Here is a 66,669-nt window from a genome sequence, read left to right as displayed (position 1 = left end):
TGGGGCTTGATCCCAGGACCCTGGGATGATGACCCATGTCAAACCAGGTGCCCCAGGTTTGTGTGTGTGTGTGTGTGTTTCTAAGATTTATTTATTGGGGCACCTGGGTGGCTTAGTTGGTTGAGTGTCTGACTCTTAATTTTGGCTCAAGTCATGATCTCAGGGCCCTGAGATTGAGCCCCTCATCAGGCTCTGCACTGAGCATGAAGCCTGCTTGAAATTCTTTCTCTCTCCCTCTACCCTTCGCCCTGCTTGCACTTTCTCTCTTTCTCAAAAAAAAAAAAAAAAAAAATTTCTCTTAAAGATTTATTTACTTATTTGAGAGAGAGAGAGAGAGTGCAAGCAGGGGGAAGAGCAGAGGGAGATGAGACAAACAGACTCCCTGCTGAGTGGGAAGTCTGTCACAGGGTGAAATCAAGATTTGAATACTTACCTGACTGAGCCACACAGATGCCCCTATGCCTCTGGATGTGATTAATTACATGCCACTTTTGTGATAAGAACTAACAGGTAGGGGGCTCAGTTGTTAAACATCTGCCTTCAGCTCAGGCCATGATCTCAGGGTACTGAGAAGGAGCCCTGCATTGGGATCCCTGCTCAGTGGTTAGCCTGCTTCTCCCTCTCCCACCCCTATCCCTGCTTTTGTTCCCTCTCTCACTGTCTCTCTCTGAATGTGTCAAATAAATAAATAAATTAAAATCTTAAAAAAAAAAAAAAAAAGAACAGGTATACATAGGTACAAAAAAACCCACAGTAAAAAACTATAGTAAAGATTTTGGGGTTTGTTTTGTTTTGTTTTTAAGATTTATTTATTATTCGGCAGAGAGAGAGAGCATGAACAGGGGGAGCATCATGTAGAGGGAGAAGCAAGTTCCCTGCTGAGGAGGGAGCCTGATGTGGGACTCAATCCCAGGACTCTGGGATCATGACCTGAGTGGAAGGCAGACGCTTACCTGACTGAGCCATCCAGGCGTTCCAATAGTAAAGATTCAGATTTTGATTCTGAATAACAGAAGATTTTGAGCAGAGAAAGAAAATGAACTGACTTACACTTTAAATAGGAGTATTCTGGCTGCTGTATACACAAGAGATTATAGGGAGGCAGACGCATAAGCAGAGAGACCAAAAAGGAGGCTATTGCAACAACCCAGGCAAGAGGCAGAGGTGGCTTAATTGGGTCACAGACAATGGAAATGTCAGAAGTGATCAAGATACGGATAAATTTCAAACATTTAACAGACACGATTTGTTGATACGCTGAATATGAGGTAGAGTAAAAGAGAAAAGTCAAGGATAACTCTGAATTGTCTTGCCCGAGCACCTAATGGATTAAATTTATTGAGATGGGAAAGCCTTAGAGAAAAACTGGGAAAGAGGTACAAGATTCAAGAGTTCTGTTTTGTACCCATTGATTTTGAAAAGCCAATTAGAGGGGCACCTGGGTGAGGGTGACTCAATGGGTTAAAGCCTCTACCTTCAGCTCAGATCATGATCCCAGGGTCCTGGGATGGAGCCCCACATTGGGCTCTCCGCTCCATGGGGAGCCTGCTTCTTCCTCTCTCTGCCTGCCTCTCTGCCTACTTGTGATCTCTATCAAATAAATAAAATATTTTTTTTAAAAAAAGAAAAGCCAATTAGATATCCAACTGGAGGGGGCACATAGGTTTCGGCTCAGGTCATGATATCATGGGACAGAGGATTGAGACTCATATCCTACTCCCGTGCTCAGCAAGAAGTCTGCTGGAGATTCTCTCCCTCTGCTCCTCCCCACCAGGCACAAGCACACAAGCACTCTCTCTAAAACAAATAAATCAATCTTTAAAAAAAAAAAAGAGGGGCACCTAGGTGGCTCAGTAGGTTAGAGCCTCTGCCTTGAGCTTGGTTTGTGATCCCAGGGTCCTGGGATCGAGCCCCGCATCAGGCTCTCTGCTTGGCAGGGAGTCTGTTCCGCCCCCTCCGCCTGCCTCTCTGCCTACTTATGATCTCTGTCAAATAAATAAATAAAATCTTTTAAAAAATAAAAAATAAAATAAAATAAAATAAGATATGGGGTGCCTGGGTGGCTCAGTTGGTTGAGCATCTGCCTTTAGCTCAGGTCATGATCTCAGGATTCTGGGATTGAGCCCTGTATCAGGCTCCCCACTCAGTGGGGAGTCTGCTTGACCCTCTCCTTCTGCCCCTCCCTCAACTTATGCACTCACTCTCTCTCTCAAATAAATAAAATCTTAAAAAAAAAAAAAAAAGATACCAACTGGAGCTGATGAGTAAGCAACTGACTATAGGAGCTGAGTTCAGAGGAAAGGTGGGAGAGAAAATGGAAGTTTTTAGCATATGAATAGTATTTAAAGCCATGTAGTTAACGGAATGACCTGCCACATAAGTGTGTAGAAAGAAGAGCAGATGTCCAGTAATGGAGCCCTGGGTATGTCACTGCTTAGAGATCAGGAAGATCTAGAAGACCAGCAAAAGAGACCTAGAAGAAAAAGCCAATAAAATATGAGGAGAATCAAGAAATGAAATGAAGAAAGTAATTAAAGATGTGATAATGGTATTTTGGTTACACAGAAATGACCTTAGGAGACAATTCTAATGAAGTGCCATGATGTCTATAAGTTATTTTCAAATGCTACAATAAGGGGAACCTGGGTGGCTCAGTGGGTTAAAGCCTCTGCCTTCAGCTCGGGTCGTGATCCCAGGGTCCTGGGATCGAGCCCTGATCCTCCTCTCTCTCTGCCTGCCTCTCTGCCTACTTGTGATCTCTGTCTGTCAAATAAATAAAATCTTTACAAAAAATGCTACAATAAAAGTGTATTATATTCTGTCAGATCACACATTATATACCACATTAGAGACACACAAAGAGAACAAACAGCAAAATGTTAAAAATTGTTGAGCCTAAATGAAGGTACACAGGTATTCACTGTACATTTCTTCAACTTTTCTTCATGTTTGAATTTTCAGAGAATAAAATTCTCTGAATAAAGAGATAGTAAAGAGGACTGTTTTGAGAAGAATACGTAATTGACTGTATTCACAAAACTGCTCTTCCTAGACCAAATAATCTTATATTCATAGTAGCCAAACTGTGGTCTCTAAATACCATTTCTAACTAAAAGCAACTATGAATCATTGGAAGAAATAGCTGATACCAGTTCTAGTCTAGGAGTGCACAAAATGGGCCTGGAACATTTTACCATATCAAATAGGAAGAAACCTTAAGGGTTGTGTCAAAAGGACTCACTCCCACTGGCCAAAACGGGACAATTTAAAAATGATAAAAACAGGGCACCTGGGCGGTTCAGTGGGTTAGGCCGCTGCCTTCGGCTCAGGTCATGATCTCAGGGTCCTGGGATCCAGTCCCACATCGGGCTCTCTGCTCAGCGGGGAGCCTGCTTCCTCCTCTCTCTCTCTCTGCCTGCCTCTCTCCCTACTTGTGATCTCTCTCTGTCAAATAAATAAATAAAATCTAAAAAAAAAAAAATGATAAAAACAACCAACAATTGAGACACATCATACTTATTTTAAACTGAGTTCACAGTGGTACTAAAAATCACAAAGGGGTATTAAAAAAAAAAAACCCTCAGAGTGCCTGGGTGGCTCAGTCAGTCAAGCATCCAACTCTTGATTTCGGCTCAGGTCCTAATCTCAGGGACATGAGATTGAGCCCCACATGAGGCTCCACACTGAACATGGAGCCTGCTTAAGATTCTCTCTCCCACTCCCTATGCCCCTGTCTGCTCATATGCTTTCTCTAAATAAAAAAATAAAAACCCTGACATTAAAAAAAAAACTTACTTTTCGAGGACGCAAGGGAACCAACTCACTAAAAGCTGGTAAAATAAAAAGGAAACAAGCATTTTTCTTGCCTTTCCTACATGAAATATGTCTCTGCATAACAAACAGATATAGAAAAGTTTCTCTTTGTAGAGGAAGGAAGGAAGAGTAGAATGAGTATTGTTTTCTAACTCCTACATTCCCCCAGGGGAAAACTGGCAATGTCTCGAGACATTTTTGATGTCACAACTAGAGGAGCTGCTACTGGCATCCAGTGGGTAGAGGCCAGGGATGTCGCTAAACATCCTACAGTGCACAGACAGCCACCTAACAATAAAGGATTATCTGCCCCCAGGGCACTTGGGTGGCTCAGTTGGTTAAGTGGCTGACTTTGGCAGGTCATGATCCCAGGGTCCAGAGATCAAGCCCCCATATTGGGCTCCTTGCTCAACAAGGAGCCTGCTTCTCCCTCTGCCTGTGCCTCCCCCGCTTGTCGTTTCTCTCTAACAAATAAATGAAATCTTTTAAAAAATAAAAATGAAAAGATTTAAGAGATGTATCAGCTGCAAAGTATGGACCTTATTTGGATTTTGATTCAAACAATTTTTTTAAACTAAACATAAGACATTGGGGGAAATGTGAGCAAATAGATACTTGATATTAAGGAATTGGGGGGGTTTAGATGTAGCATGGTACTGTGATTTTGTTTTAAAGAAGAATTCTTATCTTTTAGAGGTAACATATTGAAATATTTATTGATGAAATGCTATATCAGAAATATACACCAAGGGGGTGGGATTATGGACATTGGGGAGGGTATGTGCTTTGGTGAGTGCTGTGAAGTGTGTAAACCTGGTGATTCACAGACCTGTACCCCTGGGGATAAAAATATATGTTTATAAAAAATAAAAATTTAAAAAAAAGAAATATACACCAAATAATTAGGTGAGGGGAGAGCACAGGGGTACAGAGTATATATGAAACAAGATTGGCCAAGAATTGATCATTGGAGAATCACTGGCACAAAAGGTACATAAAAGCAGGTACTTTCACTTCAGCCAGGTCATTTATGTCAACAACACAACTGAGGCAGGGGTAAGTGATTTATTTTTTTTTTAAGATTTTATTTATTCATTTGACAGACAGAGATCACAAGAAGGCAGAGGCAGGCAGAGAGAGAGGGGGAAGCAGGTTCCCCGCCAAGCAGAGAGCCTGGTTCGGGACTCGATCCCAGGACTCTGGGATTGTTACCTGAGCTTAAGGTAGAGGTTTTAACCCACCGAGCCATCCAGGCGTGAGTGATTTAGTGCAAGGCTCTCCACAAATGGTCTTACAGAGGTAAATAAAGGTTCATTGTTCTATTCTCAACTTGTTCTTATTTTCATGTTTGACATTTTCCCATCATAAAAGTCTGAAAAACAAAAACAAAAGGATCTTCTAATAGCCTAACTTGAGCAATACTTAAAATTTATCTTAGCAGGGGGCGCCTGGGTGGCTCAGTGGGTTAAAGCCTCTGCCTTCAGCTCAGGTCGTGATCCCAGGACCCAGGGATCGAGCCCCACATCCAGCCCTCTGCTCAGCAGGGAGCCTGCTTCCTCCTCTCTCTGCCTGCCTTTCTGCCTACTTGTGATCTCTGTCAAATAAATAAATAAAATCTTTTAAAAAATTTATCTTAGCAGACCCCTCTACATTTAATACTATTCAATACATTTAATGCTATTCATTATTCCCCTTTCCCTAAATTCCCCATTCCTTGGATTCCATAGCACCAGCCTCTCTAGAGTCTCTTCCTATCTTTCACCTTGTTTCTTCTCAGTCTCCTTCATGAAATTCTCTTCATCTATCCATATCCACCATTTATATATATATATATATATATATATATATATATATATCCATCTCTTCACCTATCCATTTTATATATATGTATGTATGTGTGTGTGTGTGTGTATATATATATATATATATAATTTATTTGAGAGAGAGAAAGCGCACAAGTAGGCTGAAGGGCAGAGGGAGAGGGAAAAAAAAGACTCCCTGTTAAGCCTGATACAGGGCTTGATACCAGGACCCTGGGATCATGACCTAAGCTGAAAGCAGACACCTGACTGAGCCACCCACCCTCCCTTTTAAAGTTGGTGTTCCCCAGGATTCTTGCCAACCCATTTCTCCTCTATACACCCTACTTGGATGATGGCATCTGCCTTCAAAATTTCCTTTATCATCACCCCTTTCCTTATGGCAATCATCTGTCTTACCCCACCCAACCTTTTCTCCTTCTGGGTTCTTTATCCCAGTTGATATCATACAGTCATCTAAGCTACAAACATAAAAATGATCTTGGCCAGGGTGCCTGCCTGGCTGGCTCAGTTGGTTAAGCATCTGCCTTCCGCTCAGGTCACTGGGCTGGAGCCCCTGCATCAGGCTTCCCCCACCACCTCTGCCCACCTCTAACCGTATTCTCAATCTCTCTCAAATAAAAAAATTACAATCTTAAAAAAAAAAAAAAAAAAGTACTGGCTGATGCTCCTTCTCTCCCCTGAACTGACTCTGGATACTAAATCAATCAGCAAGTTTTCCAATATTAGTTGACTGTTTTCCTCCTCTCCTTCCCTATTATCCCTATCCTAGTTCAGTCTCTCATCCTCTCCTGACTCCAGCATTGGCAAGTCTCGTTGCTTCCATACAACAACCACAATGATCTTTCTAGAACAGGATCCCGGCTCCTCTGCTTAGAGTTATTACCACCAACAACAGTAACTTTCAAATTTAGATAAAGGATCAGATATAAGTGAATTAAATTATTATAATACTATTTTAACAAAATGAAGCATAAAGTGCTAGTGTTTATAGATCTCAAACAGCTATAGAAACCAAACTTACAAATTAAGTAGTTGTGGATGCTAACATTAAGATAATGAATGAGTTTGTTTTGCTGAGACCGAACGGTCTCTGGAAGAATGAGTATGAGGCACAAAGTCCAGGCATAGGTTGTTCTCAAGACTGGCCTGGCTCCACGGGCTCTAGAACGACCGTGAATCTTGCCCATTCTCTCTCCAAACCTGTGAGAAACCTTCAGTTGCACAGGGCATGGGCACAGCCTCTAGCCTTCTCTCCACCCTGGGGCACCGTTTGTAATCTAAGACTGTTTTCTCTACTCAATATAATTGGACAATTAAATAGAACTCGGCTCCAACTCTCATAAACAGAATTCTTGTCAGAAGGCGAGCACCCACACGGATGCGGACTGGGCTTGTATAAATTTCCTTTCCATCTTACCACAAAAATAGACATGCAGTACTTGAGAATTTTTTAAAAGAATTCAGCCTTGAGTGAGAATTTTTTTTTTAAAGATTTTATTTATTTATTTATTTATTTGACAGGAGATCACAAGAAGGCAGAGAGGCAGGCAGAGAGAGAGGAGGAAGCTGACTCCCTGCTCAGCAGAGAGCCCGATGCGGGGCCCGATCCCACGACCTGAGCCAAAGGCAGTGGCCCAACCCACTCAGCCACCCAGGCGCCCCTTGAATGAGAATTTTTTTTTTTTTTTAAAGATTTTATTTATTTACTTGAGAGAGAGAGACAGTGAGAAAGAGCATGAGCAAGGAGGTCAGAGGGAGAAGCAGACTCCCCATGGAGCTGGGAGCCCGATGCGGGACTCGATCCTGGGACTCCAGGATCATGACCTGAGCCGAAGGCAGTTGTCCAACCAACTGAGCCACCCAGGCGTCCCGTGAATGAGAATTTTTGATAAGAATTCAGACTTGCTCCCTCAAGCTCTGTCCCAGCGCTTTTGGTTCCGGAGACTTGCAGCGCCCACTACCGCCGCCCTCCATTCCGCCGCTAGGTGGAGAGCTGCTCAGTGCCGCCCATAATAGCTTGCCCTGTAGGCGTCCGTCCGATCCCGAGACGTCACTCATCCCTGGCGATAATTGGCTATTTCGCCAGCGGAGAACCGGAAGCGTTTGGGGACGGCTGTGCGCAGCGCGTACGCATTCAGGGCCCAGCGCCCCCTTAAAAAAAAAAAAAGAGACCAGCTGCAGCTCCTCCTCCAGCCTGAGGGGGCAGACCGGATTCCTACCAGGCGGATAGCGGAACCTCCTGAGAGGGGTCACACAGATAAGGGCTGGGCCACACTGAGGGGAGGAGTCACGTTGAAAGGCGGGGTCACAATGACCCGTGGAGTCACTCCGAGAGGTGGGGTCTCATTGTGTGGGAGGAACAGACAGAAGGGTGTCGCACTGAGGGGTTCTGGCACACACTGACGGTGGCAGAATCGTATTGAGGAATGGTCCCTCTGAAGGGAGGGTCTCACTAAGGAGGAGAGGGGTCTCCGAAGGGAAGTCTCCCGGAGGGGCGGGTTTTTGCCGAGGGGGCGGAATCCCACGGAAGGCGGGGCTTCCGGGCAGGTGGAGGCTTCTCTGCAGAGAGATAGGGCCGTTTGGAGGAAAGAGTAAGAGGAAGGTTCAGGCTGGGTGGTCACCGGGCGGATACACCTTTCTTCTTTAGAACTTTATTCGAGGGAGGCGGGATGGAATAAGGAGGTGTGGGGCCACACCAGGGACAGGCGGGCCGCGGGCTCACTATATAGGCCTGAGGCATCACCACCGCCCGAGAAGGGGAAAGTGTCAGGGAATCCAGAGGTGTTGGGGTCGAGACCTGGGAAATGGGCAGGCGGGGCCAGAGCGGAGGCCAGGCAGGTAGGCGGGTTGCTGGGCTACCTCCGATTGTGGCTGGCCGGGAAGGGTCTACTTTTCTGCCCTGCTGGCCGTCGGAGTCCAGGAATCCGGCGGCTTCCTGAGCCCGGCTTTCTTCAGACAGTGGCCTGAGGGTGGGAGGAGAGAAAGGACTCCCAGGGCAGCTAAAAGACGTTTGAGCTGCGCGTACGCACAATCAGCCCATAATTTCCTTCAGTTATTCAGCTCGGGCCTGAACTTACTTGGTCCCGACGTCCCGGACCCACTCGCCTCGGGTGTCTCGGCCACCGGTTGGGGGTTGCGTACCTGAGGGGGCGTGGCCGCTGCCCGTGGGCCGGGCTGAAAGGAGTTAAGCGGAGGCCCGGCTCAGCCCCGCCCCCGGCAGGCCGCGGAGCCTGAGCCACAGCGGCGAAGCGGAGCAGCGGTCGCCAGCCCGCCCGCCCGCCCGCCAGCCCGCCTCCGCCTGCGGGGAGCCCGCCCGCCTGCCCGCCGGCGCCCAGGAGAGCCACCGCCACCGCCCGGCCCAGGCCCAGGCCCAGGCCCAGGCCCAGGCCCTGCGCAGAGCGAAGCGGAGCGGCGTCTACCCGGGCCCTGCAAACCGGCGCGGCGGGGGCGGGCCCAAGACCTGCCGCGGATCTTCCATTCTCCAGGGCGGGAGCGGGAGCTCCGGCGTCCCGGATCGGGCTCGGCGCACGCCCATGGCAAGCGCGGCCTGCCCAGGCCCCGGGGACCCTGCCATGTGAGGCAGGCCCGGGCTGGGGGCCCGGCCATGGCCGGGGAACGGCCCCCACTGCGGGGCCCTGGGCCAGGGCCGGGAGAAGCGCCGGGGGAGGGGCCCCCGGGACCGGGGAGTACGGGTGGAGGCCCGGGCCGGGGCCGCCCCTCCTCCTACCGGGCTCTCCGCAGCGCCGTCTCCAGCCTGGCGCGCGTGGACGATTTCCACTGCGCAGAGAAGATCGGGGCCGGCTTCTTCTCTGAGGTCTACAAGGTAGGATCAGCAGAGAGGGCAGATGGGCGGGACCGAGCCATAGCCGCGAGGCTGGAGCTAAGGGGCCCAGACCCGGACGACCCGCGCGACCTGGCGGATCTGCCCGGGACTCGCCAGCCTATGCCGCCCCCAGGTTAGGCACCGACAGTCAGGGCAAGTCATGGTGCTGAAAATGAACAGACTCCCCAGTAACCGGGGAAACACGCTACGGGAGGTGCAGCTGATGAACCGCCTCCGACACCCCAACATCCTAAGGTGAGCGGCCCCAGCCGCTTGCTGAGAAGCTTGCTGGGAGAAAAGGAAAGATCCCGTGGGAAAAGTGGGAACTGCAGAGGGGCCTGGACTCTTAAAGCCTACCCTCCTATCTTCTTCATCCTCTTCCAGGTTCATGGGGGTCTGTGTGCACCAGGGGCAGCTGCACGCTCTTACAGAGGTGAGGATGGGCCAGGAAAGGGGACCCCCACCACCACCAAGGGGAGAGAGTGTCAGCGCCCGGTGCATTTGCTAAGGAATAATGAAAGGCAGCAGGACCCCCTCCCATGAGAGGCTTCCCTGAACTTCCCTTTATTTGTGGCTAACCACAAATAAAATTCCTCCATTGGTCACGTTTTCTATATGCGCTTTAACAAGTACTGTCCAGTAAAACTTTCTGCAGTGATGAAAATGTTCTACAGCTACATGTGGCTAGGGAGCAGTAGAAATATGACCAGTAGAAATATGACTGAGGAACTAAATGTTTAATTTTATTTAAACTTAATAATTTAAATAGTTGCACATGTCTTGGAAGGACAGCCCTAGAACGTGAGTGGGAGACTCTAGAGCACAGACTCCCCCTTCTGACCTTTGTGATCCTCCTTAGTGTCCCCTGGCCTATAAGTGGGAGACGTAGAGTACAGGCGGAAACCTTGATGTTGATTCCTCTTCTCCCCCTATACCCCAGTATATGAATGGGGGGACCCTGGAACAGCTGCTCAGCTCCCCAGAACCCCTGTCCTGGCCAGTCAGGCTCCGGCTGGCTCTGGACATTGCCCGGGGCCTGCGGTACCTGCATGCCAAAGGTGGATTCCACCGAGACCTAACATCCAAGGTAGGCTGGCCAGGTGGGTGGAGGCATGAAAGGGGATTCAGGTGTGGATTGGAGTGTGGATAGTGGACATGTTAGGATGTCCAGAGTAGCAAGGCCCTGGAGAATGGGGACTGGGATGACAGGGAGCTCTGAGGGGCAGAGTACCATGCTATGTTTGGAGTGATGATGTTGAAAGATTGGGGTGCACTGGAGAACTGGGAGGTCAGAGGGGGTTGGAGTTACTCTGGAGTGACAGGGCTTTGGGGTATATATTGGGAGAACAGAAAACAGAAGGTGATGGGTGTGTGGGGATGCTGTATGTATATCAGAACTGTCTGATCCGGCGGGAAGACCGAGGCTTCACGGCTGTTGTGGGTGACTTCGGGCTGGCTGAAAAGATTCCTGTGTATAGGTGAGGTGAATGCCCTTGTACCCCCCCCAAACTTTCTAGAAGGTCCCTATCTAAATGAAGCCCCCAGAGACATATCCTTTGGAGTGGGGAGGGAGCTGACCTCATCCCCTTTTGTTTAGGGGGGGTATCTGAGTGGGATGTCTCTGATCACTCTGCCCCTACCCCTGCAGGGAAGGGGCAAGAAAGGAGCCATTGGCTGTGGTAGGTTCCCCTTACTGGATGGCTCCAGAGGTGTTGCGGGGTGAGCTGTATGATGAGAAGGTAAGACATCAATCCTTCAGATTCCAAGGCCTTCCAGAGACCCTTGAGATATTTCATAGGGCCCCATCCCAAGTTCTTCAACAGCCATATTGAATATTTAGGAGACCCCCAAATCCTCCTTTGCCCCCTCATAGGGACCCCTCCAATGCATGAAATTATCATGACTTCCCCCAAATTCTGACATATTCTGACAAAATTCTGACATGAAAACCATCAGTTCCTCCCGTTGACATTCTCTCCTCCCCCCAGGCCGATGTCTTTGCCTTTGGTATTGTCCTCTGTGAGCTCATTGCACGAGTACCTGCGGACCCAGATTACCTACCCCGAACTGAGGTGAATAATGTCTCCAGTTTCGAAAATGGGGAGCTCCAGACTGGGCAGCTTATAACTGAGGAGGGATCCCTGGAGGTTAAGGTCCTGATTGGGGGTCAGAAGGAGAACCCAAGGAAGGCCGACTTGAAGACCCCTTCTCTCTGTCCCTGCAGGACTTTGGCCTGGATGTGCCTGCTTTCCGGACCCTGGTAGGGGATGACTGCCCACTGCCCTTCCTGCTCCTGGCCATCCACTGCTGCAGTGTAAGAGCCTCTCTCTCCCTGCCCACCACCCCCATCTATCAGCTGCAAGGCTTTCCTGCTCCAGGCGGTGGGAAGAAAATGTAGGGACTCTCTTTTCGAGCACTGAGTGAAGCTATCCCGGTCTCTACCCATCAGATGGAACCTAGCACTCGTGCTCCCTTCACGGAAATCACCCAGCATCTGGAATGGATCCTGGAGCAGCTGCCTGAGCCAGCCCCCCTCACCAGAGCTTCCCTGACACACAATCAGAGTAAGTGAGCATGACCTTGATGCAACTAAACTCTTTTTGCCTCTTCCTTAGAACTCAAGGGATTAAGACTAAATGTATTTATTAGTTGAGAAGGTTGGGGAGGGGGGTGTGAAAGGACATCTTAAATAAAATATTTTCAAATTCTAGAACCAAGAGAGGGGAAGAAGGAAAGGAGAGGTGAAGGAGGGCTGGAGGTGATATCTCCCCTGTCTAAAATACCCAGTGGGACTCCCTTTTGTAAGCTGTAGTCCCACCAGCCTCCTGGTGAATAATGAGGCCTCAAGGAGCCATGATCAACGCTGAGAACAGTAACCAGACTTCTCTTGTCTACAGGGTCTGTTTCAAGAGGGGGTCCCTCTGCCACCCTTCCTAGGCCAGACCCCCGGCTTTCCCGAAGCCGGTCAGACCTCTTCCTGCCCCCATCTCCAGACTCAACCCCCAACTGGGGGGACAATCTGACTCGAGTCAATCCCTTCTCACTCCGGGAAGACCTCCGGGGAGGCAAGATCAAGCTGTTGGACACACCTAGCAAGCCCGTGACCCCCCTGCCCCTTGTTCCACCATCACCACTGCCCTCCTCACAGCTGCCCTTGGTGACCACTCCAGAGACCCTCATCCAGCCTGGGACACCTGCCCGTCGCTGCCGTTCGCTCCCATCATCCCCTGAGCTCCCCCGACGTATGGAGACAGCGCTGCCAGGTCCTGGCCCTCCCAGTATGGGCCCCTCGGCTGAAGAAAGAATGGAGTGTGAGGGCAGTAGCCCTGAGCCAGAACCCCCAGGACCAGCTCCCCAGCTGCCCCTGGCCGTGGCCACAGACAACTTCATCAGCACTTGTTCCTCGGCCTCCCAGCCCTGGTCCCCTAGATCAGGACCTGCCCTTAACAACAACCCCCCAGCTGTGGTGGTGAACTCCCCACAAGGCTGGGCTGGGGAGCCGTGGAACCGGGCTCAGCATAGCCTGCCCCGGGCGGCAGCCCTGGAGCGGACAGAACCCTCGCCGCCCCCTTCAGCTCCCCGGGAGTCTGATGAGGGGCTACCCTGCCCTGGCTGCTGTCTTGGCCCTTTCAGCTTTGGCTTCCTATCCATGTGCCCCCGCCCCACACCAGCTGTTGCCCGCTACCGCAACCTGAACTGTGAGGCGGGCAGTCTTCTCTGCCACCGAGGGCACCATGCCAAGCCTCCCACACCCGGCCTGCAGCTGCCCGGGGCGCGCTCTTAGCAGTGGGGCCTGTGGTCTCTGGCCTCCAACTTTGGCCTTCAGGATGCCCTGTGAGGACGGAGCACACATGTTGGACAGTGCCAGCCCCAGCAGGGCTGACCGGCTCTTCTCCCCATGTAGGGGAACCTCAGCATGGACTCAAGGGACAGAACATTTCCTGTCTAGCCCCTGGGCCTGCTCTCCCATGGGCGATCACTGAACCAGACAAAGCATTGCTGACACATGAGACTAACACGTGCAAATTATTTAAAAATATTTCAATAAAACTGCCTGGCTGGCTCCGGGCTGCCCCTATCCACTCAGCCCATGCGCCCTCCTCCACCCCCCTGCAGTGCCACTATGGGAAGTTTTTGGGGAGGCCAAAATCTCTTCTAGTGACTTCTTCACCAGTTTCCCAGGAACAGTCCAGCTTCTGGGACAGGATTTCAAGCAGGCAACAGGCTGGCTAGAAGTGTTGGGCATGGATCAGCCCTTGGCTAGGCACTGCCCAGGCAGAGTGAGAGAACACTAGAGGGAGATGATCTTAGGGCCTGCAAACTGCAGTTAGGGTGAAGGGTGCAGGCTTCTGTTGACATGAGTACCTGTAAGAGTAAAGCACCAGTGAGGTCCGCAGTAGACTACTACTAAGAACATTCATCCAGCTCCTACCTCCCTGGACAGCTGAACCCCCAGCCTCCCTTCAGTTCCCAACTTTCCTGCTGAACACCCTCCTTCATAAGCAGACCAAGACCCTGAAGGCTATGGAAGTGACCATTGCTCTCAGGAATTAGTTTTACCTCTGGCTTCTGAGCCCCTGCTTTAAGTTCCTTTCCCTCCCTGCTCCCTGACCCCCATGCCTCAGTGGGTGGTCATGCTTACCCAACTCAGGGCAAAAAGTGGTCCCTGTCAGGGTGCTTGAAAGCTGTCATCTCACAGATGCAGGGAAGAGGAGAACTACAGTCATCCATCTGTATTTTTGGCCAGTTGCTTTGTACCTTAAAACAGCTTGAGCTTTGACTGTAATACCTAAAGATTGGTGAGGTAGAACTGGGACAAGGCCTGCCTCTCCTCTCCCACCCTGCCTTCACTCCCCTTGCTCCCCTTGCCCTGCATTAAACACAATGAAGTCCTAATTTGCCCTACCTGCCTAAGGCCACATTTGGGTATGGTTCAGGGACAGATGGCTGGCTACTCTAACAGAGGCTTTAGAACCAGGGGAGGAAAAAGTCACCCAAAATATTAAAGATGGAAACTCCATAGGGAACATAGGAGATGACTGCCTGTTTCAGGGTTCCTGGAGTTGATTTTCAAAGTTGCCCCACTGCTCCCTTCCTGGAGGTAACTATAGTGCCCCCAAAAGGCCCTGACTGAGAAAGTGCCATCTCAGTTTGGGTAGCCCTGTCAAGGGATGGGAAATTGAATGCCGGGGTTCATGAGCTGTGAAGTCCTAGCTAAAGCCTCAGCTTCTCCCTCTGAGAGAAAAACAACATAGGTCCCAACCTAGTAACTTTAAAAAAAAAAAAAAGTACTTGGGACTGCCAGGTACTGGAAAGGCGCCAGAGAAGAAGGCTGTCCTAAAGAGTCTTAAGTAAAGGAAACAGACAAGTAGGCAATTACAATACTGACTTGTGAAAGAATTTTGGGAGCAGGACCTCCCAAAACTTTGGGGACAGGAGGAGAATCTCATTACTATGTCTATATGAAGGAGCTATGGGGTTGAGTATGCCCAGAAGTCCTAACAGACTTACCCAGTGCCTCGTTTGCCTTGAGCCTGCTGCCGCCTCTTAGCAAAGCTGTAATTAGTCCAAAATGAACCAGGTGGGCTAATTTGCATCAACATCTTACTTGCGCTGTTGTGGTTTGTAAACTGAGGGGAGAATCAGAGGAGAGGTATTTGGAGAATGATGAGAAATATTCCAGTGCAAGGGGCCGGGGCGGGAGTGCAGTGTAGGGAGTGGGGAATGTTGGCCAATGAAAAAATGAGCTCTATGGGGGAGGTCTCAGCTTTGACAAGAGGACTGTTTCTGACTGGCACAAGACATCAGCTCCTTGGGGGCCTGTCCCTGTGGCCTTCAAGTGCCACCTTGCAGATGCAAGCTCACCCTTCAGTTCACCCCCCAGCTGGTGAAGAATTTCTGCCAGCCTTTGAAAGAGGAGTCATTCCACGGACTGCTGTGGTCATAAAGCGTCAATCCCAACAATCCAGCCCCCCAGATATGGGACCTCTGCCTGAGAGGCCATGAGAGACAAAGACCCTGTTAAGCAGCCCTGGAGAGTTGACCAGAAAGCTGAGATGAGAAACAGGTTCAGGTAAAGATAGTTCATGAGCTTCAACTCTCGTGCCAACTCTGGCCAGTTGGTAGGGGCCGCCTGGAGCACTGTGCTGAGAAGCTGCCGGAAAAGGAACGTGCGCCCTGTGTGCACCGCCATTCCTGACTCGCTGACACATATCCCTTGGCCCAACAGTACCCACTACAGTCTGTGAATAAGGGGATGCTTACCAAATAATAAGAAATGTCACCGAACGTGGCCAGGTCGGAGGACAGAGATTGACAGTAGTTTTGGCTCTCCCCCCAACTTCTCTCCGTGTATGAGATGTAAAAGCAACTCCTCTCATTCAGTATCCATCCCATGGGACAGCAGGAATCTATAAACCAGAAAGAATGTAACAGCATAGCCCAGACCCAGGAGGGAGATCTCCCCATTTGGGACAAAAGTGATGATTCCTCAGTCTGGTTGCTAACAGTGCCCGCCTTGGTCTAGTCCCAGCACCTTCACTGGCTTCTAGCCCTTCACCTTTGCAATCTGTCTTTGGCCTCCCCTGGTAATGCCATTCCTATTCATATTTAGTAAAAGTCTTTAATATTCACAACAGCACTCCTTAACAGTCTGGGAGGTTTGCGGGTGCCGGTCTCGCTCAACAGTCTGGGAGGTTTATTTTAATAGGGTGGTGGTACTATTCCCAATTTCTGAATGATTGCAGTCTCCCCCCCACCTTACACTTTGGTTGACCTGACCTGGGCCCCCGTAAGTGTTCAATCAACCTCATCATCATTTTAATCGCTCCCTAAAGCATTCCTCGCTGCATATTCAAAACTTGCCCACACCCTCCAAGCTGCTAGCCACCTCCTTCCCTCTCTCTCCACTTCCACAAGCAAAAACCTTGGTTCCTATTCTGCTGAAATTGTCAAGACACTTGATGTTTCCCTCCCTTGCACCCCCAAAACTCTCTTCTCTGTTCCACTGTTCCTGGCTATCTCTAAGCAATAAACATCCCTCTTTCTTTCACAGCCCATATACCAATCTGTACTCCTGATCCCAACCCACCTGTCTCTTTGCTTTGTTCCAGGAATCCTAACTGTGACACTCAAAGATCCTTCCTTCCTTCCCCAGCTCCCTCTCTTCCGTCTACATTGTCTCGTGTCCTCACCCAGGTACCCTCTTGAGTTTCTGTCCTATGGCAACTAAAGGAATACAAAGTCAGTGTAGCCAAATGGAAGAGGGTGAGAGGCTAAGTGGCCTGCTGAAAGGTAGGCAGGGACCTTGGAAGCCAGGCTAAGGCTTTTTAAAAGAAAAAATTTTCTATATTACAGGGAAGAGTAAGTCAATGTAGCTTTTTTACATAGAGAAGTTTTGTTCACTGGCTATATCCCAAGTGCTTGGACACAGTGCTTGGACATGTAGTATGTATGCAATGACTTTTGATGTAATTAATTAACTGGAATGACATGATCAGATTTTGTTTTTAAAGAATTGCCCTGGCTTCCACATGACAAGTGGATGGGTGGGAGAGGATGAGAGATGTTTAGGAGAAATGACGCAGCAAGCTGTCACAGTGATCCTTGCAAAAAATGGGGGTGAGCAAAAATGTGAATGGATGTATAGGCTCAGTGGTGGAAAATGGAGTGGGGCATCTGCTAAAAGTGGGAGAGAGGGTGGTAGGGTAAGGAGTTCTGCACTGCTGCCAGGCAGTACCGAGTATTGGGCTGAGGTTGAGACTAGAGTTTTGGTGGCACCAAGCAGAATGATGGCACAATATGGCACACCTGGGTGCGGAAGGGGCAGTGGGGGCGCAGTTCATCCAGAGTTGAGATCTTGCCCCTCTGGTACACCAGAAGGACAACAGAACAAAAGAGTGACTGGCTGAAGTGATGGGCCCCAGAAGCCAAGAAGGGTAGAGAGAGAAGTGACAGCCAAGGCAAAGGGAGGAAAGGGGAGACAGTGAGTTGGAGGCATCAGTGAGGTTGAAGAAGTGTGGGGAAAGACTGGAGGAGGCAGCTGTGGTCGGATTGGTCTGGAACCAGCCTTCTAGCAGAAGAACAGTTCAGATTGCTTGGGTCTGGGGTGCAGCTGAGGGAATGGGTGGCAGCACTGCCTGGGACTAAGGGTCACAGGGAATGAGAAGGCTAAAGACACAAGGGCTGGGGGTATCTGTACATCAACTCACTATCTTAAGCCTTGGGGGAGTCTCTGGATGCTCCCTGAGCTAGACAGAGCCTAACCTGGACCGTAGGTAACCAGGCCATGAACACTCTGGTTGCCTTGGGCCTGGTTCCCCACCCCGAACCTCAGCCTGCTTCTTGCACAGCCTCTCCCCTTTTCTGTGGCCCCCTCCCTCATCCCCACATACTGCCTGGGCTCCTGCCTTCAAAATAGATGAACTCTTCCCGCCAGCTCTCTCCCCAACCTTACCCCCACCCACCTCATTGTAAGTGCTGCCCACGCTTGAGAGCTTCAGCTGCCTCGACCCCACCCGCCACACTGCACCTCAGTAATCAGGATTTCTTAACACTTGGGGAATCTCAGATGTGGTGAGAAATAATTAAAGCTATAGACCCTCTCTTTAGAAAAAAGTGCGAAAGCCCAGTTCCACATCCCAATTCAGGGGGTTCCCAGATAATTTGACATTGATATCAAGGGCAGAGACTTAAGTTCGGTGCTTTGAACAGTGTGATCTGCATTGCCATCTGTCTCCCTCCTTCCTCCTGTAGGATCTGCCTTAGAGCTGGGTGACTCGCCCTAAATCCAGAATGCAGCTTGATTCTCCTCTCTGTTGGCCACCACTCTCATTTACTATCCCTTTCCTCCACAACTCAATGGCCCCCCGACAGAGAGACACCTGCCAGGAGTGTCTCCTTGCTTCAATCCATCCCTTACAGAGACCCTCCCAACTCTTGTCTCCCAAAGTGGATACCTCCTAAGGGGCACGTGAATAAAGGCTTCAGTGTGTCATGCATGCTGCTCAGCCTCTGCTCCAAGGTCATCCTCTGCACCTCCTTACTTTGCAAGTCCTCCTTTGTCTTCTCCATCTCAGACTGGCAGGCCTGTAGCTGCTCTTGGGTAGTCTGGCAAACCCTCTGTTTCTCCTGTAGTGCTTCCTGACTCTGGGCTACTTCCCTCCTGGACCCCTGCAGATCCTCCTCCTTCTTCCCCAGCTGGGTCATCGTTAGGTGGAGCTGCTGTCGCAGGCTACTATTAGTGGTTTCCAGAAGCCTGTTCGTTTGCTGGAGCTGCTGAGACACCTGCAGATCTGTTTGGCCATAATGAGAGATTTGGAGGTCATCTTCAGCCATGCCCTGCCACCCTGAGACTTGAGCGTCCGTCCTTTTTCTGCTTCTTGCAAATTTTTGCAAAACAGGCTGAAATATAAGAGCTCGCTGCCTAAAGCTTTAGGAGGTACTGGATTAGGAAGACACAGCACTCTAAAATAGACCCGACTAGAAACTAGTTGAAAAGCTAAGGATATGGTGGTGGTGTCTCTGGGCCCTGCCCAGAGAAAGGGCAGTTGTTGGGGAGAGTAGAGAGTAGGGGAGAAAATGGCTTGGGGTAAATGTGAAATGGGGGACAGCCATACTCACAGCGTACTCCCAGGCAGATGGCGGCCACCCCTAACAGCAGGCTGGTGAAGAACAGGCCGAGAAAGAGGTACTGCATACAGGCTGGGCGACCTTAGCGAGACAGTGGGACGAAGGGCAGAGAGCCCCAGCAAAGTTTAGAGAATGAGGGGCGGGGGGGGGGGGGGATATTCATGGGAAAGAGCACCCCTCAGAGGATATGGTGCAGGTATGATGGGTTTTGTCGGTTAGTGAACTTCCGCAGGTAGCAGAAGGAAGATGTTCCAGAATAAGGGCTGGGTCGTTTCTGGTAAGCACTGAGGGGCGCTACCTGGTAGGATGGGAGCTAAATCTCAGACGGCGACAGAGGACGGGGGTATGGGAATGGGACCACCGCAAAGGGGAAGGAGGGAGGATCTGGGTCAACCTGTGGGAATGATACATCTGGGTATGGGGGGTCAAAGAGGCAGGGCAGGCTTCTCGGGGCTGCCCGCGCAGTCCAGAGTGCTGCTCCCCGGGCTCACTCTCGGTACCGGACGCGCACACGCAGGGCCCAGCACCATGCCCTTGGGATCCCGCCAGCTCGCCCTCGGTGAACAGCCCGCGCGGCCGGGCAGGGTCGGCGCAGTCGGGGGGACGACCGCCCCGCGCGCCGAAGCACCAGCCGGGCCGCTGGGGGCGCGCGCCGCAAGGAGGGCGAGGGACTCACCCGCGAGGAGCCTCCCGGCAGCCGGTGACGTCACGGAGCTCCAGGACGCAGTTGGCTGCTCGGGGTGGAGCCCTGAGGACCCACAGAGACTCCGGTTTCCAAGAAGGGAAGACCCGGGAAATTCCCTTTCTTTCCACCCTCTCCGCCTCCACCCCTCCCTCTCCAGTCTGGCCCCAGATACCTTCTGCGACCTCCTGAGATGCTCTGGGACCCCCTTAGCACTCCCCGGAGTCCCGCATCTCCACCGGGACTCTTGTGTCTGTCCGGGTCTTAGTACTTTTCCGGGTCTCCCTCCTGGGTCTCTCTTTAGGTTTTACTCAGCACCCCTAAACCTTCTCCCCCAAAGTGCCCTCATCCCTCTCTCCTACCCTCTTCTCTGTCCTGTAACTCCCCATTTCCCACTCGAAATCGTCTCCCCACGGGGGCTGCCTTCACGTCTCCTCGCTGAGCCCTGTCTCCGCACTGGGACTTCCACCTTGCCCCAGGAGCTTTATTCTTACCTGACTCCCATTTATCCAGGGCTCATTCTTCTCTTTCCTAAGCATCCCCTCCTTTCCCAGGGATATTGTGTACCGCCCCTGCCCCGCTCAAGAATACCGTAGAGTCCAGCTCAAGACACACACACACACCCCACCCCGTCAAACATATATCCTTTGGGGTCTCCATACCTGCTTTGTCCCCTACTGCAGAAGAAGCCAAGCTCAAGGGCCCACCTGAGACTGAGGGCACTTGCACATTCTCATAGGTGAGTTCCTCATCCTCATCAGTCTCTGGGTCTTGGAAGAGGAGAGAAAAGGTGGAGGTGGGGGTGCGGCCATGAGGGAGCTTAGGGATGCAAAATCAAGGAGATGCCCCTTCCACCCTTACCGTGTCCTAACCGGCTGGAGACGCTCTTCTTCAGCGGAGCCTTCACAAACCGCAGGTCAGCATAGGTGATGGCCTCAGCCATTGCCCTGAACACCTCTGCTCCCACCTGTCTCCTCCTTCTTCACCCTTGACACTCTTCCCTGGACACTCTCCCCTCTGTCCCTTCACACCCTTAGACTCTTTCTGTGACTGCACAGCTTAGTGCTTTGCCCTGTGACTTCCAGCTACAAAAGAGGAAGACGTCAGCAAGTGTCAGACTAATGGGTTCAGTGAAGCAGACTGCATCCCTGAGCCTCTGCTAAAGGGACAGGGGATGGGAAACTGAGGTCCGGAACATAGGGGTTGAGTCTGGAGGTGTCACTAGATCACTACTCAGGCCTGTTCCTTCATCCTGCCTGTGCTCCCCTGTCATGCGCCCCAGATGCACTTGGGCTGTGCTGGGCTCTGAATACGTGTCTTCCTGATCATTTACTCTGGTTTGCCCTATGCTCTTCTCTGCCCGTGCTTCTCTGTCTACGGGCTTATCCATGTGTTGTCAGAGCTCTTCTGTGCCCAGCTGAACCCAGAGGTTCTCTCACAGTGGAGCTCCATCCTCCCCATCATACTGGGGGGTCCTAATGAGGAGCCTTTGCTCCTCATCCTGGGGTTCCCAGCAGGTATGGGCTCTCTGCAGGTAAGGAGCCTTTGATTTGGTGGAGCTCTTTTCCCTGTCAGTTTGGAGACTTTCAGGGTAGACCCAGCTCCACTCCTGCAGTAGTCCTGCAGACTTGCTGAGGGTCTCACACACAGGGAGGTTCTCACTCCAAATCCCTTCCTGAGAATGTGGCAGTGCTTTGGAGGATGGATCTGGGACCACACTATTTCTCTTCTGCAAACTGCCCTAGATTCCCTCTCCACAGCCTTTCCCTGGCCTTGTCCACCCTTGTTCCCTCCTGATCACACCTTTGGACAATTGTCCCCTTCCTCATCCCATCCTGTCCCCTGCTGGACATGGCATCCTATGTCCCAACATCAGGGCTGGAGCCAGCAAACTGAGTCGGAGAGGCACAGGCTTGGGGATAAGCTAGGGCTGGGGGTGAGGATGAGGGGCAATCCCAAGTTTGTGCACCTTTGGAAAAGCCTTCAGTACTGAGAGCCTTATGCACCCTCATGGGGAGTCAGGTTGGGGGGCAGGTGAACAAAGGAATTGGGTGGGGAGGAAGAAGGGCAGTGGCTTCTTGGAAGGGAGGCAAGGAAACAAAGCAGGGCTGGGTGTTGAGCGCACAGACGCTGGGCCTGAGGTTTTGAGATTTTCTTGGTTTTGTTTTGTTTTGTTTTTATTTCCTTCCTAAAGTTTGTCCCTTAAAGAGCCTCAACTTTGTCCCTTTGCACTCCGCCCCAAGGGAAAAGGGAGTGTTTGTGGGAGAAGACCAGGGACTGGGAGGCCCTCATGGGTGGTGAAGGCCTGGCTGATGGAAGGGAGGGAAACCGGCTGGGAGAGGAGGGTTGTTGAGCAGTGTTTCAGCGGTGCTGCCTAACATTATTTTACCAAGCTATGACCCTAGAAGGGCTTGCTTCTGTGGGTGCAAAGGGGCTGAGACAAGACAGGCTCTGTGGGAGGGAAAAAACCCACTTGCAGTAGGTGGCATCTGCCCCCGCAGAACCTCTTGACACGCTGCACCTGTGGGGAGGAAAAAGAAAGGGGGAAGAGGTGCTCACCGCACGCTGACAGCTGTAGTGTATGACTAGTGGTGTGTGGAGAGGTGTTGGACCCGGCTCTGTGGGTCTGCTGACAGCTCTGCCCAGCAGCACCACGCAGCCCTCCCAGAGAAAGTGCCCGCCGAGGTAGGAAAGCACATTTGTCACCTGAAGAAGAGGCAGGTGTGTGCATGCATGTGAGTGTGCATGTGTGAACAGGCATCCTCAGGTCTTCGTGGTCTGTTGGGGTGTCTGTGTGCAGTGAGCATCTGTGTCAAGGCCTGCTGGAAGGAGTTAGCTCAGAGGATTCTGTGGGCTGAAGGGTGCCTGTGATGGCTGCTATTTTTTTTTTTTTTACCATGACAGGGAATGAGGAGCCATTTGCAGAAAAGTCTTAAAAGGTCATGGGGACAGATGAGAGAAATATTTCTTTTCTCAAGCTCACTTGTTCCTAAGGTGACCCTGCAGCTGTTAACCGTCCTTGCTTAATTAAAGTTTCCAACAACCTAGTCCCCTCCCCCAGCCCCCTCATCAGGGCTTCCTCCAGAAAACAGACAGTGGTGGGAGTCGGTGGCTCCCTGGGGGCTTCTGGGGTCTGTGAGATGGAGTGAGAGCATATAGAGCAGCTGGGGGCAGGGGCCGGTGCGGGCTGTCAGGAGACCGGGTGTGGTGTCTGGGGGTAGGGGTCCCTTCTCCGTAGATCAGTTATGGGAACATTTGCAGGAATTCAGTAAACTGTAGGTAATGCCTACAGTTTTCTTTTTCTTTCTTTCTTTCTTTTTTTTTTTTTTTTGAAGATTTTATTTATTTATTTGACAGACAGAGTTCACAAGTGGGCAGAGGAGGAAGAAGAGGAGGAAGCAGTCTCCCTGCTGAGCAGAGAGCCCGATATGGGGCTGGATCCCAGGACCCTGGGATCATGACCTGAGCCGAAGGCAGAGGCTTTAACCCACTGAGCCACCCAGGCACCCCAATGCCCTAGTTTTCAAAACCAGTACACACAAGTGAACACGGCCTGGACACCAGGTAAAATGCCAAACCAAGTTTCCAGTATATGCTCAAAAAAAAAAAAAAAAAAAAAAAAAATCAATGGGTCTGCTGCCTAAACGGGCCCTTGGGGAGGCTTCAGAAGGAAGGACACCAGGATGCCAGTGGAATGAGCTAGACTGCGTTTCCACAATGGCATGGGTATGTTAAGAAGGCCAGGCCTGCATCTCTGTCCTCCTTAGCCCTTTTGGTGGTGGCTACACATCCCCTTATGATGCTCTGCTTTCCCTTCCAGTGCCTTCTTTTCGGACTAGGGTGTGAGGGTGGGATCCTTCTTCCCCATGTGTATTGCATGTGGTCTTTGCAATACTGACCTTCACATTACTTTTCCAGACTGGCCATCATGGGGGCCTGGGTGGCTCAGACAGTTAAGCACCTGCCTTCACCTGAGGTCATCATGATCCCAGGGTCAGGGGGTCAAGTCTCAGGTTGGGCTCTTTGCTCAGAGGGAAGCCTGCTTCTTCCTCTGCCTGCTTGTACTCTCTCTCTCTGGCAAATAAATAAAATCTATTAAGAAAAAATTTTTTAAATGTAAATGTAATTAAGGACTTCCTGCATTTGTTAAATCATCCAAGATATGTTAAATAAGCATAATAGCAGGCACCTCTGTCTAAATGTTTATTTTAATGGAAGTGGTTTTAGTATTTCACCATCGAGAACAATATCTGCTGTTAGGTCTTAGTAGAAAGTCTTCATGATATTTCAGCAGTTTTCCTCTTTTTCATTTTTACTTAGAATTTTTTTTTTTAAGATTTTATTTATTTATTTGACAGACAGAGATCACAAGTAGACAGAGAGGCAGGCAGAGAGAGAGAGAGGGAAGCAGGCTCCCCGCTGAGCAGAGAGCCCAATGCGGGCCTCGATCCCAGGACCCTGAGATCATGACCCGAGCCGAAGGCAGCGGCTTAACCCACTGAGCCACCCAGGCGCCCTTTACTTAGAATTTTTATTAGGAATTGAATTCTATTATTCTGGTTCTAAATATTAAATATGGGAGCTTTTCTTCTTTTCCTGTAGTTTTGACTAGGTTAAATGGCATGGAAATTATCATTATTGAAGAATAAATAAAACTTGGGTGCCTGGGTGGCTCAGTCCATTAAGCATCTGACTTTGACTCAGGTCATGATCTCAGGGTTCTGCGATCAAGCCCAGAGCCCCATTTTGGGCTCCATGCCTAGTGAAGAGTCTGCTTTTCCTTCTTCTGCCCCTCGCCCACCCATCTCTGTCTTTCTCTCTCCCTGCCCCATGAATTTAAAAAAAAAGAATAGATAAAACTCAGCTCTGGTGTCCTTTGAATGCAGTCTTTTCCAAAAGTAGCTCTATAGTCACCTTCTTATTCTAGTTTTTTCAAAGGTAGATTGAGCTATTCAAGCTTTCTTCTTTCTCTTGGTCCAGTTTTGGACATTCACATTTTTCCTGAAATGTATAGATGTCCTCTAAATTTTCAAGCTAGTTGATGTGGAATTTTAGATTGCACCATTTTATAATTCTTTTTTTCTTTTCTGAAAGATTTTATTTGTTAGAGAGAGAGAAGCGTGCACTAGCAGGGGACTGGCAGACAGAGGGAGAAGCAGGCTCCCCGCTAAGCAAGGAGCCTAGTGCAGGCTCCATCCCAGAACCCTGGGACCATGACCTGAGTTGAAGGCAGACACTTAATCGACTGAGCCACCCATGCATCCCACCTTTTATTGATTCTTTAGTTTTTTTCTTCTGTCATGTTTTCTTCTCAGAACTAATCTTGTCTATTTTTGCCCTTTTTTCTCTTTCTTTGTGCTTATAAGAAGTTTACTTTATTAGCCTATTTTTTAATAATATTTTTAAAGATTTTTATTCATTCATTTAACAGAGAGAGAGATCAAAAGTAGGCAGAGAAGCAGGCGGGGTTGGGGGGTGGGGGGGTGAAGCAGGCTCCCTGCTGAGCAGAGAGCCTGGTGCGGGGCTGGATCCCAGGACCCTGGGACCATGACCTGAGCCCAGGGCCGAGGCTTTAACCCACTGAGCCACCTGGTGCCCCCTTATTTACCGTTTCTTTTTTTTTTGGCAGAGAGAGAGATCGCAAGTAGGCACAGAGGCAGGCAGAAAGAGAGAGGGGGAAGCAGGCTCCCTGCTAAGTAGAGAACCTGATTCGGGGCTCAATCCCAGGACCCTGAGATCATGACCTGAGCTGGAGGCAGAGGCTTTAACCCACTGAGCCACCCAGGTGCCCCCTTTATTAACCCTTTTAAAGAAATTCTTTATATTCATGCTTTTTAGTATTTTTGTTTGTTCTCCATTGCATTCATGTCAGCTTTTGATATTTCCGGATTAATTTTGGTTTCTTGTTCTTTTTATAAGTTATTGAAATAAGTATCCCCTTTATTTTTTTTTTCTCTCTCGCTGTTTTTAAGCCTGCTGTCTTTATAGCATTTTGAGGATATATAGATACAGGGTAATTGAGAGAGTATCCAGTATTCACTATTTTTTCATTCATTGTTTACATTTTGTAAATACCTTAATTTTATACTTTTTTGAAGCCAGTTTTACTGTATTGTAACTTGCAGTAAGTTTTGTCAATTTTAAGCATACAGTCCTATGAGTTTTGACAAATGTATTCAGTCATGCAGCCTTCACCACAATCAAGGTACAGAAGATTCCCATCTCCCTAAAAGTTCCTTCCTACCCCTTCACAGGCAATCCTCACTCCTCTTCCAGTTGGTAACTTAAATTCCCATTTTGGATACCAGCATTACCACTGCCTTCTGTTTATCTGTCTGGTATCCCTTTCCCACATCTTTATTTTGAATCTTTCTTGATCACTTTGCTCTAAGTATCTTCCTTCTAAGTAATATTGACCAGAATTTGATTTTTAACAAAGTCTTAGAGTCTTTTTTTTTTTTTTTAAGATTTTATTTATTTATTTGACAGGCAGAGATTACAAGTAGGCAGAGAAGCAGGCAGAGAGAGAGGAGGAAGCAGGCTCCCCGCTGAGCAGAGAGCCTGATGCAGGGCTCGATTCCAGGACCCTGGGATCATGACCTGAACTGAAGGCAGAGGCTTTAACCCACTGAGCCACCCAGGCGCCCCAGTCTTAGACTCTTTTAATGGAAGAATTCAGTCCACTCATATTTCCTGTACCAAGGGATAAATTTGATTTATTTCCATCTTACTTGTTTTTAAATGTGTAAACAGTGTTGGGAACTCTTCTTTACCTTTGCTGTACTGAGTGAATGGCTGTTCATCCCATTTTCTCCTTGTTAATTTGGAGTTTGTTGTTCTATTCATAGTTACCATCCCTTGCCCTGCTCTCTTAAATAGATGCACATGATTGTTCTAGTTCATGAATACAGAACAACTATTTCCATCGTACTCTACTTATCTTCTACTTCCTCTCCACCTCAGTAAGATACTGTCTTTAGACTACTTTTACTACCTTTCTACCTCCTCCTCCCTCAGATCCTAGAACACTCACCTTCACCTTATCCTCACTACCTGATTCCAGAGTTTTATTGAGATAATTTAGTCCTTATTAGAATTTCCCTTACAACCTGTTCCTTCTGTTTCAAGGGTGTTTAGCATTTGAGTGATGTGTTATACATATGTAGAAATATAGATATAAATACATAGCTCATGGCTCGTTGCATCCCACTGATTTCTCTCCTCCTCCCTTGACCTTCCCCCATCTTGAAGTCTGTTCTGATTCACTTGTTGTCTCATTAGAGCCTTTTCTTTAAAATATTTCTCACATGAGATACTGATTGACTTTTGTAAATCTTCAACTATTTTTCTTTCTCCCTTTGCTAGGTCCTGGTCGCAGGCCTTTTCTTTCATTACCTACCTCACATTCCTTTTCGCTGTTGTTTAACTTCCAGGGTTGCAAATAAGAAAAATGAACTTTCTTTCTGCCTGGAAATGTGTGTAACATTGTTCTCATCCTTAGAGTTCAGGAATTTTCACCGGTATGGGGCTATATATTTCTTCATCTCAGGGACATTCCCTGTTAAATTATTTAATTATGACGTCTCCTCTCCTGTTCCTCTTCTCCTAGAACTCATAGAATTTGCAGGCTAAATCTCCTGGGACTGTTTCAGTCTCCCATCTTTCACCACATAATTTGCATCTCTGTATTTTTGTCACATGTTTTGAGATATTTCATCTGTTTAATTTTCTGGACCTTTTTTGGGGGGGTTAGCAGTATCCATCCTCTCCTTTGCTTTATGTTTGGAAGTTTTTAGCTCTGATATCACATTTTCTAGTTCAGGGAAATCTTTTGTGTTTGACCTTCACAAATATCTCCCCCAGGCTCTCATTCAGTCAGAGAGTCATTTGTTTCCTCCAGCAGGTCTCTCCCGCCCTCTGGTTTGTCTGCATTCTCCTGGCCTCAAAGGCTGAGAAATTCAATCCACCATTAGTTTTTTAGAGAGCTGGAGAGACTCAGCAAAGCCATTGATTGTTCCTGGGAAGCCAGCTGTTTCTGGGACTTGCTGCCTTCCTGAAGGTCCTTTTTCTTGGCTCTGAGACTGTTCTCCAGAAACTTGTCTGCAGGAAATTCACTCTGCCAGGAATTCAGCAGAGCGCATTTAAAGTTCATTCTCTGTAGCTGGGAGTTGTCAGAGGGGTTGTGGAAGGGAGAGCTTCACCAGGGTTTGCACGTACCTAGAATCCTCTTGCTCGAAGTATTCTTATTATTGACAGAATGATAATCACCAGAAGACTTAAACACAGAACCCATTAATAGCAAGTGCCTCTGTGAACTACAACCAGAAGTAGGATTGGGGTGGGGGGATGGCCTTTTACTCCCCCCTGCCCCATTCTAGTATTTCTCAGCCTCAGCACTTTTAACTTTGGGGGACCAAAATTCTGTATGGTGAGTGGCTGACCTGTGTGTTGTGGGCCGGTCAGCAGCATCCCTGGTCTCTACCCCCTATAAATCAGTACTTTGGGGCACTCCCCAGCTGTGAAGACCAAACGTATCTCTGCACATTGCCAAATGTCTCCTGGGGGCCGAAGTCACTTCTGGTGGAGAACCATTGGTGTCGACCTTTCAGTTCTTTTTTTTTTTTTTTTTAAACATGTACTTACACTATTCCTAAAATTAAACATTGAACTGAGGTCATGAGACAGAGGAGAAAATATCAAGCAGTTGTGAGGAAGCAGAAACCAGAAGTAGAGGATGAGGAAGCAAGTTAGCAAAGTAGGAAAAAACTGGGAATAAATAAAAGACACAGAAACTCTGTCAGAGTCATGGGACAGGAGGAGCGGAGTGGGAATGATGAAGTCCCAGAACCTAAGTCAGGTTCGGTGGGGTGAGGAGGTTCGGAGCCGACGACTAAAGAAAGAATTCTTAAGACGTCGTTGGTGCAAAAGATGATTTATTAGAGCACGGGGACAGGGCCCGTGGGCAGGCAGAGATGCGGCTGCCCCGGGTTGTGAGGGGTGGTTGGTTATATACGCAGGAGTTGGGTAGGTGAGGACAAAGGGTTATTGGGGCAAAGAATACTATCAGGATATTGAAGGCTTAGTTACTATTAAGTAAAGACAATTGAGAGTCTCCTGGTGGAATGTTACATTCCTGCCATCAAACATCCTTGTTAATGAGATTTAGGTTTAGAATAAATTTAACTTTATTTGCTTTTCCTTCTACCTCCGCCTCCTTCCGTTTTTATGGAGGGGAGGATGACATTAGGCTTGAGAAACTGAGTTCTGTGTCTTTGGAATTTGGGCTATTGATAAGGTAACTTCTTTGTTTGTAAATCTCAAGGATATTTGCAAACCAGGGGAGACTCCTGTCTTGTAGGATTGTGATCTTAGCAAGTTAACTATTTATCATTTTATGGCAGTCAGGGGTGCCTAAGGAATGCTACACCTATGGAGGGGAGCGGATGAAGGGGGGGGGGGGGGGTGCAAGGCGCCAGCTTTTGCTTTGTCCTCAGCCAGCCTCCTGCTCCCTCATCAGGAAGACCCACATACTCCTGTCACTAAGGTCCCCAGCAAGGCTGTGATTTGAGATCTGAAATCCCCTTAACTTAACCAAGGCTAAGTGAGTGTATTCCTTACAAAGTCCCATAGACTTGGTGCCCAGTGAAGAGACGGACTGTCCACAGTTTCCTACCAGTACTATATTTACCTCTTAGTAAAGAGTACTTTATTAAGTACTTCACACTTGAAGAGAGACTCTGCTCAAGCAAAACAGTGGGAATGATGAGTAGCTGCAAATATCTGTAAAAGGAATTCTAGAAAGCTTTTTCCAGGAGGGAGGAAAAAAAAAAAGACTTAGGCCATCCATCAGGGCTATCATGTACAGGAGGGAGAAGGACAATTAAATGTTGCAACTCAGGAGGCAGAATGATGACAAAAGTAACAGGCAGATTTTGTCCCCCCCACTCCCCACCGAAAAGAAAGATTGGAAACAAGTGCTTGGTTAAGGTAGTGAGGTCCCTAGTCCTGGAAATGTTTAAGAAGTGGCTGGCAGGATGGCTCCTGCAGTGGGTATAAGTTTGGGCCAGATTTGCCTCCTCCCAGCTGTAGAATTCTAGAAATTTAAAAGCCTGGCAAGAGGCACACACCAAGCAGAAATATTTGAGGGTCAAATGGCATTTTAGTTCATTTAAATAAGTCAGCAGAGGATGGGCTGGTGGAGGAGTTGAGCAATAAGGGAAGATCTCAGAGTTTCAGCATCTTCTGCTGGCTCTGGTGTGCTGATCTTTCCCTCACAGAATGACTTAAGCAAAAAAAGAGAATGCATTAGCTTACATAACCAAAAAGTTCAGGAGGCAGATATAGCTCTAGGCATGTCTGGATCCAAGGTTCCAAATGAAGTCATTACAACTTGGTCTCTTTCCATGTCCCAGCTCTATTTCCCTCTTTACAGCCAAAACAAGCCAAAACAAGCTTGGAAGTTTAGACTCATCTTTACAGAGTACAGAGCAAGGCCAAAGATGGGAGGTTCTTGGCTGGATGGCTTCATAGGCCCCCTCCCCACCTAAAAAGTGATTCCTTTTTTTTTTTCTTCTTTAAAGATTTTATTTATTCATTTGACAGAGAGAGACACAGTGAGAGAGAAACACAAGCAGGGGAAGTGGGAGAAGGAGAATGAGGCTTTCTGCCAAGCAGGGAGCCTGATGCAGGACTCGATTCCAGGACCCCGGAATCATGACCTGAGCCGAAGACAGACGCTTAATGACTGAGCCACCCAGGTGGCCCTACAAGTGATTCCTTAAGAACCTTCTATCATTAGGGCGCCTGGGTGGCTCAGTGGGTTAATCCTCTGCCTTTGGCTCAGGTCATGATCTCAGGGTCCTGGGATCAAGCCCCACATCGGGCTCTCTGCTCGGTGGGGGACCTGCTTCCTCCTCTCTGCCTGTGTCTCTGCCTACTTCTGATCTCTGTCAAATAAATAAATAAAATCTTTAAAAAAAAAAAAAAAAAAGAACCTTCTATCATTGAACATTTGACCATCCCAGAGGCCCTTCCTCTTTGGGTCTTGGGCTTGTCCCCAGTCCTCCCAACTGAGATGACAGGAAGAGGGGGGAAAGCTGGGGCTGCATCCTCCAGAGGGCTCTCATGGCTTACCCCAATGATCTTCCCCTAGGAATTTGCCAGGAACAGGGTACTCCTTTCTATTTATCCATTCATTCATTCATTCATTCATTCATTCATTTATTTATTTCAGAGATCACAAGTAGGCAGAGAGGCAGGCAGAGAGAAAGGAGTAAGCAGGCTCCCCACAGAGCAGAGAGCCCGATGTGGGGCTCGAGGACCCTGGGATCATGACTTGAGCCCAAGGCAGAGGCTTTAACACACTGAGCCACCCAGGCGCCCTGGAACAGGGCATTCCTAGTGGCTGGATCTTACACCAGTCAGGAAAGGGAGACCACTAAGGAAAGCACCCCTGGAGCTACAGAAGGGGAGACAACTGCAAGGTGTTTGGGAAACGAGCTGACCACTTAGAGAGATGAGGCAAAGGGGTCCCCGAAGATGTCTGAGGTGGAGCTGGCTGCCCCATTTTTTTTTTTTTTTCTTAGACGCAGGGATCAACTAGGACGTTGCCACACAGTCCTGGCCTTCAGTCCTGAGGGCCTGGGCCAGGGCACGAGCCTCGGAGACAGATTAAATTAAAAGGTTGTAGCGAAGAGAGAAGGTAAAAGATCCGGGCTTCAGGACCAGAAGTAAAATAACGTTCCAACCGCACCCAGCTCCAGATCTAGTGAGTCCCTACGTCCCGCGAACCGCGAAACGCTGTTCTGGGAGCCCCAGGGTCCCAGCTCCGCGAAGGGTAGGGCTAAACTCGTGGGGTGGGTAAGATTAAGGTGGGGGAAGGGTGGAGAACTGTCGGGACTAGATTTCCCACCATGCTGTGGACGGGGCAGTTTTACGCATGCGCAGAGGCCGTGGCAAGCCTGCGATGTGCCTGACGGGGGCGCTCCGGCTTTGGTCCGGAGACGGGCAGAGTGGATGTAAGGGGGAGTGTTAAGTCCTGCGATGGTGGTGTTTGAGGCCTCGGCTGCAGTTTTCGGCTCATCCCAGTGGGTTGGCGGGACCCCAAGCCCCTTCTCTTACAGAGCCTGTCTTTCACGTCCCCCAGGCCGCGGAACTGAGCGGTCTGCAGACTAGCAATCCTCAGAACCCCACATCCCGCTGCCAGTGGTTCCCCGCATCCGGTGCCGGCCCCCAAAGCCGCCTTCCCTCCCACACAGCCTCAGCTGCCTGTTGCTACCGCGACCCGCGCCTCTGCTGGGGGAGGCCCAAGTTGAGGTCCACGGAGGCGGATCTGGCGTTTGGGTTATTCTCTGTGTGTGTGTAGAGGGTCTGCCTTATTGGGACCACCAGGTAAGGCTCAGGAGCACAGTTCCCTACTCTGGTTTTCTCTGGGACTGTGAGTGGGAAGGAGAGATGTTTGGAAGTAGAAGCCTGGCTTCCACTATCTTCTGGCCCTGAAACCTCAGAAAGGTCTATTAAGCCAGACTTACCTCTACAGAAGCCGGAGGGTGAAGTGGTGTAGACTTGAGGTTGTGGCTGGTGGCAGCACAGTCATAGAGGCCACGGGGAGAGTGGGTCAGGAGCTGGGGGGCTTGCAACACCAGGTGATGGGAGTGGGGTGGCTCTGAGTGCAAATTCTAACGATGATCTAGCAGCAAGTACAGCTAGAGCTGGGCTCCAGCCTCCACCCCTAGCACTCACCCTGGCAGTGTTGATGCCACTGACGCTCTTGGTCCAGCGGGCGCCCCCAGAAGTGCTCTGTACAGATAGCAAAGCTCACAACCCTACCATGTAGCGCCTGTTGCAGGTCTGAAGCCTCTAGATAAAAATCTAAACACTTTCTGAGAAGTTTTATTTGAAAACTTGGGGACATAACAGAGACAGCAGGATGTGGGCTGGTATTCTCCAGCCAGCGTTCTCAGATAAGAAGCCAGGCTTGGGTTCCTCAGGTTGCTAGGTTCCAGGATCCCTCCAGACTATGGGGTCCCAAGGAGAATACCCACCCTTCTCCTCTCAGGCGGTTACCCCCTCCACCACTGCCCATTTCCGGTATCTGAGGGGACACCGAACTATAGACTTTAAGGGAGCCGGAACAGAGAGGATCTGGTTAAAATCCACAAGGACGGGAAGTAAGTAACTCGGGAGCTTGGGGCCTTAGGGGAATAGATAGTTTCCTCCATCCCCAAGAAACCAGGGACCTACTCGTTCCCCTGAAGTGTCTCCCTCACTTAGAGGGGAAGTTTGGGAAACATTACCTCCTGTGACCAGACATTTCCTACCTGTCTTTGGGGGGTGGTTGGGAAACAGTCATGGTGGGGCAGGGTAGCAGTAACCCCTGCAGCAGAGGAGGCTGGGGTGATGATCGTCCTACTCTGCCAGCTCCTCCGTCTCAGCTGGGTGCAGGCTGGCTGTTGGCATACGCCTGGTCTGGGAAGGAAGCCCGCGCCCTGCGGGTCTGGGCACACACTGAGGCGTACAGCTCCGGCTCGGGGCCTGAGGCCTGGGGCTTTGGCTCAGAATCCAGCACCACCTCTGAGTACTTGATGGGGGTTCCGGGGCTGGGGAGATGGCCCTGAGAAGGCCGCAACTGCAGGCTGGTATAGCACATCACTTTCTCTGTAGCCTGGAGATGCAAGGCTGTTAGAAGTTCACTGGACCCTTGGAAAAGCCCTCACTTCCTTCCCTCCCCCCTTCCTCAGCCACAACTGACTCACCGTGACGGGGTCTCTAGGAGCTGGATCTTGCTGGTCTGGCCCCGGTTCTTGAGACAGTCGACCTGGGATAGGGAACAGTAGTAATCTGGTCACTTCTTGTTCTTCCCCCTGCCATCCCTCATCCCACCCACCCAGGACGTGCATGGCCTTGGTGCCCCTCCCCTTTGCCAGCTCCCTACCAGTCTGAAGATAAGGCAGGTTCCCATATAGGGGGACCTCTTCCACAGATCCTCCAGAGCTGCAAGACAGAGATGAGGGGATGAGGGGACATCTGGGTAAGGGGGAAATCTCAGTCACCTATCTCTGTTGTCCCTACTCACCGTCCCTGTCCCGGATGGCTTCTGTTCCGGCCACTAGTCCATCGGAACAAGTGTGCAGCCAGTGAGATGAGAAGCAGCAGCGTCGCAGCCCCTAAGAGGGCCCACAATCCCCAGGCCTGAGTCACAGTGGGGATTCCTGTGGATGCCAGGGTATGGGGGCTGTTACTGCCCAGCCCAGCCCAGCCCTCCAGGTCCCAGCAGGTGGGACAAGGGGCCATGTGACCCCTCCCCCTGCCCCTGCCCCGCCCAGCTCACCGGGCACTAGCAGTTCTGTGACTTCTGTGCGGTTGGCACCTCTGCTCATGACTGCTGACCTGGGAGCTGAGTCTGCAAGCCCTGTGCTGAGGGGTCAGCTTGGCTTATGGCCTGATTGCTGCTGCAGGCCCCTTTACTCTCGGCCCTCCCCAGGCCTGGCCCCCACAGTTCATCCCCAATACTGCTGGTGGCAGAGTCACTGGTTTCCGGGGAGGAAGGGGGAGGGGAGGGATGAGCGAAAGAACAAAGACACCGCCCTGTGCCTGCACCTGCGCCACCCAGTATCTCCCAAGCTTCCGCCCCCACCCCTCGCTGCCCTATACCTTCTATGGCCAGAGAAGAGAAGCAGGCCTGCGATTTCTGTGCCACTGTGCAGGTGAGCCCATGAAGACTCCCAGGAGACAACATAGCATGGGGCAGGACCAATAAGTCAAGGAAGCCAGGCCTTAGGACAGAGATTACTCTCTACCACAGAGTGTCTGCCTTTTCTCTCCCACTCTGAGACCCGTGAGAGAGAATATATTCCTCACTGAGCATACTACCAAGAGGAATGAGATGGGGAGGCTTCCTAGTACCTAAAATCCCATCACACCCTAAGGCTGAGTCTAGGAGATAAGATGACCATTGTCATTCTTATTATTACTGGTATAATAGTTTAGGGCATAGAGGAAACTTATATTCTCCCCCTCCCGACCCACTTTATCCAAACTGTCCCAAGAACTGTCAGTCTCAAAAGTTAATTGAATCAAAGAAACCTCTACCCCAGTACATCCTGGAAACTGAGCCATGTCTTTGCGCTTGTTCCCTTCAGGAAGTGGAGCACATGTGATGCTCAATACAACCCAACCACATGGGCTGCTACTGAAGCAGAAGAAGGATTTCAGGTTCCTTAGGCCAGAGGTCAGTGATACGTCTGGCAATAATGGGTTCAAACTCCCTAAAGGCAACTATCAGTCAAGGGCCATTTATCGTATTATATCTGGCCTGAACCACTTGTTTACGTTGACTATGCCAGCTGGCTTAGGGTCAAGGTTTGGACTACACGGCTCTGCCACCAGGCTGCCTCTAGATCAGTTAGACTACGGTAACTCCTGTGAGTGTTGGTCTCTCCTCCTGGCCCTGCCCCCTCCATTTCTGGAAGAACAAGAAGATACACTCCTAGGTCATTCATTTATTTAGCACACATATACCTCATTCATTTGTCACCTGTGCCGATTGCTTGCTTATGTGCCAAGCTTTGGAGATAAAGATGTGAGTGGGAAATGGTTTCTTTCCTCAAAGGGCTCTTGACCTAATTAGGAAGATGACCCAATGTGTCCCAGACAATTAAAAGGCAGCATGAAACACGGGAACTCTCCAGGTCTGCCTGAGGTCCTGGAGGTGAAAGGAAGGGCTGGGGGTGGGGGGTGACATGTGGTAACTGATAGGGAGACAGGCAGAAAGCTTTGGAATCTCTGACTTGCCTCTTACCTGATGAACTTACTGACCTTCCTGAACCTTTGTTTCTTCATTCTTTGTTTTTTTAATTTTTTTAAATATTTATCTATTTGAGAGGGAAGGAGAGAGTATGAGCAAGGGAAGCGAGCAGAGGGAGAGGGAGAGGGAGAAGCAGACTTCCATGGAGTATGAACCGATACTCATTCCCTCTTTTTTTTTTTTTTTTTAAGATTTTATTCATTTGACAGACAGAGATCACAAGTAGGCAGAGAGGCAGGCAGAGGTGGGGGGCGGTGGGGAGCAGGCTCCCCGCTGAGCAGAGAGCCCGATGCCAGGCTCCATCCCAGGACCCTGGGATCATGACCCAAGCTGAAGGCAGAGGCTTTAACCCACTGAGCCACCCAGGCGTGCCCAGTACGCATAGTTCTAAGGACTTTCCTTGGATTATCCCACTTGATCATCATAACGACTCCGTAAGGTACAGATAGTGTATTATCATTATCTCCATTCCTCAGAGTGGAGACTGAGGCACAGAGCGAAATTAAGTAACTTGCCCAAAGTCATTTAGCTTTCGAGTAGCAGAGGCAGGTTCTAGGCCATCAGTCCATAGTCTACGGTGTGCTGTGCTACACAGTGAATGGTGGCTATTAGAAACATTTGCCGATTGAAGAGGGTGGGGGTAGAGAAGGCCACTGTAGGAAGAGGGAACTGCAAAAAAAAAGAAACTCCAACCGATGTGATACATACAGCGCGTTAGGTCAGGTCATAGGAGAAAATGACTCAGCGGTGGATTAAACCACTTGCCCGCACCATCCTTGAGCCGCTAACAGTACCCGGAACAGAGACCCTCCGCAGGGGAGGACCTATTAGTCCCACTTCTAAAAGTCAGCCGCGCTGAGAATGAGCCCCGTGTGGTTGGTGCGCACAGCTGCGCGCACTGCCTGCGTAACTAGAAATGCTGACGGACGACGGCCCCGCAGCACGCCGCTCAGCTTCCCCGCAGCACACGGGATGGCTTCTCGGCGGACGTTTACAGTGCAAAGCAGGGAAAGTCAGCGTGCACGCGCACGCGGCACTCTCTGCCAAAGGGTCCGGGGACTTTCCCCTAGGCACAAATAAGGAACAAGTCCTCCGTCTGTAGCCTAGGAAGCAGGCCTTCAGCACGAGCTGTACATAGTTTCCACGCTCATTCTTTTAAGGTTCGGCGTCCTAAGCATTTTTTGCTTAGGGTGAATAGGTTGCGAGTATGGGAGATAAAATCCATTTTCCAGCATAATCTTATAAGATTGTAGGCTCCTAGAAGCATTCTGGCGAATTCTTAAATAGACGAGAAATGGATTCATTTGGGAAAGTTGGGCCAAGGTCCTATGCTAATAAGCGTGCCCCGCCCACACATTAAATGGGCGTGACCTCCTAGCGTGTCCCGGTACGCGACCCTCGCACCGCCCCTCTTGCGCATGCGCAGCGGGACTCCGGGCCAGCTCTGGCGCCTCCGGGGCCATCGTTCTGTGGCCTGCAATGGCGGGGCCGGTCCCATTTGCGGGTTTGCTGGGGTTGCTACTTGTGTCTGCACTGCCCGGGGTCCTCGGAGACCGCCCCAGCCCCGACCTCCGGGCACACTCAGGTATCAGCGAGGGCTTCTGGAGGGAGGCTAAGGCTGCCCATGGGTCCCCAGGCCCCGGCTCTACTGACCCACCTCTGCCGTCCTCAGCAGGGGACAATGCCCAGGTCGGCCCTGAGGCCACAGAACCCCGGCGACGGTCGCCGCCCAAGGACCAACGAGAGCGGGCCCGGGCGGGAGCTCTGCCTTTGGGGGCGCTGTACACCGCAGCTGTCGTGGCTTTTGTGCTGTACAAGTGTTTGCAGGTGCGGGACGACGAGGGGTGGGGATGCTCCGGGCCTGAATCTCCCATGGGGGCGCTATAGTATCATGAACGAGACACTTCTTTCCGTCAGTTTGTAAAACGAAGAGGGTAGTTCCTTGGCTTTCCAACACTAGAGGGGTATTTTGAGCATCCAGCGAGGTAGCAGTTGTGAAGCGTTCTTGGTAAATTGTAAATAAATAATGACCACCACATTTAATTCTCCCAACAGTCCAATGAAGAGATTAAGTCATTTGCTGAAAGTCACACACAGCTGGTAGTAACTGGGATTTGAACCCAGCAAGTCTGTGTCCATACTACTATGGAAGTGTGGCTGCTGGTAAGATTCTAGTCTTGGCACAAAGTGTTGGTTGCTGTAGCCACAATATGGAAGGCCCTAGTCTCATGTTCTCCTTAGAAAGGAGGCCCTGAAATGTAAAATGACAGTACATTTTAGTGTATGGAAATGGTTGGAATGGAAAATAATACCTTCCAAGGCTCTATCCTCAAACCTGGCCTGATTACTTATTTGCATTTATTACCAATAAGTATTACCAATTACTTATTGCACTTATTACCAATTTGGAGGGGATATGAAATTAAAAGGGATAGCTAGTCATGATTCCAAATAGACTTGACTAGTTATGATGAAATTTATTTATTTATTTTTAAAGATTTTATTTATTTATTTGACACACACACACACACAGAGATCACAAGTAGGCAGAGCAGCAGGGAGAGAAAGAGGGGGAAGCAAGCTCCCCGCTAAGCAGAGAGCCAGATGTGGGGCTCGATCCCAGGACCCCGAGACCATGACCCGAGCTGAAGGCAGGGGCTTAACCCACTGAGCCACCCAGGTGCCCCTATCATGATGAAATTTAAAGAGAATCAATAATAAATTATATTTGTGGACCCAAGTACTATCTGGAAGAAACATATAACTTAGCAGTTTATTAGTTGAATAATAAAGTTCAGTCGTGTGTTGTGAAACCCACTTCCCCAGGCAATGCTAGGAACAAGGTATTGCATATCATCTTTTTTTTAAAATTTACTTGACAGAGATCACAAGTAGGCAGAGACGCAGGCAGAGAGAGAGGAAGGAAAGCAAGCTCCTGCTGAGCAGAGAGCCTGATGCAGGCTCGATCCCAGAACCCTGGGATCATGACCTGAGCTGAAAGCAGAGGCTTAACCCACTGAGCCACCCAGGCGCCCCTGCATCTCATCTTCTGATCAGAACACTCGGGAGAATTTTATTCTCTTCAGGGAACTATTTTTAAAAACACTATGTGCCCAGTAGAGCAACCAGAGAAAACCATATCAAATGAACAGTGACTGAGTAAAACTAGAGATACTAAACCAGAGAAGACATGGGGAAGGGGAGTGGGTAAAGACCACTGTCTTCAAATGCCTGAATGGCTATCGTGTTGAAAGGACATGGTTTTGGAAGGCAACATGGAAAGAAGATACATAAAGTTTTTGGTTTTGTGTATAAACTAACAACCAGAGCTTTATCAAACTGGAGAGAGATGCTCATTCCTGGGAGTGTTTCATTAGACTGAATGACCCCGTGTGGGGGCATACTGACATGTTGCTTCACATCCTAGGTGAGGAGCTAGACTAGGTGTGATTATGATTCTTTAAAGTAAAATCTCTATGGCTTTCTTGACTTCAAAATCATCCTTCTCTTCTCATGGCTTTGGAGACGGAGGTGATGGAGAAGCTTGTTCCTGCAGGCTAGCCCTCTCTTTCTTCTATTTCATCAGGGGAAAGATGAGGCTGCAGTTCTCCAGGAGGAGGAAGGCAAGAAGGAATCATCACAGTCAGGTGGGTTTTGCACAAGCCTGTATTTGGTAGGGGATGACAGGACCACAGAAGATACAAATAACCATTGTTCTCCTTTTCTCCTTTACCCCCAGAGCAACAGCTGGCCCAGTTGACACAACAGCTAGCCCAGACAGAGCAACACCTGAACAATCTGATGGCCCAGCTGGACCCCCTTTTTGAGCGGTAAGAAGAGCAGTGACCCTGTGGCCAGGGGAGCTTTGTGATAGGTGGAAGAGGTGGCGGCAGATCGGCTAGCCTCTGAGTGGATATTTTTCTAGTGTGACTACCCTGGCTGGAGCCCAGCAAGAGCTTCTGAATATGAAGCTTCAGACCATCCACCAGCTGTTACAAGACAGCAAGCCAAACAAGGGTGTGGACGTTCCAGAACCAGGTAAAGGGTTGGGTGGTGTGAGTCTTGTGGAGGTGGAGACAATCTCTGAGATAGGAATATCCCTGATCTTTCCCCTCACAGAGGCCAGCCTACCCTTTCCTGAGGACTTATGTATAGAGGAGGAGGAGGCGGAGGCTGGTGACAGTCAGGCCTGGGAGGAGCCCCTACACTGGAGCACTGAGACGAGAAACCTAGCTACTCCTTGGGAAGTGGAGCAGGGGCTAAGGAGAAGATGCAGCAAGGCTGTGGGAAGGGCTGCAGTCACAGCCCCTGCCGGCAAGGAGAAATGACAGCTAAAGGTTTAGTAAAACAAAGTCTGTGCTTGTGACTGGACACTCCTGTGTGCTTTTTCTATTCCAGCTGGTCCTACACACACCCATACTAGGTGCCCAAGAACAACTGGGCCTTCCTGAAAAGCTTCCCTTATTAGGATAAAAAGAGGCCACCTTCCAGTGTGAGAGCTGAGAGAGAGGGAGCTCCAGCTCTTTTCCTTATATTCCTGAGGCCACCAGCAGGGCAACCTTCAGGGCACAAACACCTCTCTTTCCCTTATTGCAGAGCTGAGACAGAAAGGCCTTTCCAAAAAGGGGAAGAAGAAAAATATTTACTAAAATGCAGTGGGAAAATAAATTACGGAAACTGTATTCAACATAAAAACATCCACATTTACAAAGCTGCAGTCCTGATAAACAACCACCCAGGGATTCAGCACTGAGCTTAATCAGTCCCAAATCCCCTCATCTGCTTTGGAGGGGCTGGTTCAGCAGAACTTCACCAGGGTGGGACTTGGTTTCCTGATTCTCAAGGGCTGGTCAGATGAGCTGGCACAGGTTGGTCCCAAGCAAACCCGAAATGACCCTTCTCCAACCATGAAGTGTTGTGTGTGTTTTGTTTAGTTAGTACTGAAGATTTCTTTGTACTCCTCTGACTTTGACTTGTCTCTCAAGTAAACTGGGTTCTGGAATGAAGATTCTTCTAGTTCTTCTGGCTGCTATGGAGAAAAGACGGTCAGTTCAGGCAATGCCATGAGCACTTTCTTCAGATAAAACACCCATGGCCTTGGGGGTGGGGCAGCCCAGAAGGTGTTAGACGTGAGACAGGATTAGAACTGCTCACTCCCAGCCCATGGGCCTCATCACAGCACTCTTACCTGATGGCCAGAGTCAAACTGTGGTGCCAGTGCAACAGCTCCTCCTGGTCTGTGCACATAAGCAGTAGCTTCTCATGGGGAAAGGACAGCTAAGGAGAAATCACCACTTAGTGCAGAGCTCAGAAAGGTCCAGGCTAAAGCTGAAGGCCTTGCTGTTTCCATGAAGGTAATTCAGGGCTGAGGTGAGAACTAGGGATGAACCCCAAGCCCCCCTCTCATCTCAATGCAGGTGGCTTAGTTCCTCTGAAGGGGGCCTAGGCCAAGGGGATAAATAGTACATAGGCATTCGAGGCCTGTTTTGAGCCTCTCCTACCGAACTAGGGCTCCCGCCAATAACTTACGCTGAGCAGTCCACCACAAGGGCCTCCTGAGTGGCCAAAGACTCTGTGGAGTTGACACTGGGCCATGGGGTAGAGGGCACGGCAGGCAAAGGTGCCACTCTGCAGCAGGTGCAGTGGGGGTCGAGGTTTGGCCATGAGGAGCACATCGGAGAAGAGGAAGAACATTCGGGGCCGGGGCTCCCCATGGGGAGGCACTACCAATAGCCAGCCCTGGCGTAGGAACCAGCGACCTGGGGGGCGGTGGGAGAGCTGTTATTCTGGTGCAGCTCCAGGACCATGATCCGTGGGAGCAGACAGAAGGGGAGGCTAAGGAAATAGGGCATGTGTGCTGGCAATAGAGAAAAAGGGTCAGAAAAGGGGAGTTTGAGGATTGGGGATGGGGTGGGGCACAGAGAAGGGGAGCGCGCAGTACCTGAGGTAAGCCCCTTTGCCTGGCGGCCACTGAGCAAAGCCTGAACACGCCGGAGGTGCTGGTCATTCTTCTGTTTTTGACCAATGCTGTAGACTCTCTGGGCGGTTTCACTTATCAGCCGGGCAGCCCCTGGAACAACATCCCCCACCCCATTCCTGGTACAGCTTTGACTTTGGGTGACTGATGGTGAGGAAAGGCTATTCTGGAGGGGACTAGGGTGAGGGTCTAACCTCTGGGAGGGCAGGCAGGGCAACAGACACGTTGTGTACATGTCAGTGGAAGATAGGGACATACCAGACATTGTTAGAGGACAGAACCAGAAAGGCAGAACCAGAACAGGAGAGGCAGCCTCCTGCCTGTGTTTCAGAGGAGCAAGAACATACGTGTGAGCTGTTGCTGGTCAGGGCTGTTGGGACCTGTGTTTTCAGCCAAAGCCACAACAAGATTCTCATACCTGGAATTAGACAGCTGGCAGTCCATGAGGGGAAGTAGAGTTGGGCAGAATTCCTTCTGCCTGACCTACAGATCGCTCCCAACACACACTTTAGTTGCAAGGCCAGGAAAGACCTGCTTTTGATGGTTACATCCCTTTCTTTCATCTGGGACTCAGAACCCGAGCTCACCCCACATGGCCCTCTGCTTCCATCTTCCCACACTGAAGAGTCAGGAGCAGACTGACCATGATTTGGGAGTCTAGTTAATTAGATTAATGAAATTTAATCCAAGATTAATGAAAATTAATCCATCCAAGGAGGATGCTAAAGACAACCTGACTATATGCTCGTAACGTCCCCAGGAACAAAAATCTAAGGTAGGCAAACCTCTCACCTCAACCGACTCTTCCAGATACCTTGCTTCTATTACAGGCCCCCTCACTTCAGTGCAGACTTCCACATTCCTAGCTAAGGGCCTGAGCTGCAGACCCCAGCTACTCCAGTGGGTTCACATTTACTCTTGCAAGAGGTTTTTAAGAGCGGTTGGTCCCGGGAGAGGCAATGGGACAGAAGCCATAAACCCCACAAAGCTGAGAGCAGCGATCATACAGACCCAGAAAAGAGAGGTTGGCTGAATCCAGGGGAGTTTACTCACTGCTGGAGCCTCTGCAGAGGCAGAGGGAGCAGGTCCTGAAGATGAAGGCTCCCAAACTCAGGGCGGCCTTCCTGAAGTCGCACAAACCTCCGGAAACGCTTGTTTTTCTTTAGTTGCTCCTGGAGTGATAGGGAAAGGATTGGCAGCAGGGAGAGAAGCCACTCCTTATATTGTATTCATCTGTGTACACTCCCCCACCCAGCCCTCTGTAAGCTGTGTGCTCCTGGGAGAAGCCCTACAGTGAACTTTGGAGAGATGGGGGACACCTACGGGGCTGTAGAAATGTAGGAACAGTAGGAGTGAAGTTTGGAGCTCCAGAGGAAGAGGCAATGTATGGGGCAAGAGGGGAAGAACTTGAGATTATCTTGGGGTTACCTGCAGGGTGGTCCGGGACCTCTCTGCGTTGGCAGCAAATTCGGTGTAGAGCTCCAGGTGGGGGCAGAAGCTTTCCAGCCCCTGTCCCCAGTGCCCTCCTTCGAGGTAGGGAAGAAGCTCTCTGCGTGGGTGAGGATAGTAAAAGCAGTCCAACAACTACTCAGGCACCACCTCATTGAATTCTCATAACCTTGCCCTGGAGGTAGTGGTATTATCCCATTTTACAGATGGAAAGTGGGGCAGGGTAAGGCACTGGGCCAAGACCACAGCTGAGGCAACTGGCAGACTCCGTATATGAACTTGGGTCTCCCCCGACTCCAAGCTTTGTGCACTGCCAGAGGCGAGTGCCCCCCGCCTTCTCTTTCCCCTCGCCCCTCTACTCACTGGCTGGCGCCGTAAATGAGCTCCCAGGGCCCAAACAGGGCCTGACGCTCTGCTGGTCGCAGGGTGCCCTTGGCTTTCAGAATCCCCACGAAGTACTGCGGAAGGAGAGTACGGGTATATAATCTGCCAGAAGAGGAGGCTAATGCCAAGCCGCTGCTAGAAACTAGAATGCCTGAGCTCCCTAAATGCAGGCGGCCGGCCCAAGACCCACTATACCTCGCAGAGACCCTCCCATACCCTGGGGTCCCCGCCCCATACGGGAGGGCTTGCGCGGCCGCACCGTGGCCACCAGCCCCAGCTGTTCCTGGTAGCGCCGCTCGGTCTCCAGCAGCTCCCGGGCAGTGCAGGCGCGTTTCCGCTCCCAACGGGCACGCTGCTCTTGAACTGTGCACCGTCCGCTGGCGCTCCATCTCTCCATGCCAAGCTGAGGGGTCGGTTCTTCCGGCCGCAGCCCGCCAGACATTCAAATCCCAACCGCTCCGGGGGCGGGGCCAGAGAGAGGAGTGCGCCCCCTGGCGCCGGGAGGCTGCGCGCAGGACGGAGCATGCGCGGCGGCCCGCGGAAAGGCCTTGAGTCTCTGCGGTTAGGACCTTGCCCTACCGCCAGGGCGGCGCTGCAGGTGCGAGAAGCCCCCTCAGGCGGCGTTGAGTGGGGCAGGTGGGTGGCCCTCCTCTGGACTGGCGCGCGCTAAGTTGGGGCTGTAGTCTGGACCTTGGAAAGCAGACATCAGCGGGACCTCAGTGTCCTATCTGTAAAATTAGGAAAGGGGCAATAATTACCGTACATATTCTCTCCTGGGCCTGTGCCAGATCTGGGGTCCAGTCGTCCCCAGTGCTTTCACTACTAGGAAACCTCAGGGGTCACAAGGTTTGAAATGTTTTGGCCCTTGGACAAAAGTTTATAGGTTTTAAGTTACTAACTTGTTTTTTCCTTTCATACTGATCCAAAACCTGACAGCCCATTAGCTCCTGATCAGCAAATGTCAGTAACTAAATTGGTGGTCAGAATTGCTGTAATTCTGGTCAAAGGCTCAAGCTTGTAGTTGATTAGTCTGTGCTACCCCGTCAAAGATAAAATGGACCAGATTTTCCTTACTTCGTTAGGTCTTTCGAGAAATTGGCAGTAGCCCTAGAGGGTAAATTGGCAGAGCCATTTGCCAATATGTATGAGAAGTCTTAAAATGTGCTTACTCTTGGGGTGCCTGGGTGGCTCAGGTCGTGATCCCAGGGTCTTGGGATCAAGCCCCGCATTGTGCTCTCTCCTCGGCAGGGAGCCTGCTTCCCTTCCTCTCTCTCTCTGTGTGCCTCTCTATTTGTGATCTCTGTCTGTCAAATAAATAAATAAATAAATATCTTTTTTTTTTTTTTAAGTGCTTACTCTTATCACCTAGAAGTTCCATTTTTAGGAATGCACCCTAAAGAAATAGATGTGAACAAAAATATGTATATCAAAAAAATATATATATATACATATATATATATATATGTATACCAGAATGGGTGGTACAGTGTTGTTTGTAACCTTATAAAAATTGGAAGCCTTCTAAATGTCCAGTGGTAGAGAATTGGCTAGGAAAATTATGGTACAGCTATTTGAAGAAATATGAAAGCATTACAAATGTAAAAAGCCTATCAATATGGAAAAACATGCAGAGTATATTGCCAAGACCAAAAAAAACAGGCTAACAAAGCTGTTTGTACAATATGATCCCATTTAGGTATAGCATATATAGGACTGGAAGGATAAGCAATTAAGAGGTAGTTGTGGTTGTTATCTCTGGGTGATGGGATTGAAGTTAATGCACTCTACAAATATTTTTTAAGCATCTAATCTGTGTCAGGCACTGGGTCGCTGAGGTTAAAGAGGTGAATGGGACAAATAAGATGATTTTTTAAAATTCTTTTTTTTTTTTTTAAGATTTTATTTATTTACTTGACAGACAGAGTAGGCAGAGAGGCAGGCAGAGAGGAAGGGAAGCAGGCTCCCCGCTGAGCAGAGAGCCCGATGTGGGGCTCGATCCCAGGACCCTGAGATCATGACCTGAGCCGAAGGCAGAGGCCCTAACCCACTGAGCCACCCAGGAGCCCCCAAAATTCTCTTAATGTTTTTCTCCTTTTTGTAAGTTTTCTGCTGGAGCATGCAAGCATTACATTTTATTTATTTATTTATTTATTTATTTATTTATTTATTAAGATTTTATTTATTTATTTGACAGAGCACAGGTAGGGGGAGCAGCTGGCAGAGGGAGAGGGAGAAGCAGGGGAGCCTGATGCAGGGCTTGATCCCAGGACGCTGTGATCATGACCTAAGGCAAAGGCAGATGCTTAAATGACTGAGCCACCCAGGTGCCCTGCATGCATTACTTTTTTTTTTTTTTTAAGATTTTATTCATCTATTTGACAGACATAGATCACAAGCAGGCAGAGAGGTGGAAGCAGGCTCCCTGCTGAGCAGAGAGCCCAACGCGGGGCTCAATCCCAGGACCCTGAGACCATGACCTGAGCCGAAGGCAGAGGCCCAACCTACTGAGCCACCCAGGCACCCCCATGCATTACTTTTTAACCGGAAAAAAAAATACTATTAAAAACCAAAATGTTAAGAAACTTTCAGACCCTGCATTCCTCCCACTGTGGAACCCTAGGAATTTGGAACTCAAGACAAAAACCAGAGTACTGTTAGGGTTTTGAGGTCCCCTCTAGCTCACTGACATTCTAAGAATTCTAAGGAGAAATGCAGGACTTAGATCAGGGAAAAACAACTTGAAGGGTTGAATGGCGGAAAGAGAAAGTTTGGGTCAGACTGTACCTTGGACTCAAGGAAACTGATGATACCATATAGGTGAAGACTAGTTACACACTCTTCAGTGAATGTGGGGCAGTCCATGCTAGGAGTTCATGGCAAGATGGGACAGATAATCCCACAGTAATCTTTTTTTTTTTTTAAGATTTTATTTATTTATTTGACAGACAGAGACCACAAGTAGGCAGAGAGGCAGGCAGAGAGAGAGGAGGAAGCAGGCTTCCCACTGAGCAGAGAGCCAGATGCGGGGCTCGATCCCAGGACCCTGGGATCACGACCTGAGCCGAAGGCAGAGGCTTAACCCACTGAGCCACCCAGGTGCCCCAAGCCCACAGAAATCTATATCACTAGGAGTCTCTTCTGCAGTCCCGGGATGAGCAGAAACATGGCCCTAAATGTCTGAAGGCACAGACCCTAATGACCAAAGACTTGGCCATAAACACCACAGAGAGGCCATGCACAGGCAGGTGGTGCCCCAGTCAGTTGGTCCTGAGTACACCATGTCCCAACCTGGGAAAGTTCCCAGAGTAAGACTCTGGGAGCTTGAACCGGTTTTAGAGTTTGGCAGTCTCCCAGCTGCAAAGGCATGATCCAGGGTCAGAGTCTATACTCCCACCCAGACCAGAGACACAGTCACACACAGAAACAGAGTGCTGAAGAAAGACACAGCAGCATGAAGAATGGCATTTGGAAAATTAAAAGGCTGAAACAGAGAGAGACCTGCACATAGACACAGATCTAGGCTCTGAAACATTGACTAAAAGCAGCTGAGATGGCAGAGAGGCAGGTGGACGTAGAGTGCTGCAGAGAAGTGTACCAGGAAATCTTGACAGAGACCAAAAAAGAAAACGATGGAAATATGAAGAACATTTGTAAAGAGGGAAAATGAAGTAAAGCTGGGATGGGTCTTGGAGAAAGATCTCCACACATACAGACTCCAGACCCCAGTAAGCATGGTGCTTCTGTCTACTGTGGCTGCCCATGACCTCTTCCACCTCAACTAGACTTGTCATTACTACATTCTGTCTTGTCCAAGTCCATCCAATTCGGTATCACTAGCATGTACCCTCCATGTGGGTAGACACTGGTCTAACCAAGGTGCTGACATCACAGCCAACCCAGACAATAAGCTGACCTTCCACATTGCACACTGGGTCAGATTTCCATGGATGGCTCTTAATTTGGCTCCAGAAATAGCAACCTGGATTGTTAGGCTGCCTCCCTCCTTGGAGGACAGCAACTGCTCAGCTCTGTGCAAGTTTTGGTATACACTGCGACAGTTAATCTGACAAGGCAGATAATTTGGGGTGCTGTAAAAATGTGACCTCATGCTCTTGGAACAGTTGTGGTTTGGCAAACATAAGTCATCCGACAATGAACTCCCTGAGGGCAGGGAAGCCATCTTAGTTGATTTGGTTTTCCTCAAGTCCTGGCAAGGTGATCTGCAGAGAGAAAAATGCTCCATAATGGTTGGTGAATAAAAGACTTAATCAAATACTGGACCCTGCCCTTATGGAACTCAATGCTATTAGAGCAGATAAAATGTCATAAATCACCTAATATAAGTTGGATGGTGGGCAAGGTTATTAGTAAGGGTAGGCAAAGAACTGTAGTGGTTCAGTGGCACCAGAAATCTCTTCCTGTGGAAGAGAGTGGAGGAGGTGGCCTTTGAGCTAAGTCTTGAATCATAGGAGGGACTTAGACAGAAGAGACAGTAAAACTATTTTACAGGGTAGTGGGTACAGAAGTACTGATTCCTGACAGTGGAAGCTGGCTGGGCCTCTGCTGTGCCAGTCATGACCTCTTTATTATTATTATTATTAAAGATTTTATTTATTCATTTGCAGAGAGATCACAAGTAGTCAGAGGCAGGTGGAGAGAGGGGGAAGCAGGCTCCCTGCTGAGTATAGAGTTCGATGCATGGCTCAATCCCAGGACCCTGAGCTGAAGGCAGAGGGTTAACCCACTGAGCCACCCAGGCACCCCTATTTTTTTTTTTTTTAGATTTTATTTATTTATTTGACAGAGAGAAATCACAAGTAGATGGAGAGGCAGGCAGAGAGAGAGAGGGAAGCAGGCTCTCCGCTGAGCAGAGAGCCCGATGCGGGACTCGATCCCAGGACTCTGAGATCATGACCCGAGCCGAAGGCAGCGGCTTAACCCACTGAGCCACCCAGGCGCCCCGGCACCCCTATTTTTTAAAAAAATATTTTATTTATTTATTTGACAGACAGAGATCACAGCAGGCAGAGAAGCAGGCAGAGAGAGGAAGGGAAGCAGGCTCCCCACCAAGCAGAGAGCCCAATGCGGGGCTTGATCCCTGGACCCTAAGACCATGACCTCAGCTGAAGGCAGAGGCTTTAACCCACTGAGCCAGCCAGGCGCCCCTATTTTTTTTTTTAAGATTTTATTTATTTATTTGACAGAGAGAGATCACAAGTAGGCAGAGAGGCAGGCAGAGAGAGAGAGGAGGAAGCAGGCTCCCTGCCGAGCAGAGAGCCCAGTGTGGGACCTGATCCCAGGACCCTGAGATCATGACCTGAGCTGAAGGCAGAGGCTTTAACCCACTGAACCACCCAGGCACCCTAGGCATTACCTTTTTAGATAAGAGATTAGTAGAGACCCCAGAGAAGAGGGAGGTAGAAGGAGCGCCCTGAATCTAGGAACTAGTTCTTAACAGGATTAGAAATATTTCAACATGTTTCTCTAATGCATACAATCATACTGGCACATATCTATTGAATTTAGCCCCAGATAAGAACTTCCTGAGATGGCCTTAATCTCGTTTGGTTTGTTGAAGCTGTGGGGACCTTACTAGAATGTGAGCTACAGAACAGTAGAGGTGGGTTCTCTAGTTCAGTGCTGCATCCCTAGGGGAGGCTCAATGTTTCTCAAATGAACAGGCATACTGGGAACCCCAAGTCCATTCTTAGGGTCCTTTCAGTCTTCATCTCCTTGTACCTGCTCTCCCCCTCCAATCCATGCTCCACACCAGCATTCAACACAACCTAATATGAGAATTGGATTCTGTCATTCTCCTGCACAAGATACTTGATGCCTTTCCTTTGCACAAAATACCATTCTTCCCATTGTTTTTAGCAATTGAATCGCTACTTCTCCAAAAGCCATATCAGATTTTGCCTACTTCTGTATTTCTTTCTAAGGCAGAATTAATCTCTCTCCACTGAATATTGTGCCCTCATTCACTAGACAGTGAGCTCCTTTTAGGGCAGGGATTGTGTCTTATTCATTTCTGTACATTTAGTCCATAGCCCAGTGCTAGACATAGTAGATGCTAAATAAATTTTGTTAAATATAAGAGTGAATGGTATTCCCAGCAGTGAGAACTAGATGAACAAAGGTGGTCAGAGGTCGGGGGGGAAAATGAATGTTTTAATTTGGCTGGAGTATGAGGGAGAATAGTAGGAGATAAAATGGAAAGGATTCTTGGGTAAGATTTTGAAGGACTTGAAAGTCAACTAGAGGAAGAAGATGGGCAGATGGAAGCTAATGAAGGTTTTTGAACAGATGTATAATATGATGAAAAATCAATTTATTGTAAAGTCATCACAGTCCCTCTTCTACATATACTCAGTTTTGCATTTAAAGATTTTTTATTTACTTATTTGACAGAGACACACTAAGAGAGGGAACACAAGCAGAGCGAGTGGGAGAGGGAGAAGTGGGTTTCCCACTGAGCAGGGAGCCTGATGGGGGGCTCCATGTGGGGCTCAATCCCAGGACCCTGGGATCATGACCTGAGAAGAAGGCAGACATTTAAGGACTGAGTCACCCAGGTGCCCCACTCAGTTTTCCATTTATACTCAGATTTGCCTCCCACCTACCTATCTGTCCTGTTCCCAGGCTTCCCCAGCAGCTTGTCCTACCCCTTTATCTGCTCCCTGGCTAGGCCAGGGATATATACATGGGCTGCTTCCCCTCTCAGCCAGAGGCTGTGGGGGCCCCAACTCCCTGTCTTTCCCCTTCTCTGCCTGGGCCTGGGAAGCAGGCCAGGGTTAGCTGAGGCTGCCTGGTGAGCAGCTGGGCGGTGCCAGGGGGAGCCTGTGTAGTGCCAGGTGGTGCCTTGGATTCCAGGCTAAGCCTGTGACCCCGATAACCTCCTGCTTGTGCACATACCTGCCCCTCGCACCACCCCCATTCAGGCTTTGGTATCGGGGAGGGGGCACAGGGCCAGGCAGACCCACAGGACTTTGGCTCCATCTCTACAAAAGGGCCCTCTGTGAGTCAGCCTGCTCCCCTCCAGGCTTGCTCCTCCCCCATCCAGCTCCTGTTTCCGATGCACGTACAGCCCGTACACACCGTGTCTGGGACACCCCACAGTCAGCCACATGGCTCCCCTGTGCCCCAGACCCTGGCTCCCTCTGTCGATCCCAGCCCCTTCTCCGGGCCCTGCCCTGCAACTGCTGCTTGCACTGCTGCTCCTGGTGCCTGCCCATGCCCAGAGCCTGTCCCGTATACAGGGGACGCCTGGGTTGGGAGGAGATTCATCTGGGGAAGATGATCAACTGGACGGGGAAAAGCTACCCAGTGAAAAGGACCCACCCGGAGACGAGGACCCACCGGGAGAGCAGGACCCATCTGGAATGAAGACTGAACCAGGAAAAGAGGACTCTCTGAAGTTAGAGGATCTGCCTACTGTTGAGGCACCCAGGGACCCCCAAGGCTCCCAGAATAATGACTACAGGCACAACAAAGGTAAGCGGTCATCGGCCCTCCAAATCTAGACTCCAGGAGGTTTGTCCTTCCCACACTAAATCCCAGCCCAGGTAGGGATTATTCAGAGAAGGAATGGAGTCTGCACTCCGACAGTAGTTTTTCCCATCCCCAGGGGATCTCATGCCACTAGACCCTTCCCCTTTCAGAGCTAGAAGGGGATGAATGGGGAGACAAAAAGCACAGAGGGAGCAAGGTGAGCAGGAAGAGATGAGAAAGAAAAAAGGGGAGGTTGGAGAGGAGAAAGATGCAGAATGTGGAAAGAGAGAAGACAGGTGGAGAGAAGTAGGAATACGAGGGAAGAGAAGAGAAAGGATGGCAGGGGTGGTTGGGAAGCAGAGGAGGAGCCAGAGGGCTTGTAGAGATCACCTTATCTTCAGTCTACAGATGAAGAAATTGAGACCTGGGAAGGGGGAATAAGAAGTAGGGGAACCTGGTATTTTGATTCAGAAACCAGGAACCTTGGGAAGGGAGTTGGAGACAAGGAGAAAGAAAAGAGGGTCTATTGATTTGGGCCTGGGGACTGAGGCCCCCCACCTACTTTACAAAGACACCGGTTGCAAACTGGTATCTCTGAGACCAGTAGGATCTTTGGTCTACCAAGCTGTGGTGTTATATTTGGTTGCAATCCGTTGTGCTTTATATCTGGCCACGTTAGGTATTTTGGTTACCTGCTATGACCCTGTAAGACATCTGAGTTGGAGAACCCCTACTAGTAAGGGGGATCCATCTCTTTCTGGCCACTGGGGAGGGACTGGGCTTGAAGATCGGCTTTTCATTCTTCTCATTGATGCAGGGGATGACCACAGTCATTGGCGCTATGGAGGTAAGACACCTACCCCCTGCACACCCAGCCTGGGCACCCTGCTCTGATCTGACCCCCCAGCCATCCGGAACTCTGATCTTGGGTGTCCCACCCATTGCATCCATGTCTGACAGTCCCCAACGCGCAGCCTGCTCCCTGTTTCTGTCCACATCCCTGATTTCTATTTCCCGCCCCATGCTTTCTCACTCCACCCCCTCCCTTTTTCTATCCCGCTTTCTTATTTCTGATCTTGTCACCAGACTGCCGGTCCACACTCTCTCACTCCAGGCGACCCGCCCTGGCCCCAGGTGTCCCCAGCCTGCGCAGGCCGCTTCCAATCGCCGGTAGATATCCGCCCAGAGCTCGCTGCATTCTGCCGGGCTCTGCAACCCCCCGAACTCCTGGGCTTTGAGCTCCCGAAACTCCCAGAACTGCGCCTGCGCAACAATGGCCACACGGGTGAGGGAAGGGTCTAGCTGCGGAGCCTCGGGGAGGAGGCGGGGAAGGTATCTGCTGTACAGGGACCGGTCCAGAGCGGCGGGCCCGCCAGGCGGGTGCTTGGGAGTTAGGCTGGCCCTTCCGGGTAGGCTGGTCCTCTCGGCTCACCTGCCTCTTCCCTCGCAGTGCAGCTGACTCTGCCGCCGGGGCTGGAGATGGCCCTGGGTCCCGGGCGGGAGTACCGGGCCCTGCAGTTGCATCTGCACTGGGGGGCTGCGGGTCGCCCGGGCTCGGAGCACACGGTTGACGGCCACCGTTTCCCAGCCGAGGTGAGCGCGCAGCGGAGAGGCGAAGGGGGGCGCTGGGCGGGGGGTCTTGCCCACTTCTACCCTGTTTCTCTCCAGATCCATGTGGTTCACCTCAGCACTGCATTTGCCAAAGTTGATGAAGCCTTGGGGCGCCCCGGGGGGGCTGGCCGTGTTGGCCGCCTTTCTGCAGGTACCAGCCCTGGACACCCCTATCCCCTGCTTCTCCACGCCCCAGGGCTCACTGTAGCTTGACCCCAGAGATCCCATCCTAGCACATTCACCCTGGCACCTGGCCGTCCTCATTCACTTATTAATTCATTCGACACGCCCTGTAAGCCAGGCGCAGAGCCACACAAAGGATTCCGAAAACCGTGGCTCCGCCTACAGCCGGTGGGGGAGGCTGATACGAAGGGCACAGAGTTAAAGAGGTGGTCAGAGAAAGCTTCACAGAGGAGGTCAAACTTGAAGCCTTCAGTAGTGGAAAAGAAAAGATGTTCCATGCAGAGCCAACAGTGTATGTGGAGTAAGAATATATCCACTCAGGGAATGGCTGTGGAACGGGGTGGGGGCGGGGGGCGGGGGGAACGCCAGGAAGAGTAATTTATTGAATACTCCGGTAACCTATAATTTCTGTTTTGTGTAATGCAGTGAAGCCTAGAGAATTATTTAGTGACATCTTTGGACCTGTATGGATCCAGGCTACATACACAGTGATTAGAAGAGGCTAGTAAAATGGGCAGATGGTGAGATACCTTCTAGGCTCTGTCACTGCCTTACTGACTCTTTAACGCCAGCCTTAACAGCACAAAGTTCAGAGAAGTGCCTCTGAGATAGCATGTCCTTGCTCCAAAGGCAAACACATGAATTATTCAGGTGAATGTAGAGGAAATGTGAATGCAAAGGTTATTATGGTTTTCTGTGGGGAGACCATGAGTGTGTATGTGGAGGTAGGATCAGTGAGACTGGAAAAGATAGTTAGGACCCAGGTCACTGGAGGCTTCCTATCCTAGGAAAGTGACCCACCTTCTCCTCCAACTTACCATTGAAAATCAGTCCACCAAGCAGGTTAAATTCGTTTGCAAATAAAAGTAAATCCACTGAGTAGTAATACACAAGACTTTGTGTTCTCCCAGCATTCTCAGAGTATGGGAAGCCCACCTCACCTTCAGGCCTCCAGCCGCGACCTTGGATACCTGTAAAATCCTGTCTTGAACTGTCATTTCCCAGGAGGGTCCAGAAGAAAACAGTGCCTATGAGCAGTTGCTGTCACATTTGGAAGAAATTACTGAGGAAGGTCAGTTTGTTAGTTTGGCCACTACCCTCAATACTCTTGTTCATAAAGAACTGTCCTTGGGGAGCCTTAGGTGTGAGGATGGAGATGGGCTGGCTCCCACAGGCAGGGAACCAACGTGTGAACTGACTGAGCTTGACAATAATTACAAAGCTGAGCAGAGGCCTACAGGCTTTATGGCTAAAAACCAAAATAAACAGACAAAAAACTCACCCCCCCAAAACTCCACAAAACCCCAAATCAAAACAAAAACCAAAAGAAGACACAAAACAAGCCCCCTCCCAACAAAAGCATTTGGAACTTCAGAGGCTGAGTCCAGAGAGCTAAAATTTTTCTGAAAATTCTCTATTTCTCCTCCATAAGCATCAAATATTTTAAAGTTGTACTTTTGTTGAAAATCTTTGCCTTCTCAGTCACTCTCAGTTATTTTATTTTATTTTTTTAGAAGATTTTATTTATTTATTTGACAGAGAGAGAGAGAGATCCCAAGCAGGCAGAGAGGCAGGCAGAGAGAGAGAGAGAGGGAGAGAGAGGCAGAAGCAGGGCTCCTTGCTGAGCAGAGAGCCCAATGTGGGGCTCGATTCCAGGACCCTGAGATCATGACCTGGGCTGAAGGCAGAGGCTTAACCCACTGAGCCACCCAGGTGCCTCTCACTCTAAGTAATTTTAAGCCTCACTTCTGGAACTTACATTTTACCAAACTAGAGGGAACTGTGCTTTTTTGAGTTTTGTGTCTGTTTTTTATGGTTTCAAATATTTATATTTACAAGTTACTCTGCTCACTCCCTCCCCCCACCTTTTTAAAAAATTTTATTTGACACAGAGAGAGATCATAAGTAGGCAGAGAGGCAGGCAGAGGGGGTGGTGTGGGGGGGGGGAGGTAGAAGCAGGCTCCCTGCTGAGCAGAGCACCTGATTGTGGGGGGGGGGGCGGGTTCTGACCCTGAGATCGTGTCCTGAGCCTAAAGCAGAGGCTTAACCCACTGAGCCCACCCCAGGCACCCCCTCATTTTTCCTTTTGATTCATTTTGGGTTTAAATCTGTAGTCCAGCATGTTATCATAGTATGCAGAATAAGAGTGAAGACTCAGGGAGGACTTTGGGAGCACTTCTTTCACTCTGTGAGGCCCCACAGACTTTTTACCTTATTCTGAGTTAGGTATTATGCTGAGTTATGGGAAGGGACATACTTAGTGAAGAAGTGGTCTCAGGAAGTTGCATCAGTTGGCTTCTGGGAGGTGAAACTGTATCCCTATACTCCAAAGCTTTGGAGGGAAGCAGTCCAGGTGGGATTCTGGCACAGGTCCTCTCCACAGACTCAGAGACTTGGGTCCCTGGCCTGGATGTATCTGCGCTGCTGCCCTCTGACCTCAGCCGCTACTTCCGCTATGAGGGGTCTCTAACCACACCCCCCTGCGCCCAGGGGGTCATCTGGACTGTGTTCAACCAGACAGTGAGGCTGAGTGCGAAGCAGGTGGGGCTGGGGCATGGTGGTGACACAGGGGATGTGGGGGAAAGGGGTGTAGGGATGAGATCAAGGTGCATAAAGAGATGAAGCTGCCGTATGGGGGATGAGGGGGACAGAGAGGGTGAAGCCCTGAGTGCTGGCGGTGAGTAGGCCTGTGACCATTTCATTTTCTTGTCATGAGCCTACCCCCACATCTGTCTCCTGACTTCCCTAGCTCCACACCCTCTCTGGCTCCCTGTGGGGACCCGATGACTCACGGCTACAACTGAACTTCCGAGCAACACAGCCTTTGAATGGGCGAATAATCGAGGCCTCCTTCCTCACTGAAACAGAGGGCAGCCCCAGGACTGTTGAGCCAGGTGCAGCTTTGTGGTGACCCATAGTGCCATGCCCCGTGCCCCCCCCCCCCCCCAATCCCAGATCCGTCATCCTCCCATGTGTCTTCATTTGTGCCTGTGTCTGTCACTGGCAGTCACAGACCCTGGTTCTAATGTGTCCTTTTCCTCTTCAGTCCACCTGAATTCCTGCCTTGCTGCTGGTGAGTCTGTGCCCCATCTCTGGCCCCTGACCCCTTGGCATCATTCAGCCTCAGGAGCTAGGACCACCCCTACCCCTTCTCCTTTTCTGCAGAACAGACCTCCAACCCCAATTAGATAGAGTGTCAGATCAAGGGAGAGAGGATTCCGCTGTCCCCAGGGCAAAAGTTAATTAGCATGAAGCTACAGAAATCTCCTAGCATCCTCCTTCTCAAACAACCTCTTTTACTTTGCTTTTAGGTAAGAAAAAGAGGTGCTTATATTATTCTTTCTTGTGTATCCAACCCCATTCCTTTGTGGGCCTCTTCTGGATTCTGACACTGAGGGCAGCTGGAGAACGGTGGGGGGGGGGTGAGGGGGCAGGGTGGGGGATACACTGAAGCAGGCTGAGGGAATCCTACAGACTCCTCGTCACCCTGAGGCAGCCTCTCCTCTCCCTCCAGGTGACATCCTGGCCCTGGTTTTTGGCCTCCTCTTTGCAGTCACAAGCATCGCCTTCCTTGTGCAAATGAGAAGGCAGCAAAGGTATACTTGCCCACTTCCTGACACCCCTCTTCCTCAGGCCCACTTCCCTGGATGAGTCCAGACAGTTTCATGCACATTTGAGTTTTCTGATTGGGCTTTTGTGTTGTGTAGACTCCGAAGTGGGACCAAAGGAAATGTTAGCTACCACCCAGCAGAGGTCACCGAGACTGTTGCCTAGAGGACTTGGAACTTGGAGAATGTGCAGAGAAGCCAGCCAGAAGAATCTGAGGGGGAGCTGGAGACTTTGTCCTGTCCTACCCTTTATACCACTTTCTTTTTAAGGGCCAAATGTTTTTTAAAACAAATGTTAATAAAATATATGGAAGGCAGCTCTGTTCCCCAGATGAGGAGGATGGTGTATTTATTTCCTATTGCTGCCTTTAAAAATCACCACAAACTTAATGGTAATGCAAATTTATCCTCTTAAGTTCTGGAGGTCAGAAATCCACAATGAATCTTCTGGGCCAAAATCAAGGTGTCAGTAAGGGCTGGTTCCTTCTGGGTACTTTGAGGGGAGGCTTCCTTTTTCGGGCTCTAGAAGCCCAATATTCCTTGGGTTGGTGGTCCCTTCCTCTTATTGCCCTAGCCTCTTGCTTCCATTGTCTTATCTCTTAACGACTGCCTTTGACCTTGCCTCCCTCTTATAAGAACCTTTGTGATTACACTGGGCCTACTTGGGTCACAGGATAATTTCCTAATTTCAAAATCTTTAGCTTAAACACAAAGTTCCTTTTCCCACATAAGGTAACTTTTCACAGGATCAGGGTGTGGACAGTTTGGTGGGGGGGGGTGGCATTACTGCCTAGCACATGTTTTCGGGAAGGTTGTAGAAATGACTGAGATAGAATGGCCTTGGGCACACACACAGCAGTATATGTGTCTGGGGGTAGGGCAGGCTTAGCCTCCAGGCTTAAAATCATAGTGAGGCTTTTGGGCTTTGACCCTGCTCAAGTAAAATCTGCGTAGCTTTGCTGTTTTTCCTTCAGACTGGCCGCTGTTGGAATGGCACAGGGCCGCTGACTGCAGCTCCTTTGCGGTATGGATAATAAGGGCTTGGATGTTCCCCCAGTCCAGAGGGGCTTCTCTGCTTCACTCAGCCTGTTCACAGCCCTCCTCAGGGAACCCACTGCCCCCACCCCTTGGCTCCCTTGGTAAAAGGAAGTCCTACTGTGGAGTATGGTCACTCGGGCCCTTCCACTCCTCTGCTCCCCTTGGGCATCCTCTCAGCCTTTCTACTTTGGAAAACTACCACCACCATTGCTAACATCAAAGAAAGGCTTAAAGGGCCCCGTGATGCAGGTAACATCCATTTTATTGTGTTGGGGCGGCGACGGCAGCCCAGCTGGGGGCAGAGCAACCCTCACAGGTTGTTGAGTTCCAGCAGGGTCTGATCCAGAGTCTGGTGTATCTCCACGTTCTCTTCCTTGGCACTGGCCAAGGTCTCTGTGAGGGGAAGCAGCATGTGAGGAGGGGCAGGGAGACATGAGGGGAGATGGGGGATGAGGCCGACTTGGAATGGGATGAAGGCACAGGAAGACATAAGCATGAAGGAATCTGAGGATCCCGTGCCACGGGCAAATGGACGGATTGACCAAGAGAGAGACAGATGCCTCACTCAAGGCTTCGGGGTCGTGGGGGTGGGATGGGGAGGCCTGAGTCATAAACTACTTTACCTCCTTCTCTAGAGGGTTTACCAGAGTTGGAATCAGAAGAGAAGACAAAGACTGAGCCAGAAAGGGGAAGGCCAGACAGACAGGCTTGAGGCAGAAACCAGACCTGCAGTGAAAGCCCCATGTTGGGATGCAGGGTTTTCCCAATGGTCACCCCAGACCTTCACCACCTTCTGGCCCGTCCTTGGCACCTCCCCACCCATCTCCTCTCCAGTCCTTCCTTCATCCTGGAACCGCAGTGGCGTGCTCGGCACTAGTGACAGGGCTAGGTCGGCATAAGAGCGTGTCTCTCAGAGGCAGCAGAGGGCTCACAGTGACTGACGGGATGATTTGTGCCAACGTGCAGCAGTTAGACAGTGACAGAGCGAGAGTGCCATGTGAAGGGGGTTCTGTGTGGGCCACAGTGTTCTGTGGGTGAGCTCAGTGTGGGGGTGGGGCTCACAAGATTGGGGGTGTCTATAAGAGCCAGGGTCTCTGAGGGCGTGAGGAAGTGCTCTCTGGAGGGCAGGAAAACAGCATGGAGACCAAGTTGAGTTTATTAAGCAGCAGAAAGAGGCAGAGGCTGGGTGGAGTGGGTGGATAGAAGGACGAAGCAAGTGCCAAGGTGGGCGGCAGGTGTGGCGGGGGCTCTCTGAGGCGGCGCCCAGCCTGGCTGTGTGATGCTGACCATTTTGCTCCTCCTGCCTGCCTCCTCCCCACAGAGAATGGAAAGAGGAGAGAGAAGGGGCTGAGGGGGCCACACTGGCGTGGGGCTCAGAGGGAGGTGATGTCGTTGAGTGCGTTGTCCAGTTCCTCGCTGATGGCCTTGTACTTCATCTTCTGTGCATAGACCTCGTCTGGGGGTGGGGGTGGGGGTCCAGGGGAAGGGAGCCAGATGGGAGTGTGGGGAGAGGGAATGAAGGGAAAGAGGAAAGGAAGGAGAGAGGGTAATGGAAAGAGAGAACAAGAATCAGAGAGAGGTGGACAAAGATGGAGTAGGAGAAATAGGCCAGAGAACAGGCTGGACAGCCCTGAGGGCTCCCTCTTCCCCTCTCTGTACCCGTTTCTTTTTTCTCTGGAGGCCCAATCAGTCCTTCCCCTTGGAGCTCCTACCTCCCTCAGGGACATGGGGGCACAGTGCTTTGAATGAGTAGCAGTGCTTGCTTCAAGGGGAGGGTGCTAGGGCCAGAAAGGACAAAGGTCCTAAAGTTGGAGATAAAATTGAGGCTTGCCTGAGAAGGCTAGAAGCACGAGAAGTGGGAATTACGAAAGTGAAAGGGTTATCGTAGAATAAAAAGAAAATACAGTTTAGGTACAACATTCTTGCTACTACTGAGAAACAGCCACAGACAGCAAATACCTGGATGTTCATTTTCATCAAATCTAGCTTAAAATAGTATTTTCCATTAATGTCATGAAAACTTAGATATTAAACCAAATCTCTCTATTTTTAATAAAGAGAGCTTTGTGATATAGTGCTATTATGTTGCACTTGGGGACAAATTGTCTAGGTCAGTGCTACTCAAAGTGTGGTCTGAGGACCAGCAGCATTGACCCTACTCAAGTTCGAGAAGCACTGGAGTGGGCACACTGCACCCAGGTGCAGCTACTTGAATGGTGGGCACAGCCTTGGGAGCTGGTGGAGTCCTAGGTGGTCCAACACCAATTTATCTGGGACATGTAATAAGGGACAGATCGACTTAAAAAGGTTTGGGAATTAGGGGAATATCCCTTTACCTTCCAGGTCATCGATGGTCTTCTCCAATTTTGCCACAGACCTCTCGGCAAACTCTGCTCGGGTCTCAGCCTGGGAGTAAAGGTAAGAAGAAGGGGGAATGATAAAAATTAGACCCTCCCAGGTACTTTCACTTAAGTCAACCTCCTCTTCCATCCCTATTCCTAAAGTCCCTCCCACAGGCAGTCTCTGACGGGGATGGGGGCTCGAGGGAAGAACGGGGATGGGAAAGTCTCACCTCTTTTAGCTTCTCCTCCAGCAGTTTGATCTCCTCTTCATATTTATCTTCTTTGGTGGAATACTTTTAGGGACATACACATGCCATCAGGAGGTCGCCTCCACAACTCCTTCACTCCACTGAGCCCACAGGCTACTCCTGATCTTGTCTCCAGGGAACACCCAGCCCCTCCCTGCCTGAGCGTTCCTCCTCCCTCCCCTGCAGGACCCCATCCTCACTGCCCATCTACCCCCTTCTACCTTGTCCGCTTGGGCTTCCAGGGATTTCAAGTTGTTGGTAACAATTTTCAGCTCCTCCTCTAGGTCCCCACATTTACTGCAGGGGGTGTGTGGTGGGGGGGTGTGAGGGCACAGTGTGGGAGATAGTGGAGACCGCACAGTGAAGAAGGGGTGGAAGAGAGAAGAGAAGAGCAAAGTTGTGAGAGTGACAGCAGGCAGAGTTTGGAAGCCCCAGGCCCTTCCCAACCCCCAGCAGGTGAGAGAGCAGCCTGAGACTTGGGGGGGAAGGTGAGCTGAGAGAAGGCACCACTGCCCAGAAAGGTCCAGAGAGGTCACTACCTCCTCTTCTGAGGCCATCAGGGACTTGAGGGCCTGGTCCATGGTTCGGAGTTCCTCCTCCAGCTGCCTGGCGCGGCTGGGGGCAGCAGTTAGGGGTCAGAAGACAGGACCTGTCCCTATCGCCCCAAGCCTGGGAAACTGCCTCCCATGGTCCAGAGTACCCCAGAGCCACGGACCAGGCCAAGTTTCACTTGTTGCCCAGGGTCTCCTTACCTCTCAGCCACCTCTGCTCTCTCTTCTGAGCGCTCCAGCTCTCCTTCCAGGATCACCAGCTTCCTGGCCACCTGCGGGGAGAGGGACAGAAGGCACACACCTCTGGTGAGTGGCTGGGAACATCTGTGGTTTGGGAGGGAGACAAGTGGGGCAAGGCTGTCACCTCCTCGTATTTGCGGTCGGAATCCTCAGCGATGTGCTTGGCCTCCTTCAGCTGCATCTCCTGCAGCTCCATCTTCTCCTCATCCTTCATGGCTCGGTTTTCGATGACCTTCATTCCTCTGAGGCGCAGGGTGTGGGGTGGAAGTGGGGTCAGGACCAGCAGAGACAGGCTGCCAGCCTCTGCCTGGCCCACCCTCTGGGAGGCCCCCTGCCCACCTCTCGCTCTCGTCAGCTGCCTTCTCAGCCTCCTCCAGCTTCTGCAGGGCTGTGGCCAGGCGCTCCTGCGCTCTGTCCAACTCCTCCTCTACCAGCTGAATGCGGCGGTTCAGGGAGGCCACATCTGCCTCGGCCTGTGGGTCAAAGGCCAGAGGTCAGGGGGCTTTTTTTCTTTTTTGCCTTGGATGAGGATCAGAGAGGTTCCAGAGGATGGTAAGATTCTTGTCAGAAAGAATCTGTTTCCTGGCTTCCAGACTTTCAGTCTATTTTTTTTCCTCCCTGCTAACCAACCATCTTTTATCCAGATTCTCTACTCCAGCCCCAAACATGCATTCCTTAACAAGCTCCACTCCTCTGCTTCAGGGACTCTTCTAACACTGTGCATAGTTTCCTGATGGTTATCTGCAGGCCTTTCTGTACCCACTGAAAGAGCTTCAAGCTCAGACCAGGTCTGAGCCCTCCTGACTCCTCCACAACAAAGCCTGGCCCAAGGGGGTGGGGAAAATCGAGCCAACCAGACAGAGCCGCTGCTAAAAACAGCCAATCACAGAGTCAAGCTTAGTGATGTCACCAGCTGCCAGTCAGACTCCCAGTGAGGGGCTTGGTGCCTAGCCAGGCCTAGGGGAGACATCCGTGGCTCTAACAAGGGGCTTCTGAACAGGCCCCTCCCCCTCCCCGCCCCGCCAGGAGGCACCTGGAGGCGGTGCTAGGGCAGTGTGAGTGACACATGTGTAGCCCCAGATCTGCAGTAGAAGAAGAACCACGGAGGTTTTGGGAATGGTCCACGGACAATGATGATACCTTATGAAAATAAGAAGGCAGAGCAAGAAGGGCCTCCAATAAAGGAAAATGAGAGAAGCACTGCAGTTTGGTGTTAAGAGCAGGGGCTCTGAGTCAGCTACAGCTCACTCACTCTACACTTATGTGACCTTGGGCAATTTATTTAGTCCCTCCAGGCCTCAGATTCCTCCTTTTTAAATTTTAAATCTGAGTTGACACAAGCAGTTCCTCTTCTGTAGGTGGTTCTGAGGTAATGCAGGTCTTCTTATAATCAAGACCACGTGGAAGGGCTTGTAAAACCAAACAGGCTTTCTAGCTCCACGCTAGGTGCACTGAAATGAGATTTCCAGGGCAGGAGCTTGGAAATCTCACCCCCCCCCTTTCTTTTTTTTTAAGCTTCCAAGTGATTTTGATGATAAGCCAAGTTTGGGAAATTGTAAAACAGTATGTGGAAAGCACTTGGGCACACTATCTGCAGAGTCTGCACTCCATAAATGTTAGGTTATCCTTGTGTCTCCCTCAGAGACAAAGACCTTGAGATTTAAGATTGGAAAGGAGAAAGGACCAGTGTAGGGGAAGAAGTGAAAGAGGGAAGGGGTGGGTGGCAGCCCTGGGGGCAGAGCAGGTAGAAAGTAGGTCCTGGGTGGTATGGAACAACAGGGGAAACTCAGCACCATATAAAGTCATGGCTTGTCCTCCAGGTGCTTGAGGCCACCTAGAGTGACAAAAGCTCATCATGGGCAGAGGACCAGATGACTCAGTGTGGAAGGATTCTGGGGACAGCAGTGGGGATTGGGAAGAATGACTCTGGGGGACCTTAGGGGTCTACTCTAGAGAAAGATGAGACTCTATAAAAGGAAAACTCTCTTTGTGATAGTGGGATGACAAATGACTCTGAAAAGTCTGGGAAGTCCTGGGGTCCTCATCACAGGGCTGAAAATTACCATTTTCTACTTCTCAACCTCTTCCCAGTTTATAGATGCTGCTCTCCAACCACAGGACAGGCACTACTGTCCCCACTGGATAAATGTGAAGAGAGAAGGGAGAAACTGAGGCATTGTGTAAGTGAAGTGCTGTGTTCAAGGTCATACAGTAAGTCCAGGCAGTGTTTGCTACTGACTCCTGGCGCTGCTGCCCTGCATCCCCGGCTCTGTCCCTGTCCTCCCCCCTCCCCTCCAGCCTCCACCCAGCTCCTTGGGTTTCCAGTCCTGCCTCCAGCTGCACTGGGCCTTAGTTATTTATAGAGCGTCAGACACACAGGGCTGCCTTTGCGAGCAGCTGCAGGTCAGTTCCCTCCCAAGTGCCAGGGCTGGTGGAGAACCAAAACCAAGCCTGGAGGTCAGAGAAACCAACCTTGGCGGGGAGGTGTTGGGGAACATGGATAATGGTCAACATAAACAGTAATGTCACCTCAGATCTCAAATGTTCAGACCTACTTTTGTCAATCCTACCATACCTCCAATCATAGACTCATTTTAATCCTGGATGGAAGGCAAGTGGGGAAACTGAGGCAGAGAATAGTACAAGTATCATAACCAAAGTCATTTGGATGGTCATTTGGTCATTCTTCAACCTCAAGGTGGGGGCTGGGAATGGCAGAAGGTAGAGAAGTCTGGTTAGGGGGATGTAGGGTGGACAGAGAAATATCAGAGTGAACAGGACTTGGTAAGGTGGCTGCCTTGGCATTTGTGGCCCTGTCCTTCTGTCCTGTGGCCTGGCATGGTCTCAAGGCTGACAGCTTAATGAGGGTAAATGAGGGGCCATTAGAACCTGAGCTGGGCCCCAGTGCACAGCAGGGCTGCTGGAGCCAGAGGTCAAGGCCAGGGAATTTCTAATGGCCCCCCAGGGGTGTAACTCAAGTCAGGCCCCATCTCTGGATTCCTCTCCCTCCTCCTACTCAGTAGAACCTACACCCACACCCCACACCCTGCAAATGGAGCTACAACCTCTTCTCCACTTTCAGCTAGAGGATTAATTGAGGTAGATGGTAAATTCTTGTACCACCCCCACCCCCCCACGATGACTAACTGCTTGATCACTGTGCGTTCTAAGAGCTGGAACCAAATGGACTTACAAGGCTGCGTCTTCTGGGGGAAATGGTGTGTGGTTTTGATTTAACCACTGCCTTAGATTAATTGTGCAACCTTGCCTTGGCCTGGGTTTCTGAGAGGAAACTATTTCTGTCCTGGTGCTGGGGATGTCCAGGTCCCCTTCTCCCTTCATTCCTGTATCTGGGACCCCTCCCAGTGCACTCTCCCACCATACCCCAGGTACACACTCACATCTGTAGCCTTCTTCTCAGCCTGTTCCAGTTTCTCCTGGGCGTCCTTCACTGACTCAGAATACTTTTCCACCTCATCCTCTGTCCCCTTCAGCTTCTTCTGGAGGGCCTGCTGCTCCTCCTCCAGCTGGGAGGGAGAGGCCTTGGTTAGTTAGGCCGGAGCCCCAGGAAGGAGGCCTGGCTGTGGGTGAGGGGGCTACTAAAAGGTACTTAGAGGCTGTCAGGTAGGAAGCAGGAGAGCAGAGGAAGGACAGTGCAGCCAGGGGTGTTAAGAGGGATCTGGTGGAGCTAGAGATAAAGCTTCCAGCCCCAAGAACCTGGGCCCATCATTGCTCTGCAGGGGCAGGTGTGGAAATTGGGAGACTGCAGCTGCCCAGGTATGGTGGGTGAGATTAAGTGTGGCTTTGGCTGGGTTCCTGATGGACGGGAAAGCCTGCGATCGCAGGCCTCAGGCTAGGGGGCACAGGGCAGGGCCTACCCCTCCCTCATTAGGGAGGAGGGCGCTGCGCTGGGTCCGGGGCCCCCACCTGCTTGCAGCGGTCCTCAGCCTGCTTTTTGTCGGCCTCGGCCTGCTCGGCACGGTCGATGGCATTCTCCTTGTCCAGCTTTAGCATCTGCATCTTCTTCTTGATCGCGTCCATGGCTGCGGTGGGGGGCGGGCCGGCCGGCGGGCAGTGTAGACTGGACGAACTGGGCTGGCTGCGCGGACTGGGCGCACGGGTGGCGGGCGAGGAAGACCAAGCGGGACTGGGATGTCCCAGCCGCGCGGGCGCCTAAAAGGCTGGGAGGGGCCGGGCGGAGCCGGGGCCCGGGACCCTCCCCCACCGCGGCCCAAACCTTGTAGGGGCAGAAGCTCAGCCGGGTGGGGGAGCGCCGCTGCCCCCTGCGCCCACCCCACTCGGGACCGCCCTCCTCGAGGCTCCTCCCCTCCCCCCACCCCCCAGCCGTCTGAAGGTAAAGTAGCTGGTACGTCTGCTGGAAAAACTCTGGTCTTGCGGAAGGGAGGGGGACCCTCGGGCTGGGGGCTCTAAAGTTCCTCTGAGTGACAGCCGGGCCCAGTAACAGCTGCGGTTGGGGCCCCTGGGGCTATTTCGGGGCGTGAGCTCACGGCAGCTGCGCGGGCGCAGGGACCCGTGTGCCCCCCTCAGCTGCAGCAGTCGCTGCCCTTAATTTAGAAGTTTCCTGTAAATCCCCCTGGATTAAATGTCTCTTGGGAGGCGGGGCTCCTCCGTGGTTCGAGTACCTCAGTTTACCCCGAGTCCCAGACTCTGGGTCAGCGTTACTGACGTGGTATTGACAGCGGTGAGTCTCACCAGGGACCTGGGGAAGCTGAGGCAGGAAGGGAGCCCAGGGTCGCGAGCCAGTGAGGAACGAGGCCGGGCCTGCTGCCCCCGAGGGCGGGCCTGACCTCTCTTCCCTTCGCTTCCCCTTCCAGCCCCTGCCCCTGAGGCAGCGCCCCTCCTACGGTGGCGGAACGGCTAGGTACCCAGCTCCGCGCCCCGCTCGCCCCGCCCCCCACGTGCCCCGCATATTTTCCGCGTGGCTCCCGCCGGGCCCGACCCGGCGCGCTCCCCGCCCCCACCCCTGGGACGCGGCCCTTCCGTCCCCTTTCCCTCCCCCTGCCGGCTTTCCAATCGCCGCCGCTGCCCCGCGCGCCCTGCCTCCCTTCCTTCTCCTTGCGGACTCTCTTGTCTCTTGCTGGCCAACTTTACGCCAAAATTTCTTTTCTGCCCTTTTTTGGGCTGTTTCCCCGTGGGGAGGCGGGGCCGGGCTGAGGCGGGGAAGGCGGGGGTCGAGGGGAAGAGTTCCTGAGCTCCCGGCGTCGGGAGTCGGGGGCGGGATGCCTCCTCTGGCTGAGGCCGCCGCAGCGGGAGCCGCTCCCGCGTCGGGAAGCGTGAGCCCCGGGGTGCGGGGCTGTTTGTTTTCGTGCTTCCTCGGGCGGGGTTGGGGGGAGAGGAAATGGAGAGCCGCTTCGGAGGAGGGGGAAGGGGAGTCCCGGCGGAGGAAACTGGGAGGGAGCGGTTCTCCTCGCTCCCCTGAGGCCGAGTGCGTTGGCGGGGGCGGGAGGGGGGGCGGCTGGCTTTTGCTCGTGGGGGCGGGAGCCGTGGGAACCGAGGGCCCCGGGCCCGGGCCGCTGGGGACGGGGTGCGGAAATGTATTTAGATCTGCTCAGCTGCTGATATGCTACGCGTGGAACAAATCTGACCTCGCAGCGTTCATTGCGACCATCTCCCTGTTTTTCCCCAAACTCGTGGAAGACACCTCCACCCTCCCCAGTAGCCAGTGCTAAACCCGGGGGGTTACCGATCGCTCCCCTGTCCCTCACTTTCCACAGCCACTTAATCCTGTGGATTCTACTTCCTACACATGATGTCTCTGGGGTTGTCTAGGGCAGCTCCTTACAGTACCCCCTGCCTGTGTCTGCTGTGGTCTTCCTCCTGGGTCCCCAATTCATATGTTCTTTCAACAGAACCTTGACATTGTTACCAAAAGTCTTTTTTTTTTTTTTTTTTTTTTTTTTTACCAAAAGTCTTTTAAAAAGTTACTGCCGGGCGCCTGGGTGGCTCAGTG

General features: G+C 50.8%; 7 protein-coding genes and 1 long non-coding RNA gene across 15 annotated transcripts; 4 read left to right on the top strand and 4 right to left on the bottom strand.

The window, feature by feature from the left end:
- The first annotated feature begins 8,969 nt into the window (after positions 1-8,969).
- TESK1 (testis associated actin remodelling kinase 1) lies at positions 8,970-13,522 on the top strand. Its single transcript, XM_059411398.1, has 10 exons — positions 8,970-9,459; positions 9,593-9,714; positions 9,844-9,892; positions 10,400-10,546; positions 10,855-10,937; positions 11,108-11,198; positions 11,448-11,531; positions 11,684-11,773; positions 11,909-12,023; positions 12,357-13,522. Exons 1-10 carry the CDS (start codon positions 9,241-9,243, stop codon positions 13,241-13,243), a joined length of 1,887 nt encoding a protein of 628 aa, XP_059267381.1. The 5' UTR covers positions 8,970-9,240; the 3' UTR covers positions 13,244-13,522.
- CD72 (CD72 molecule) lies at positions 13,486-20,859 on the bottom strand. Of its 2 annotated transcripts, none has more exons than XM_059411399.1 (9): positions 20,633-20,859; positions 20,434-20,541; positions 19,766-19,837; positions 19,081-19,170; positions 18,417-18,752; positions 15,724-15,869; positions 14,971-15,089; positions 14,102-14,248; positions 13,486-13,824 (listed from the first exon to the last, which is right to left on the bottom strand). In XM_059411399.1, exons 1-8 carry the CDS (start codon positions 20,712-20,714, stop codon positions 14,107-14,109), a joined length of 1,095 nt encoding a protein of 364 aa, XP_059267382.1. In that variant the 5' UTR covers positions 20,715-20,859; the 3' UTR covers positions 13,486-13,824; positions 14,102-14,106. The 2 variants fall into 2 exon arrangements, with proteins under 2 accessions (XP_059267382.1, XP_059267383.1); XM_059411400.1 differs by having other exon boundaries at positions 20,479-20,541.
- A 2,134-nt stretch (positions 20,860-22,993) lies between these two features.
- Positions 22,994-32,556, top strand: LOC132025093 (uncharacterized). The gene is made up of 3 exons (XR_009406411.1): positions 22,994-23,335; positions 31,357-31,538; positions 31,917-32,556. It is a non-coding gene; the product is annotated as an uncharacterized LOC132025093 (long non-coding RNA).
- A 131-nt stretch (positions 32,557-32,687) lies between these two features.
- SIT1 (signaling threshold regulating transmembrane adaptor 1) lies at positions 32,688-34,307 on the bottom strand. Its single transcript, XM_059412263.1, has 5 exons — positions 34,101-34,307; positions 33,846-33,981; positions 33,705-33,763; positions 33,526-33,587; positions 32,688-33,434 (listed from the first exon to the last, which is right to left on the bottom strand). Exons 1-5 carry the CDS (start codon positions 34,147-34,149, stop codon positions 33,201-33,203), a joined length of 540 nt encoding a protein of 179 aa, XP_059268246.1. The 5' UTR covers positions 34,150-34,307; the 3' UTR covers positions 32,688-33,200.
- Positions 34,308-36,979: 2,672 nt separating this feature from the next.
- CCDC107 (coiled-coil domain containing 107) lies at positions 36,980-39,947 on the top strand. Of its 4 annotated transcripts, none has more exons than XM_059411397.1 (6): positions 36,980-37,161; positions 37,252-37,403; positions 39,163-39,223; positions 39,316-39,406; positions 39,502-39,614; positions 39,696-39,947. In XM_059411397.1, the coding sequence occupies exons 1-6, from the start codon at positions 37,056-37,058 to the stop codon at positions 39,902-39,904; spliced, it is 732 nt and encodes a 243-aa protein (XP_059267380.1). In that variant the 5' UTR covers positions 36,980-37,055; the 3' UTR covers positions 39,905-39,947. The 4 variants fall into 4 exon arrangements, with proteins under 4 accessions (XP_059267380.1, XP_059267378.1, XP_059267379.1 ...); XM_059411395.1 differs by having other exon boundaries at positions 39,669-39,947; XM_059411396.1 differs by having other exon boundaries at positions 37,249-37,403.
- Positions 39,948-40,204: 257 nt separating this feature from the next.
- Positions 40,205-44,112, bottom strand: ARHGEF39 (Rho guanine nucleotide exchange factor 39). The gene is given in 10 exon segments (XM_059411393.1): positions 40,205-40,605; positions 40,765-40,853; positions 41,106-41,335; positions 41,518-41,646; positions 41,901-41,971; positions 42,607-42,725; positions 42,982-43,102; positions 43,366-43,460; positions 43,646-43,788; positions 43,791-44,112. Coding segments are annotated over 10 exon segments (1,134 nt in total). The 5' UTR covers positions 43,912-44,112; the 3' UTR covers positions 40,205-40,589.
- A 6,210-nt stretch (positions 44,113-50,322) lies between these two features.
- CA9 (carbonic anhydrase 9) lies at positions 50,323-56,611 on the top strand. Its single transcript, XM_059411392.1, is given in 12 exon segments — positions 50,323-50,880; positions 51,695-51,724; positions 51,992-52,162; positions 52,328-52,470; positions 52,546-52,602; positions 52,604-52,639; positions 53,677-53,743; positions 55,055-55,212; positions 55,421-55,565; positions 55,718-55,744; positions 56,186-56,267; positions 56,379-56,611. Coding segments are annotated over 12 exon segments (1,350 nt in total). The 5' UTR covers positions 50,323-50,513; the 3' UTR covers positions 56,446-56,611.
- Positions 56,612-57,561: 950 nt separating this feature from the next.
- TPM2 (tropomyosin 2) lies at positions 57,562-65,021 on the bottom strand. Of its 4 annotated transcripts, none has more exons than XM_059411389.1 (9): positions 64,626-65,010; positions 64,100-64,225; positions 61,038-61,171; positions 60,823-60,940; positions 60,660-60,730; positions 60,129-60,204; positions 59,890-59,952; positions 59,654-59,723; positions 57,562-57,710 (listed from the first exon to the last, which is right to left on the bottom strand). In XM_059411389.1, the coding sequence occupies exons 1-9, from the start codon at positions 64,737-64,739 to the stop codon at positions 57,628-57,630; spliced, it is 855 nt and encodes a 284-aa protein (XP_059267372.1). In that variant the 5' UTR covers positions 64,740-65,010; the 3' UTR covers positions 57,562-57,627. The 4 variants fall into 4 exon arrangements, with proteins under 4 accessions (XP_059267372.1, XP_059267370.1, XP_059267374.1 ...); XM_059411387.1 differs by lacking the exon at positions 60,129-60,204 and adding an exon at positions 60,447-60,522 and having other exon boundaries at positions 64,626-65,006; XM_059411391.1 differs by lacking the exon at positions 57,562-57,710 and adding an exon at positions 58,456-58,773 and having other exon boundaries at positions 64,626-65,021.
- Positions 65,022-66,669: the final 1,648 nt, after the last annotated feature.

The sequence above is a fragment of the Mustela nigripes genome, chromosome 9, assembly GCF_022355385.1.
Source record: "Mustela nigripes isolate SB6536 chromosome 9, MUSNIG.SB6536, whole genome shotgun sequence".
Taxonomy (NCBI): Eukaryota; Metazoa; Chordata; class Mammalia; order Carnivora; family Mustelidae; genus Mustela; species Mustela nigripes.
The sequence above is the reverse complement of the archived record's forward strand: the minus strand, read 5'-3'. Positions and strand labels throughout refer to the sequence as shown.

Excerpts from the sequence above, each read along its gene's own strand:
- TESK1 (XM_059411398.1), top strand. The coding sequence starts at position 9,241 with ATGGCCGGGGAACGGCCCCCACTGCGGGGCCCTGGGCCAGGGCCGGGA. Across the intron at positions 10,938-11,107 it reads GAAAAGATTCCTGTGTATAG|GGAAGGGGCAAGAAAGGAGC; the intron begins GTGAGGTGAATG and ends CTACCCCTGCAG. Across the intron at positions 11,199-11,447 it reads GTGAGCTGTATGATGAGAAG|GCCGATGTCTTTGCCTTTGG; the intron begins GTAAGACATCAA and ends TCCTCCCCCCAG.
- CD72 (XM_059411399.1), bottom strand. The coding sequence starts at position 20,714 with ATGGCTGAGGCCATCACCTATGCTGACCTGCGGTTTGTGAAGGCTCCG. Across the intron at positions 19,171-19,765 it reads TGCCGGGAGGCTCCTCGCGG|GTCGCCCAGCCTGTATGCAG; the intron begins GTGAGTCCCTCG and ends TGTCTCGCTAAG. Across the intron at positions 14,249-14,970 it reads CAAGGCAAACGAGGCACTGG|GTATTACAGTCAAAGCTCAA; the intron begins GTAAGTCTGTTA and ends ACCAATCTTTAG.
- SIT1 (XM_059412263.1), bottom strand. The coding sequence starts at position 34,149 with ATGAGCAGAGGTGCCAACCGCACAGAAGTCACAGAACTGCTAGTGCCC. Across the intron at positions 33,982-34,100 it reads CACAGAACTGCTAGTGCCCG|GAATCCCCACTGTGACTCAG; the intron begins GTGAGCTGGGCG and ends TGGCATCCACAG. Across the intron at positions 33,435-33,525 it reads CTCCTAGAGACCCCGTCACG|GCTACAGAGAAAGTGATGTG; the intron begins GTGAGTCAGTTG and ends TTGCATCTCCAG.
- CCDC107 (XM_059411394.1), top strand. The coding sequence starts at position 37,056 with ATGGCGGGGCCGGTCCCATTTGCGGGTTTGCTGGGGTTGCTACTTGTG. Across the intron at positions 37,162-37,248 it reads CGACCTCCGGGCACACTCAG|CAGGGGACAATGCCCAGGTC; the intron begins GTATCAGCGAGG and ends TGCCGTCCTCAG. Across the intron at positions 39,224-39,315 it reads GAAGGAATCATCACAGTCAG|AGCAACAGCTGGCCCAGTTG; the intron begins GTGGGTTTTGCA and ends CTTTACCCCCAG.
- TPM2 (XM_059411391.1), bottom strand. The coding sequence starts at position 64,739 with ATGGACGCGATCAAGAAGAAGATGCAGATGCTAAAGCTGGACAAGGAG. Across the intron at positions 61,172-64,099 it reads CTGAGAAGAAGGCTACAGAT|GCCGAGGCAGATGTGGCCTC; the intron begins GTGAGTGTGTAC and ends TTTGACCCACAG. Across the intron at positions 60,205-60,659 it reads AGAGCAGAGGTGGCTGAGAG|TAAATGTGGGGACCTAGAGG; the intron begins GTAAGGAGACCC and ends CACCCCCTGCAG.